Raw genomic sequence first — 65,344 nt, forward strand, 5'->3', positions numbered from 1 at the left:
CCACTCTGTTACTCCTTTGACTTTTACAGAGTCCATCCAAATACTTTCTTCACTGATTATGGCTCTTAAGTACTCCATTTCAAGTACCTTGAACTCACATTTCTCTACCTTGAGGAATAGCTCATATTCTCTGAATGTTATCAAGACTTGACAGACTAGCCACCAATACTCCTTCTTGTCTCAGAACATGATGAGAATGTCATTGAGATAGATCATAATCTTCTCAGTGGAAATGAGATCCTTGAATATGACATTCATCATCTACTGGAATGTGGCCAGAAATTTGATGAGTCCAAAGAATATTACTGTGGGTTTAAACAACCCTTGGTTAGTCCTGAAGGCTGCCTTCTATTCATCTTCTTCTTTGATTTGGACATTGTTATAACCTCACTAAATGTCGAGTTTGAAATAGTATTAGGTGTCATGCAGCTTGTCTATAAGTTCAGAGATGAGTGGCAATAGATATTGGTTCTTGATTGTAATCTCATTGAGCTTATGATAGTCTTACACTAGTTACAGCCTATTATCTTTCTTCTTGATGAAAAAGAATAGAGAAGCCATCAGTGATTTGGAGGAGTGGATGCATCTGCTTAACAAGTTTTCATTGAGAAACTTGTCAAGCTCTTCTTGCTCAGTCTGATTCAGAGAGTAGACCTTGCAGTCTAAATTTGCACTTGAGTTTAAGGTTAACTTGATGGCATGATCCCAAGACATTGGGTCAGAGAGTTTATCAAAGTTCTCTTGCTTATTCAGATGCTCTCTGTTCAAATGTTCTCTCTTCTTTCATGGCATTGGCATTGGCAGCCAAGTCATTGGCATGATGCATGGCATGTATTGGGATGGCAGTTGAGGCATCTATCATCAAGATGGTTTCTTCTTCTATTTCCTTGTTCCACAAGTCCTTGGGAACATCATTTGGCAGGATGAATGGAGTTTTCCAACAGTGGCATCAGGCAAAGGTGATCCTTCCTGTCTTCCAGTTAATCAGCAGATTGTGTCTGACTAACCAGTTATAGCCTAGGAAGATTTCTTTGGTTCTCAGGCTTGTGATGGCCAGATCAATTTATTTGGCATGGTCTCTGATGATGAGGCAGAGTTTGACAAACTCTGTGATAGAGCCAGCCTGATTGTGACTTCTAGGTTTTGTATATCCAGTTCTGGAGTACCATCTTGATTTCTTGTTCAGTCCTGGCCTCTTTGACAGTGTGCCAAGTCCACTCTATTTTGAATGGTTTAACTACCTAGATGGAGGCATTTTGAGAGTGTTCCTCTGTTCAGCTCACAAGCATTTGAGTCTATGGGTTTGTGATTTCTTTGTTAGATGTTTCTTGCTATTCTTTAGGCATGACTGGTGCTGGAATGGAAGTAGATATATTCAAATGTGTATTTAATTTATATGTACCTATAGACATGGAATAAGTCTGACTAGCAGTTACTGAGTGCACACCATTAAGTCCTTGGACTGAGCAAGTAGAATTGCTCACTTGCTGGCCTTGTCTTTTACCTCCTCTATCTTTGTTTCCTCACTATTTGGTTCTTCCATAGCATCTGCCTCCTTCTGTAATTCTTCAATCAGAGCTCTAATCTCATTGCATGTCTTTTTTTTCTTCAGGAAATTCTTTACCAGATGTCTCTTCTTCCCACAATTAAAGCATTTCTCTTCTTTCTTTATTCAGTCAATGTTTATCAGTTTCTTCTGGCCACTATCCCTGATTCATGAGACTGTCTTCTTCTCTCCAGGAGGGTTCACCTCTCTAGGGCTAGATGCCTTCTGGTTTCTGGTGTTTCCCTTAGGGTGATTGCTAGATCCTGTCTTCTTACTGTGTGTTTGGTTTATGGAATTGGTCACCTTCTACCACTGGTACTCCCAATTCATGATGATGATCTGCTCCTTTCAGATGTTGTATTCTCTGGGAATGTTAGTACCAATATTGGTAATCATGCTGATATACAACTGAGAGATGCCTACTTTTAGGGCAGTGACCATGTGACCTTCCTTGTCAGTGTTATAGCAGAAATCAGCTAGCCAGGTGAGTCATTCAAGATCTCTGAAGTATTTTTTGGTGGTCTTATCACCCATTCAGAGCTCATACATCTTTTCCTTGTAGACATATTTTACTGCAGAATCAGTGAATTTGTCTTTGATAGCCTTTTTGAAGGTTTTTTATAAGGGCAGCTAATAATGCCTTCAGATAGAAGAGTATAGTTCAGTGAGGCACATGGTCCACCAGTCCTTTGCCTTGTCCTTGAAGTAGAAAGCAGCAAAGGTGACATGATAGACATTGGTAGAGAGATAGATGGAATGTACTTTGAAGTATATTTTGCAGTCAACCAGAAAGCAGTCAATATCATCCAAGGCTTCCTTAAAGAGTTGTGGCTTCCTCATCAGTTTGGGTTTGCACTGTAATAGTGGTGCATTGGTAGCTATTGCAGCCATGAGGTTAGAGTAGTCTCCAAATGGTGGAGGTCTCCAAGTGGGCAGCAGGAATGATAGAGAATGGAGGAATCCATTGTCAGTGACAGAGCTCTCTCAGTCCACCCTCTTTCCTTTATCCTTCTTCCTCCTGATCTGTCTGTTGATGATCTCAAACTTGCTAGTCTCTTCATCTTCATCACCACTTCTCTCATCTGCAGGCTGGAGACCTGGAGCTACTGGTGAGTCAGTAGACCTGCTGCAACTAGGTTCTGCTTTGGCAGAAGCATCTCCCTGCCTGGAAAACAGCCAGTTGTTTCAGGTGGGCAGCCATCTATAGTTATGGCAGGTACTAGGATTTTCAGCTGATGCTCAGTTTGAGAATACTGAGCAAGCAACAGATCAGATGAAGAGGGTCATGTATTCAACCTGTTGATGTGCTGGTAAATGGCTAAGCAGTGACATACCTGCTGCATATCCAGGCATGTAATTTTGTGAATTATGATAATACATGGACTTTATCACAGTCTACTATGCATGCAATAAAGAATATGGCTAGAGCACAGTGAAATGGGACTTATATAACAGCTGGCTTGAGTGATGATAGGTGGAGAGCATGGTCCAGCAGCAGAATGATACCAGAGAGGGTCATACTACACATGAGGTCCTAGCACTGGACACTAATTGTGCTAATACAGGTACAGAAAGACCCACTAAAAACAAAGAGCACATAATCAAAATATGATCAGGACTTTGCACTCAACTATGCATCATATTGATCAATGACACATAGATATTAAATTGCTGAGGGACATGTTCTAGAACAGAGCATTAGTGCACAATGTGATAAACCCAAATATCAGAGAGATTGACCAAGAAATGAGAAGATTTGGTGAAAGAAATGACCAGAAATAATCCCAAAAGTCTAGAATGACTCCTGTGCATGGATTAATTGCCCTGGGGAGATAAGAAAGTGAAGAGACCAATGGCCAGACCACTAACAGAGATAACCAGTGTCAGGTTGCATAGAAACAAAAGGCAGTCCTGACCTGGAGCAGAATATGCATGTCAGACTGTGACATGCATGCAAATGATATGCCAGAGACTCTGAAACAGAGTTCTGCACTTTGAAACTACTATATTTGATGTGTCTTAGTAAGTACAGTAGTAGACTATTTAAGTACCACATTGTAAGAGTAGTAGACAAGTTTCTGACCCCCCACAGTTGCAGTGTATTAGGCACAGAAAGCCTTGCACTATAGCTTTGGGCTTGTGTTTGTTACTTTGGATGAGAGAATAGATCTATTATTGATATCATAGAGAGAGATTTGAGAACTGAGTAAGGCACAGAAGCTAGCAAGAGACTTGAATTCAAATTGATAAGAGGTTTTGAATTGTGCTCTAGTCTGAGAACAAGAGAATAGTGTCTGAAAGGCACTATCTTGAGTTTGAGGTATTTGTGATGCACAGCACTACAGGTGGCAGAGGAGAAAACCCTTTGGCTTGATTAGTGTGCACTTTTTGATTATTTCCACAGGTTGGCAGAGGTTCAAATCCTTTGAGTCTGTCAAATGATGTTTTATTGTGTTTTGTGTCTCTGGATTGCAGGAGTGTTTTGATGTAGTGTATTAAGCTACAGTACCCTTTGCCTTGAGGTCCAGCAACATTCATTGCCACCTCTTGTTTTAATAAAACAAAAAGCCTTGAGACTTAGAGAAATCTGAGACAGTTGTACACTCACTACTGCTATTCACATGTAGTGGAATCATTTGAGAAGATGATTGTACTTGCTACAGCTACTTTATCACATTATAATCCCTCCACAAACTAAGAGTATTGTGTGTGTATTGGTGTGGGTGTGATCAGTGGATAGCACTCTGCAGTGACTGCTTTCATCTTGTATGCATGCAAAACCTCTTTAGCAGCTAAGAGAGGTGAATGAGAAATGAACTCCCAAACACCTACACCTAACCACTTAATGCACAATCACAAATATGGATGAGTTCAGGTGGTTTGAGTACAGTAGAAGCACTCTGCAGACTCAGATATAAAGATATAAAGATGGTTTATTCAAGGCTAGCTTGTGTTCTAAGATGCAATACTTGCAAAGGGGGTAGAAATAAGACACAGTATGTGAATTGAGACTTAAACTGCAGAGCTATGATGCTCAGCTTAACTTAGAAAACTCCAAAACCCAATAAATGCTGAAACCCAATACTAAGTCTCTCAAGCACTGAAACTCAGCTAGCTGCATCTGTGGCTAGCTAGCAGTCCTTGAAACCAGAGAACTGATACTTAGATACTGAAACTATTATTAAGTCAGAACCCAAATTATGCCAAAACCCAAAGTCCAATAAAGACTTCAACTCTTATTCAATACAGATGACTTAGTAACAAATGCTATCCAAGTCAAGGTTACACACAAAACCACTGACACAGAGACTAACTACTGAGAGCTAGAATGCTTAAATCACAGAGATGGATCATCTGCCACATGATTCCCCCTTGTCCTACTATTATACATAACTAACTGATACAGAATCTATAAATAATTTAGTTTGGTTACTTATTTCCCTTGGCTAGCCCCAAAATTAGATTGTTACCCCACCTGAGCATTCCTCCTATATTCTTTTCAAGCAATCCAGGATGCCTCTGGTGCTCCACTTCTATAGCCCATGAATATCTACTATATAATTGATCATCCTGTGGTTTCACTTGTTACTTCTGGACTCACTGTTGATCATGATTGATCAATTGTAGTGATGCAAGGCAGCCAAACTCTCCAGTTGTGGCTCATCCCCTGAACTATGTGCTCCTCTGATCATTCATGCCTGAGGAATCCTCACTGCATGTATTTTGCATCAGACCTGGTGTGCTAGCCATGGGCTAATGAGTTCTGCTTTGCTTTTACTTCTGGTTTGGGTGCTAGCTGGATGTACTTCACTGCTAGTCATAGTAATAAACTCCTGAACTAGACTATGGTATACCAGTCCTGATAGTATTTAGAATTGGCACAAACATGGTACTGTTTCTAAGTCCAAATTGACTTGGCATTTTACTATGATGGTGTTATTCCTCTAAGTCCAATTTTGACTTTAAGGTTATTAATCTAGTGCAAAGTTGTTTTGGCTAAGTCCACATTGATCCTTAGCCTTCTTAGCATAGCATGGCTATCAGCTTGGAGTCTCAGCCATAGTCCTCTACTGGCTAATAGTCCTCAGTTACTAGCATATTCTAGTGTGTTATGCAGAATTTATAAATTATAGGGCTGGACATGTATCCAGCATATCACTAGATCACTTGGTCTTCAGGAAGTTTAGTCAGCTGTGCAAAGTGGCTTCATCTATAAATGAGATAAAGTGATGCTCACCTCAAATGCTGCATGTACAAGCTGGATACCAGAGATCAGTATAAATTATATCACCAATCTCCTTATAGGTCTGTTCAGTGCTTTTCAGGAATGGATTAACATGAGATTTGCTTTGAATACAGGCAGTGCACTAGCTAGGCTTTGAGGACATGTTAACATTCATGCTCTTTACCATGTTTTTAGTTTTAAGCATTTGGATGCTGTGATGATGAAGATATCTAAGAGCATGGTGCCAATCATTCCATGAGCATGTAATATGTGCATGAGTCATTTTGAGAACAGGAGGGATGACATGAAGTTTGTAGAGTCTTGTCACCAATAGTCCTCAGCAAGTATTCAGAATATGATCTTAGATGAATCCTTGAGAGAGTCATCAGAGATAAAGGATATAAAGGAGTTCCAGGAGTTGGAGAGAGGTCAGCAGAGTTATTGAAAAGTCTGTGTCCTCAATCTGCTGCCTGATATTGACAAGCTTGTCCTGGTATGAGCACATAGTCCAGATAGTCCTCAATATTGCTGTCTTCAGGATATTGAGCATAGAAGAATTTCTGGTGTGCTATCATGATGTCTATGGGATCTTTAGCTTCATACATGTTGCAAAGGAATGTCCACACATTCTTTGCTGTCTTTGCATCTGAGATGTATACAAAAACACTATCAATGACATGCAACTGTATAGTTGAAAGCATCTTCTAATCCTTCTTCTTCCATGCTTCCTTTTCTAGTGTTGATCAGCTTCATCATATCTTTGGCAATGTAGTCATTAAGTGTGAGGTCTGTCAAGGTGTCAATCATTTTAATTTTCTATACATCAAAGTTTTTAGCACCCTTGAGAGAGTCAATATGATAGGCATTGTAACTTCTTGAACTAGAGTCAGCCTTGTCTTTGGAAACTGAGGTTTCTACCCTGGTTCCTCCTTCTCAAAATGTTGTTGCCTCTGTTTCAGCTCCTAGAGTGCCAAAACAAATTATTAATGGCAAGCAAACTTTTTAGTTCTAGTATTAATCCTTCCTGATATCTTTTTAACAGATGGTCCTGGCTTTGGCCTTAGGTCAAAGCCTTCAGCACAGACACCTTGGTTGTCTACTGAGGCTCATAGGCCTGCTGTTCTAATTGTGGTTCCCTCTGCCAGAAGTTTGATTACACCAATTGCTTTTGAAGCAGAAAGTTCAGATGCACTGCCCTCCTCTGTGAGGGTGAAAATGGTATGCAAACTTTTTATTTTGATTACAATTTCATTATTGATTTTCCTCATAGATAGCCTCATATTTGGTATGAGACTAAGGTCTTCCATATATGATGGCCACATGGTTACTGAGGCTCATTTACCAACACCTCTGTTTGTTGCTGGTCCAAGCAACAAACATATGCAAGGTAAGTTTTTCTTCTGACATTTTAATTTCACTACTGATAGTGTTTCTTTTCTAGCTGAGGATGAAGCATATGTGCCTGTGCTCAAGCACCTACAGTGGGATCATTCACCCCCTCAATTTTCAAGAGAGGAAAAGGGGAAGGGCAAAGCAAACCACAAGTTTCTTTTTCTTTTCTTCTGAACTTTTCATTGCTGATTCCCAAACTTTTTGTTTATAGCTTCAAAACCAAGTACTGGCTGCCCTTGAAAGGTTTCTGAGGGAACAGCAAAAGAAATCCACAAATGTGGCAGCCTTGGGGAGCCAATCCCCAACAATATTATTGAAATTCAATTTGGGGACTTGAGACCTACAGGTCTCTTAGTTCATGACAATACCACGTCTTTATTTAATAGAATGATAAGAACATCATGTCAGCAGACGGTATGACTACATCCCATCCTCTAGCGGATACGGACCATCTGCTTTCCCCTCGTTCCATGCCTCCCGTCCCTTAACCCAATCCTCGCGGACCTCATCTAGGAGCTCCCCCGAAACCCAACCATCAGGATCACACTGGATTTGAGCTATAAAATGCACTTTACACTCAGTATAGTACCTCAGTGCTGCGAGCTCCTCCAGATCTCGTTCCCGATCCACCTCAGTGAGCTGCACAGGACACTTGATAGGGGAATCTGAATTTACTATGATATCAGGCCACATATCACATAACCTATAGACCAACCGACATAACATTTGCGGGCTGTCAGCATAACAACACGGAGCCACATCAGGAAGTGAAGAGGAAGCCATCATATGGTAGACATGCAGCATAAAAATGCAGGGGAAGCTTTTCCTGCAAGATATTCGACATTACTCGCTCTCGCTTGGCGAATCTCAGCTCGAGATCAGCCTGTTCCTTGAGTTCTGGTGGCAGGTCCAGAGGGATCACCGGTAAAGTGAAAGGATCATCAGGCATAGGGATGAGTTGTCCTTCATAAAGAACAGCCTCAGGCAGGCTGATGCTCTGAATGAAGAGAACAGCATAGGCACCTTGCTAGTCGATGTATGAGACGACGTTGGCTGCCCCAGAGGGCGTGACGATCACGTTGGACCGTGAGAGGTCAGAGTGAATGAGATATGGAGCCATAACCCTACGTTCAAAAGGAATGATATGAGGTGTCATTGATATACAGTGCTGCAATAGCTGGCGTAGTTTGGGGAGGTCGGAGGGCTTCGACCTGCTTAGGGGAGAGCTAGGAGACAGGGACGAAGATGCTGCGCTGGACGCCTGAGATTCAGCCCGTCAAAGTGCTAATCAGCAAGTGGCTTGAAGGAAAGACGCCATATTAGGCCCTGCAATATGATATTGGTGCATTATTAACTTAACCCACTTACAAGGACCGCGATCTCCCTCTACAGGCTCATTATTGAACTAATATTGCTTTTCAGCGACAGGTCAGATCCTATATCTCTCGGCAGCAGGCTCCTCATTGTCCTTCTCGTTCAAATAGAGAGGCCTGCTCTGCAGACCCGGACTGACATCCTCCTTGAAGAACAAACTACCAATCTGCGAAAAAGGCTGCTTGTGAAGATCTAGATCGAGGAATATCATTTCCTTTATCACGGCGCCGATGTCTTGATCAAAAGTATTGAACCAGCCAGAGTAAACGACCTTGAGCCATGCGTTCAAACCGAACGCAGCGCTGTGCACCAACGGCCGATGACGCAATATTTTGAAGAGCATCTGCCTTGAAATTCACACACCAAATGTTTTGTTCTTTAAGGTAATCAGCATACAGATTTAATGATAGAAAATAGAAGACGAACGGAGCGTATCGTTCCGTAACCATTGTCATTGTCCCTCATGGTCAAAGGCGCCGGCAGTCGCACACGACATCAATGCATAAGCTCCTCAGCTCTCGGATAAAGGAGAGAGTGTGACTGAGGAGATCAACGAAGAGTGAATCCACAGTCATGTGACAAGGGCGCGATCGAGATCCCCACCAAACTAATCCATCCGAATAAGTCCATTGCACCACCGCGTGGATCTTTTGGCTTTAGGACCCACTCTCGACCAAACATGAGGAAAAACGTCGATGTCATATCTGAATGACTCGTACCGTCGTCCAAAGCCAAAAGCGCAGGTGGCAGGATCAGTGGCAGTATGCCTGACGCATCCTTTAATGTGTCGTTCCGGAGCAAACTGTTGGGAGGTACAGGTTTTGACCCGAGTTATAAATCCGGCTTTGTAACGTACGTTTTTCTGTCTTCGAACCGAGCTCTCACGACTGAAAATGTATGCAGATTTCCCGAGCGTTATGAAGTGGAATTTAACTGTTGGTCAGCTGAAATCGCTGCCGCCGTGAGGGAGAAAGTGAGTCAGATAGTGCCATAACTTGTTCGGTTAGGTATGTCAGGAATGCCGAGTGTAATTCCTTCCATTACTATTACAATCTTTCCCTCAGGTTTTTAAGAATTTCCAGCATGGGTCATGGAGGGTACCGAATTGGGTGGACCTGCAGAACGTAAAGCTTGGAGCAATGTGTTTCGACGCGAGAGTATGTAGTTTCTCCGCAAATTCAATGCATGCCTTTCATCGCTTTGAGTCGCTTGGGTAGGCTAGTACGGTCTGTTCCATCTATTGCTGTATCTGTCTATTCAGTGGAGTAAAAGGGATAGTCTATATATCCTGTGGCAACTTCCCCAGTCAAGTAGAACGTTGAACGGTTATACGGCGTAAGGGGTAAGTTCTTCTTTAGTCTTATAGTGATGTCCGGCTGGTGAAAGCCCTTAGTTTCAACGACTACATCAAATATCAACGAAGAACACTCACGTTCGAAATGAAATATCTCCCAAACGCGATAATATCTCCTTTGATATCAGCAGTCTCCATCGCGCTCTCTCTAGTATATGCTCCCGCTGAGATGAGAGGCCTCGGTGCCCATATGTGGCGTATAAAGTCATTAGACTCGCACGCATCCATTTCCTCGAGACTCCTGGTTGTAATGCCCGAAACCCTGGGCTCCACAAGATGGATATATGCGAGGTCTGGGTGTCGCTGCTTGATCTGGGAGACGTAGTACGAGAAAGTGGGGACGGGATCCTCCATGCGCATGCCCAGGAATGTCGACCACGGGCTCACCCTAATAGCCGTGCGCTCTGCCCCGACGGCCTTGACAACAGCATCGATGACCTCTAACCCGAATCGAGCACGATTTTCGATGCTACCCCCATATTCGTCCGTGCGCTGGTTGGACAAGTCCTGGAGAAACTGGTCGACGAGGTATCCATTCGCACCGTGGATTTCGACACCGTCAAAGCCAGCTTTGTTCACAGCATCGGAGGCTGCGCATGCATAGAGCCGGTGGTACTCGTGGATCTCGTCGATGGTGAGTGCACGCGGGGTTGAGGAAGAGTTGGTGATTTTGGTGGGGGAAGGACCGACGAGATCAAGAGAAGGCTCTTCTTCTTTGAGAGCGGAGCAGTCTGCCGCACGTCCTAGAGCCCAGAGCTGGCAAAAGATGAAACTGCCTTTGGCATGGACGGCGTCAGTCACCTGCTTGACAGTGAGATGGGCTCTGAGAGAAAAGAATCCTGCGCACCTCTTTCCACGCGTCTAACTGTTCTTGTGTCCACAGACCAGGCGCGTATTTTAGAACTCCAGCTTTATGGGCAATGAAGGTTCCTTCCGTAATCAGTAGCGTGCCGGGATCACTACCTCTCTGCGAGTAGTACTCTTTCACCAAAGAAACATATGGGACATGGCCTTTCTCCGATGCCTTGTTTCGCGTCAGCGGGGCAAGGACAATACGGTGGTTCAGCGTAAGGTTGCCGACTTTGATGGGCTGGAAGAGTTTGGAACCGGTCATTATCGATAAATCGACCACTAGACACAGTGGCTTTTATACCATTGTTGTGAAGTGAAAATTTCTGTTTCTTATCGAGTAAAAATCGCCATGCGGTCCATCGTTTAGTAATCGTTGCCGGACGAAGGGCTCCGATGTTGTCATAACCATTGGCCAAATATCTAAGGAAGTGCGATTGAGCGGGAGTCATGCGTGCCAGGAAAATAGTCAGTTTACTCTTGCATAGGCCAGAGCATTGTACGATATTAGCTGTGCTGTAATGTCTCCCACCTAAGGACTAACAAAATATTAGTCTTGCACCTCAGGTAGAGCTACAAAGCAGCCTACGCGATCTGTTTTTGCACCACAATCAGTCTCTTTCGTTCGTTGAACTTGAAGGCCCGCCGGTTGGTTCTCGTAATTTGCCTTTATCGCCGCAGATCGGAAAACTGAAGAGCAGTGAAAAGTGTGATATCTCGTACCTCGGAGCAGGAAAAGAACGTTCGTTCGCTCCTTCTTGCAGTCATAAAGCCCTCGGTCGTATGTTAGGTTGCATAGTCCGTCCCATGTTCGCTGGGAAGCAGGTTACATACAGGTGCTCATAAGGAGAAGTGGACTCAACAGGAATGTTGATGAGCGGGTCACAATATCCAGCACGGATTAAAAACGTGGCCATAATAATATTACAGACGAAGTGATATAATCACTGTTCAAACATTCAAATGTTCAACGGCAGGTCGGACTGGACAACGAAAGAGATAGCTGCGTGACCGCTTAGTAGCCCGGCGGCACGTGTTCCGAGTCACCAATGCCGGTCGAACCGACTTGGATTGGAATCACTTGGAACAAGCGCTCGTGTGCAACCTTTGCACCAATGTACCAATGCGATGCTTCTCGCTAGCCTCCAGTATCGACAATCTGTGATTAATTCGCAACCATCAAGTATAGGCCGACCAAACTAGTAGCCCTTGATGCATCCACTCGGCTTCAGAAGCACGACTGAGCTCGGTCCCATTTTCAGATACTATATCGTCTATAGAATCTTCGCCACGATGCACATAGCTGGACTATGTGAATGTGTGTACAAAGTCTTCATTACCGACTTTTCCCATCCAGAGCTCCTTAGCGAGCTTCCTCAGTATGTGTTTTTTGCTGGTATATTCCTCCACTTACGTAGCTAATATCTGTTTAGATCCGTACCTGTGGGTATCTTGTAATTCTCCACGAAAACTCTGACAATCAGCTATAGGTTGAGATGTTGGCCTTCGTAGGTTCTTTGGTTTCCTCAAGGATTTCGGGCCTAGATACATCCACAATTGTAGTATCTCGTTTCTTTCATTGCTCAAAGGTACATTTATGTGGTTTCTCCTTTCTCTTACAAGCTTAATGCATTTATCTCACTATAGCTTCTACATGTCACAAATATAGAATAGCAAGTCTTTCCGAATCTATATAGTCCCATATAGCATTGACACCGCCCACAGTCAGCCACCATAATATTTGGATTATTACATCTCTAATCGCATGTATATGATAACTTACACGCTGAATTGGCTCCGAATTTGCCGTTTCAAAAGCGGTCCCGGCTCTTATCAATATTGGTACTTCTTATCCCATCCTATCATTTCCTAGCTAATTCTTTGTCGAACAGGCGCCGGAATTGGTAAGCCCTCCATCTTTCTCCCTCGCGGATACGTCCTCAAGCGATGAAATTATGTAGCACAGGTTATCACGACGTATATACTCTGTCCAGAACATCGTGTCTGCAGCAATGCCTGACTCTGCGCCGTTAGGGCACAGAGTGCCTCTTCCAGTGTAATCAACGATAACATCAACAAGGTATGGCCCCATTGTTTGTCTGCCTTTTCGCTGCGGTATTAGCCCTGATACTTCAAATAAAGGTCATCACCATTTTGGAGACCAGCGCCGCCGCTCTGTGCGACACTTTTGTTACCCTCGCCCTGTGCGGCCGGCTAAGGAGGAATCATACGGGAATTAAATCGTAAGGCTCGCTGATGCTTTGGCGGTCTGTAGCTCTAAGTCCCCGGGGGATTCTAGGACCGACTCCACCTTAGACTCTTTGATTATCATAGCTATCAATCGAGGAGCTGTAACGACTATTGCTGCAGTTTTGAACCTCATTTTGATACGATCTTGTTCTTTGAATTTGGTACAATAACCCCCTCACAAAATGTGCAGTACCTTTCACGGCCGAAATCGATGCTCTTGTGAGTTCTATTTCAGCGCCCGCGAGTCCGTACATACTAACAACGTCTCGAGCTTGCTCGCTTTTAATCCTAGTACCGAGCGTGAGTGTACTTCCACGATTCCCTTAATTTGCTTTAATTACCCGCCTTCATAGTTTATGTTCTTTCTGTCGTCGGAAGGTTATAATATACGTCTTAGTATCCTCTGTGCATATCCATTGACCCTTTCTTCTGCAATTTGAACTATCGCGGAGACATGCGGGCAGGCACAAGACGTCAAAATAGGAATTGGAGCGTCGTTGATACGACCTCGAACCACTCGTATAGGTTACCACTAGAATGCATAGGGCTTTCTGCTCCGGAAGGCACTGTTCAGATGGTAACACCTTGTTTTCGGCCATGAGATAAAAAGTTGGCAACTTGTTAGACGCATGGTTTGATTGCCAAGTTCACGCTTTGAGTTTTCGATTCCTAGGTTGCTCTACGTGCCTTCGCACTGAATTTTATGTTTTTATTCTCGTTTAGTTCTAGTTTAGCTTAGAATCAGAATTGCGTAGCACTACAATTGATATCATTTACGCCAAGCCGATGAGTACTCTGAGGACTCAAGTCGGGTGCCGAGCAATGACCTCTGTCCTTCATATGAACAGATCCTTCACTAACCAGATACCTAATGTATTGTATGATATATGTTCTTGTTCCCAGCAAACAGATATGCGAACAGCAGGCACTGTCCAGCATGTTCGTTACCGTGACGGTCTAGTACAAGATAGCCAAGCCCTGAGAGCTTCCTGTGACTCAGTGACAAATGGATGGTGTTCGAGTCTGAGAGCGGCAAATCGCATGGGAGAAGGCGCATTCACCAAGATGTCCGAAGCCACCGTCATTCCCATTCAGCACAAATGACAAATAGCCCCACAGTAGTTAACGGGGTCGGGCCATCCCGATTGTTCAATGATGTATATCTTCGTTCTTCCCATGACGACGTTGATTTGAGGCTTCGTTAAAATCCTGCTCACCTAATGAGGACCAGGGAGTCAGATGCCGCGCTATCTCCTACCAGCATCCACTGTATGCCCAAACCAGTAGCAGCTAGATGATCATAACTGTGTTACATTTTCATGGACCATATACGAAATCTGGTTGGGTCGATGAATCGTAGCAAACTTCCAGAAAACTCTGGGCTCTTCACTATATCATAGCGAAGTGTCCGGTCAAGCCAAAATGAGGGCCTCACTGGGAGTTGAACCCAGGACCTCCTCGATCGATGAGAGCAACCAGGTAAACCCAAACGAGGAATCATACTACTAGACCATAAGGCCGATAGCATATGGTGGCCGTCCATTTTACTCTGCAGTAAAAGGTTTTTAAAGTGGCCGCACATCCTCTAGAACCTACAATATAGTGACAACACCATGATACCAATGGACACCAGGTCCAGCCGAGGACCAAAAAGTTGAAAAGGCCGAAGATTCAGTGTCACTATTCGGCCGAGATCACAGATGATGCTATTCCTGGGAACTGTAGTGAGCTCATGAGGAGTGGCTAGTAAGGGCGCCATAAAACTTCGCAAAAGAGACCTACGGGATATCAAGAATGAAGTTAGGACTGATTGAAAGTCATGATAATTAGCCCTTGGTATACCACGGCGGACGCACCACGTATGATGATAGTCTCGTCCGTTCCGCAATCATCTTGTGAATCCGCTGACGCTCAGAGACTCGAACACATGGTTCTTGACAGGGTTCAGGTGCCTACCAGCCTTTGACGAGGTTACGAGGAGTGCATCAACGACCACAAAATGAGAATGTAGCGCTGCTACTGAGTGATAATCAAAACTATTTCGTTGACGAGGAACTCACATACACTTAAGCTCGGGCTTGGTGTGCTGGCCAGTACTCCAATGGCACTTTCACAGCCTCTGGAATCTCTTCTGTTCGGTATCCCATCATATTATTGTATGCGTTCTCGCACCTTCCTATATCGACCTCAGCAAGTACTGTCATTGGAGGACCGTCAAACTTACCTTTGTACGTAGGTTACAACAAACAGTTCCTGGGTTTGAAAGTCTCATCGGCATTTTTTCCTCCGCTAGGGACTGCAATTCCCCAAGAAGATACGAATAATGTGAATGTGCTGGTAACGAGAACATTCAGGATCGGAGATAATGACCGAGAGTCAGCGTTCATTACAGCAAGAGTCCAAATGAGCTGTAAAAGACGTGAGGACACCAAAGAGGGAGGATACGGCACCCAACGTGGTCGTACTGGCTTGAACAAACGTACAACCACACCTATCATTAAATCCCTTTGCATGAATAGCGACCACGACATATGAAGGTCGAACTTCAACTTGAATGTTGAAATTCCGCCGAAAGCGGTGGCGGTAAGAGGATGGCCTCATTGTATCTTATAAAATCGGAGCATATGGCCCTATGTCTGATCAGTTTAGACGCTCAGTGACATTGATTACTGGATATACCTTCTAGCTTACCTGAAAAGCTCAGCGCTCGGCGCTCAGCGTTTTGAGAGGGAGCATATATGCGCATTCGCATCCACACTCTTCATGGCATCGTCAAAGCTGTTATACTGGTTTCAATGTCAGAAAGTAAGCACACAAAAGCCTTCATACATGCAGTTTTTTCACCAGACGTTCTTCCACAAAAACCTGAGCGACTACTGCCGTTGTCTACGTCTATCTGCAGATGGAACAGGATATTGCCTGTACAAATTTCCAGCACTCTGAATGTAGAAACGAAAGGCTGGTTCACATACCATGACGTAGAATGTCTGGATATGCTCCCAAAGATACAAGGGTGCGCCATGCTAAGAATGTCACTCAGCTCGCCCAGAAGGAACAGAGCTGGCTCCCATCGAAGTACCACAATGCACGGGAAAAGGTGAGAAAATGTCGACAGCATTCCGTAGAGATATGGCGCATGGCACCGCCAGTTTTGGTGGTAGGACGAGAAAAACGAAACGCGTCTTACGTCAGCAATATCCTATTTCACAGTCACCTGTTCGTGTTGAGGTATTTATGTAAGGGCGACCGTTATCCACTGGACAAGCATCAAATACACTGCCTGCTGTTGAACGGTGCGCAATAAGCTCCATTTCTCCTTTATAAAATTCGTACTAGGTTGTTCTCCAGAAACTGCATCGCAAAGGTTATGCTCTCGCCCTGGAAGAGTAGGATAAGTATTTGGCCGCACGTGGCAGCGAACGCGTCTCTTTCCTCTGTCAGTCAGAAAGGAGATCCAGAAAAAGTCCCTCAAGAGACCCCTGTGGACAATAGAACGCTTCCCACATCAAATGGACTTCCTTTGGTGTTTTGGGGCTGGCCGCTCCACTAGAACTTCTTCAATCCTGGCTCCCACTGGCAGAACCACTTGGATTACGGTGACCACATCGGGAATATACTGCCGTATACACTCCATCCTCCTCGAACATCGTCTCATCTACTGCTTTCCCATAAAGGCCGTCAACATCAAATCCAAGCCGAATCTCTTCTTTATTTTGCTACCAATCGAAGCTCGTCCAGGTTGAAAAGAACAGTCAAAGCAGAAGATTTGTGGAATTGCTGCACCTCCTTCGTGGGTTCGAACGTCGAACCTTTTTTCGGAATGCTATGTTCATCGGCGTGATGACCTAACGATAAACAACGACCTCGCTTTCGAAATACTGTCCCAAGTCCTGATAGTGTCCTGCGACAATCGTATGGTGTTCAGGTAGGAGAGCGGAAAACTATGTCTGCCGCAGAATTTTCTCAGTATAGTGTCATAAAATTATGCTCTACATCTTCTTTCGCGACCAAACGAACCAAAATTCACACGTACTATGAAATGCTGGATCACGACGTTCCTTTCCCGACGTCTTCTGCAGCTCTCCTGCCAATCCCGCTTCCTTCAAATCTTCCCCGATATTACCCGTCGTGATCTTCTCGAACGTAGCTCTTACTGCGTTCGAAAGCGATCCCATTCCCGGTGTTGCTCCGGAGAAATAGAAACTCACAAACGAAATAAGCTACACAAATACCTGCTCTCTCTTCATCAGTTGTAACCGTAAGCCGCACACACTTAGAATTCATTTCGCTATAGCAATCTAGCTCCCGCATGTGCTCTTCAAGATGTTCTCCGATAATAGGATCCATCCCTTTCGATCGAAGCATACCTATGTACACCTCTTCAACCGTAGCCGTAGGTCCCTTGCTCGCTTCCTGTCCAACGCGTTGTCCAAATTCTTCAATCAGAAGCCATCCGTCCGGTTTCAGAACCCGCGTTGCATTCTTCAGTCCAGCTTTGATATGCCCCTTTGGTATCTAATGGAAATTTCAGAAAACAGAACCATGGTGACTGAACAAAATCAAACATACATGGTAGAATACAAATCGAATATGGACGACGTCAAAACTTTCTGCTACGTCTATGGCTGCCAGCGGATTCATGATGTCCAACTCTTCGTAGCTTACATTCGGAGGAAAGGGACTAGGGAAATGAGACGTTCATCGGGTGCTCAGAACAAATGGACGAACCGAGGTGGTAGTGGACTGATGTCCGCAGTCAATACCTGAGCATCGGAGAACATTTCAGCAGCTTGGATAACCCTGACATAACCGTTGGAATTCGCAGCCAGAAGGTCTGTAGACGTATATGCGTACCATGCACCGGATCCTGCACTAGTAATTTCATGAGAATCAGCTACAGTGATAATGAATAGCATCTCACCCAATGTCGATAATCCTACGAGGATCTTCGATTTCAGCCAATGATAATCCCCCTCCTAGGAAACACCTCACTCACTCCATTGTGCAATTCATCCAGTCTGTGCGATATCCCTAAGCTCGCCGGTCATGATGATGAAAAGGGAACCGTACCGCTCCCACTCCGACCCAGCGGTGTTATGATCCTGATCATTGAACGTGAGTTCGAGCCAAGGTTTCCCAGGTGATATCTACGTGCCCGCAAGAAATAGTTCTCATTCATGTTGTTGTTCGACGTGACCAGTAAAAGCCTGTCTTTATATGAACCAAGCTGGTGCTCGAATGGGGCTGACGTGACTCCGACTTGAACATCGGCAGATCGTCGTGATAGTGAGGGCTGCGCACCATACCGTCCATAAAGCCATGGGCCCAGATGATCACGGAACTACCGTATGTTGAGTTTGGGAGTCAATGTTTTAGGCTGAGCACCCAAGCCAGTTTTGTGATGTAGACTCGGAGGTCCAGGAGGAATATAAGAGGTGGAATTGGAGGGAGCCCAATGAGAGGAGGAAGAGATGAAGAGAATACGAACCGGATTAGCCATACTGCCCCAACGACCGAGCATCTGGATTTCGTAGTTGGAGTAGCGATGCTCCTCCTTGCTGGAACTTGAAGGGGTTCAAGCCTGCAGATGCACGGACATCGCGAATCTCCCTCCGAAAGGAAGATTGAACATCTCATGGATTTAAGAGGGTAAGAGATGCATCTGAAAGGGTGCCATCCTCGGGAAACTTGACACCAGGCTTGAGGTGCATGACTCGGAGGATCGCTTGCAATACAGAGGGTGACTGACTGCGTAGGCCTTCAGTCTGTCTCACCATGGTAATGCTGAATTCCCCGAATGACGCGTTCGACGAATGGGGAGTCGGTGGCCGTGAAGGGCAGGCAAAGATCCGTGTGCAGGGATTTGACATGCGCGAGATACTTCTTGATATCCACGGCAAGATTGCATCTTTGGATGCTGGCAGTATTGGTCCGTTTCGGTTGTAATATCATCCCGGTCGTGGACGAAGGCGGACATCCCGATTTGCTGCTAACGTCCATCGTATGCCCAAAATATCGCTGATTTGATCATGTAACTGTTACTTTTTAATTCCTACTCTTCTAGTTAGCCAAGTGACCGTAACCGCGAGGTCGAACGTTCAGTCAATTCCGCAGATACTGCTGCGTGCACGTCAGCCACGCAGGATTTGTCTGAATCCTCCCAACCTTCATCAGCCTCTCCATGTCCTCCGACAATTCGGCTTCTTCGTCTCTTCATTGCAATTGGTGGCGTAATAGAAACATCGATGCGGTTTCCCTTCCACGGTCGTATTCCTTATGCGGTATCGACTCAAGAGCTTCGTGGCGCGTAGAGCTATATCGACATTAGCAAGTATTGTCATCGGAAGACCGTCAAACTTACCTTTGCACGTAGGTTACAACAACCGGCTGTCGGGCTTGAAAGTCTCATCAGCATTTCTTTTCTTTCGATGAGGACTTCAATTCTCTAAGAGGATACGAATAATGTGAATGCGCCGGTAACCAGGACGTTCTTGGACATTGAGGATCAAAAGGAGGGGCCATGGGCCAGCGTTCATGATGGCTAGAGTCCAAATGAGCTGTGAAGACGTGACGACATCAAAGAGGGAGGATACGGTGCTCAACGTGGTTGTACTAGCTTGAACAAATGTCTAATGTCTAGCCACACTTCCCACCAATTGGCGTGAATAGGACGTATTCTACTGTGGCTACTTCGCTGGTTGTGGACAGGTGCACATTACCCATCACTGGGCAGGGAATACGTGCAATGGCCTCACGTCCATTGTCAAATTCGAGAAGGAAAACTGTGTTATACGCTCCTATACAAAATGTTAGAGTCTATGCGTCAGAAAACAACAGAGTGAACAACCTTGAGCGATGCGTTCAAACCGAAGACAGCGTTGTGCACCAACGGCTGACGGTGCAATACTCTGCTTTCAACTTTACAAGATGAATACTTCGATCTTTATGGTAATCAACGTCCAGTTTCAGTCATTCATAGGAAAATAGACAACGTACGCAGCGTATCGTTCCATAACCATTGTCCCTCGTGGTCAAAGATGCCGGCGGTCCCGCACGACACTGTCGACATGTGTTTCGTAACGATGTGCAGGTATGGCCGGAGATGCAAAGCAAGGAAAGATGACAGCATGGAGAGACCATGAAGGGCGACTGCCTGAAAGCCGTTGGCATTTGCCGAAGTCTACTTTCCGTAAGGTGCTCCTTATGACTTGTCGGTATTAGCTGATTTAGCTAGAATAGCTAGGGATAAGCCAGCTGGCGATGCTGTATGACCTATCACACCTGCATCCATGGCCATTAGGTCGAAAGGGCCATCCTGTTCTCCCCGTCAAAATGTGCTCGTCAGGAAAAGGTTACACGCACACCTCTGTGATATCTTCGAGCCACAACGATGTCGACACGTAACTGGAACGTCCCCTTCAGAGGTAGTCTTTCATCGACCTACGAATTATTATCCATCTAAATGTGTTCGAGGTAACTGTTCGGCCCACACGCAAAGAAAGAATTCACGGGGCAGCAAAACGGAGATGGAATCATAAGCTTCAAAATTTATGCATGATTGCTCTGACTCCTGAGGAAAAAAACGCGTCATTAACATATAAATGCATGGGTAGCAGAACTGTAGAAACGCACCCAAACGACAAAGCCGCAAACACTAGCCGTCTCCTTGTCTGTCACTGTACTAGCTGAAAGGCACCCTTGAATTTAATGACATTCAGATCTGGCACATTGGCTCAAAGTGCGCGGGCGGATTCCTCGAAACTGTTCGATGGTGGCGGTATGAAGAAGAGATTAGTCAGAAGAAGCCGAAACTGATGGCCGAGCTACGACCATCCTCCTTACTAATCTCGGGATATCTACGTTCACGTGCCATGTATATGCCATCACCATGACCCCCTTTTTTTTTGTTTTCAGCATTTGATTAACCGCAACAAGTAAGCTGTCTACTAAGATGCGGTGGAGGTACAGGACCTCAGGATCTTCTTTCCCTCCTGTTCTGGTCCCTCCGCTCTTCCTTCTGAGTTCCCCGGGTATTTTGGCATGTAATGTGGAGTAGAGTAATGGACATGTATGGCATAGAGGGGGCATTCATGCAAGATATGCTCCTGTGTCTGAAATGTCTCTCCACAAGGGCAGTCAACATCCTTACTTGGCACAAATTGTGAGTAGTACTCGCCTATGTATCCATGGCCTGTTCTGCACTGAAGAACTCGGCCGAATATCTCTCTTTTCACTGCAAGGTCTATGAGGTGGGGTGTCAGCTTCCATGATGGTGGTATTCTGTTTGCTGTCACATAGCATCTCCATTTAGGGCTGGTCTCCCATACCTTCCTCCACTCTTCTAGCTTGCCGACTTTGCCTCCCTTCTAGCATTCACCCTTGTTCTGCCCATGGCTTCCATTGTTTTCTCTGATCCTTTCTTCGCCAAGTAGTCTGCTTGTTTGTTTCCTGTGATGTCCTTGTGGCCTAGGCACCACAAGATTTTGACTGTGTGCATAAGATCATTGTCAAGGAATTGGCATATGCATCGGTGGAACAATATTGAGAATGCTTGTCCAGTTTTGGGTAAAGGGTCAAATATGGCATCGATGGCTGATGAGTTGTCTGCGAAGAAGTGTAAGTGCTTTACTTCTCTGTCTTCCTTCGCATGGTTCACCGCTCTTGTTGCCCCAATGGCAAGGGCAGCCATTTCTCCATCATAGACCTTGGCTTTTCCCCCCAGGCCCATACTAAATTCGAATGCCTGTGTCCTATCTCTGAGCCCTACTATTCCTGCCCCCTACTCGCCTTTGTCCCCATATGTCCACCGTGACCCTGCTGCAATACTATTTGCTCTCATCATCAACCATCACCAATGCAGGTACACACTCCTCGAAAATAGCTGACCGAATCTCCTCCAGCCTCAGCGCACGAATCCTAGGCACCCGCTGAAGCTATGGGCTAGGTCGCAGACGAAAACCCCTTCATCTCCGGCTCCGAACCCCAGCAGATGATATCAGCCGCCGACATAACCGATTCCGCCAGGCTCTACACGACACGAAGCTCCTGAGTCTATACTGCATAAGAAATACGACCGTGGAAGGGAAACCGCATCGATGTTTCTATTACGCCACCAATTGCAATGAAGAGACGAAGAAGCCGAATTGTCGGAGGACATGGAGAGGCTGATGAAGGTTGGGAGGATTCAGACAAATCCTGCGTGGCTGACGTGCACGCAGCAGTATCTGCGGAATTGACTGAACGTTCGACCTCGCGGTTACGGTCACTTGGCTAACTAGAAGAGTAGGAATTAAAAAGTAACAGTTACATGATCAAATCAGCGATATTTTGGGCATACGATGGACGTTAGCAGCAAATCGGGATGTCCGCCTTCGTCCACGACCGGGATGATATTACAACCGAAACGGACCAATACTGCCAGCATCCAAAGATGCAATCTTGCCGTGGATATCAAGAAGTATCTCGCGCATGTCAAATCCCTGCACACGGATCTTTGCCTGCCCTTCACGGCCACCGACTCCCCATTCGTCGAACGCGTCATTCGGGGAATTCAGCATTACCATGGTGAGACAGACTGAAGGCCTACGCAGTCAGTCACCCTCTGTCTTGCAAGCGATCCTCCGAGTCATGCGCCTCAAGCCTGGTGTCAAGTTTCCCGAGGATGGCACCCCTTCAGATGCATCTCTTACCCTCTTAAACCCATGAGATGTTCAATCTTCCTTTCGGAGATTCGCGAGGTCCGTGCATCTGCAGGCTTGAACCCTTCATTGTATTCCGGTCACAGCTTCAAGTTCCGACGAGGAGGAGCATCAGCTACTCCGACTACGAAATCCAGATGCTCGGTCGTTGGGGCAGTGAGGCTGATCCGGTTCGTATTCTCTTCATCTATTCCTCCCTTCATTGGGCTCCCTCCAATTCCACCTCTTATGTTCCTCGTGGACCTCTGAGTCCACACCACAAAACTGGCTTGGGCGCCCCACTTTCAGGCTCCCAAGAACTGGGCCCCCAACGTAACTCGCATTGACCTATTTCCGTTCCCGAAGATCCTTTATCCTTCAATTACTCAAACAGCGAACGCCAACCGCCTTCGACAACTCTCTATCCAGTCTAAAACATTGACTCCCCAACTCAACATACGGTAGTTCCGTGATCATCTGGGCCCATGGCTTTATGGACGGTATGGTGCGCAGCCCTCACTATCACGACGATCTGCCGATGTTCAAGTCGGAGTCACGTCAGCCCCATTCGAGCACCAGCTTGGTTCATATAAAGACAGGCTTTTACTGGTCACGTCGAACAACAACATGAATGAGAACTATTTCTTGCGGGCACGTAGATATCACCTGGGAAACCTTGGCTCGAACTCACGTTCAATGATCAGGATCATAACACCGCTGGGTCGGAGTGGGAGCGGTACGGTTCCTTTTTGATCATCGTGACCGGCAGGCTTAGGGATATCGCACAGACTGGATGAATTGCACAATGGAGTGAGTGAGGTGTTTCCTAGGAGGGGGATTATCATTGGCTGAAATCGAAGATCCTCGTAGGATTACCGACATTGGGTGAGATACTATTCATTATTGCTGTAGCTGATTCGCATGAAATTACTAGTGCAGGATCCGGTGCATGGTACGCATATACGTCTACAGACCTTCTGGCTGCGAATTCCAACGGTTTTGTCAGGGTTATCCAAGCTGCTGAAATGTTCCCTGATGCTCAGGTATTGGCTGGGGACATCAGTCCACTACCACCTCGGTTCGTCCATTTGTTCTGAGCACCCGATGAACGTCTCATTTCCCTAGTCCCTTTCCTCCGAATGTAAGCTACGAAGAGTTGGACATCATGAATCCGCTGGCAGCCATAGACGTAGCAGAAAGTTTTGACGTCGTCCATATTCGATTTGTATTCTACCATGTATGTTTGATTTTGTTCAGTCACCATGGTTCTGTTTTCTGAAATTTCCATTAGATACCAAAGGGGCATATCAAAGCTGGACTGAAGAATGCAACGCGGGTTCTGAAACCGGACGGATGGCTTCTGATTGAAGAATTTGGACAACGCGTTGGACAGGAAGCGAGCAAGGGACCTACGGCTACGGTTGAAGAGGTGTACATAGGTATGCTTTGATCGAAAGGGATGGATCCTATTATCGGAGAACATCTTGAAGAGCACATGCGGGAGCTAGATTGCTATAGCGAAATGAATTCTAAGTGTGTGCGGCTTACGGTTACAACTGATGAAGAGAGAGCAGGTATTTGTGTAGCTTATTTCGTTTGTGAGTTTCTATTTCTCCGGAGCAACACCGGGAATGGGATCGCTTTCGAACGCAGTAAGAGCAACGTTCGAGAAGATCACGACGGGTAATATCGGGGAAGATTTGAAGGAAGCGGGATTGGCAGGAGAGCTGCAGAAAGCGTCGGGAGAGGAACGTCGTGATCCAGCATTTCATACTACGTGTGACTTTTGGTTCGTTTGGTTCGAAAGAAGATGTAGAGCATAATTTTATGACACTATACTGAGAAAATTCTGCGGCAGACATAATTTTCCGCTCTCCTACCTGAACACCATACGATTGTCGCAGGACACTATCACGGCTTGGGACAGGATTTCGAAAGCGAGATCCTTGTTTATCATTAGGTCAGCACGCCGATGAACATAGCATTCCGAAAAAACGTTTGACATTCGAACCAACCAGTGGGAGACGGGATTGAAGAAGTTCTAGTCGAGCGGCCAGCCCCAGAACACCAAAGGAAGTCCATTTGGCGTAGGAAGCGTTCTATTGTCCACAAGGGTCTCTTGAGTGACTTTTTCTGGATCTCCTTTCTGACTGACAGAGGAAAGAGACGCGTTCGATGCCACGGGATAACGATCGCGCTTACGTAAACACCTGAACATGAACAGGTGACCGTGAAATAGGCTATCGCCGACATCAAGTCACTAAACGCGTCTCGGTGCCAGCCAGCCATACTTATCTCTACGGAATACTGTCGCCTTTTCTCACCAACTTTGTATCCTATTGTGATACTTTTACGGGAATCAAGTTCAACTCTGTTCCCTCAGGGCGCATTGAGCCACGTTCTGACTTCTTCTCTAGTCGTCGCAAGCAGTTAGAGGCGCATGGCGCACAATCGTATCTCCGGGAGCATATCCCGACACTTCCCAACATGGTATGTGAACTGGCTTCTCGCTGCCACATTCAGAGTGCTGGGCATTTGTGCAGGCGACATCCCGTTCCATCTGGTAGATATACACGACAGCAGTAGTCGCTTAGCTTATTGTGGTGTGCGTGAATCTTTCTGCGTGATTACTTTCTGACATTGAAACAACGATGCCATGAAGAGTGTGGATGCGAGCGCGCATACATTCCTCCTAAAAGGCGGAGCGCCGAGTGCTGAGCTTTTCAGGTAAGCTAGAAGGTATATCCAATAGTCAATGTCAGTGATGAGTGTCTAGACTGATCAGATATCAAACTGTATGCTCCGATTTTGAAAGATACTAGTACAATGAGCCCGCCATTCTCCTACCACCTTCGCGGTCGGTGGAAGCATAATACTCAAGTTCAAGTTCGAGCTTCCTTTGTCGTAGTCGCGAGAAGTTATCGGACATCGCACTCCGCGCGTTCTGGCATGGAGCCGCACACCTGAAGTTCGACCCGCCGTCGGCTCAGATTTCATCCTGATGGAACGTATAAATGGTGTTGCCCTAGAGGACCTCTGGTTCAATACTTTTATGAAGACACCGGCACCGTGATAAGGAAATGGTCTTCCTCGATCTAGATCTTCACCAGCGGCCTTTTTCGCAGATTGGTAGTTTGTTTTTCAAGGAGGATGTTAGTCCGGAGCTGCAGAGCAGGCAGCTTTACTTGAGGGAAAGGGACAACAAGGAGCCCGCCGAAAAATATAAGATCGGACCTGTCGTTGAAAAGCAGTATTGGTACAATGGGTCTGCAGACGGAGATCGTGGGTCCCTGCAAGTCTTATAGTCTGAAGACTAATATTATATTGCAGGGCCTGCTATGGTGTCTTTTATTCAAGCCACTTGCGGTCTAGTGCTTCAGAAGGCCGAGTCTCATGCGGCCAGCGCAGCGTCTTCTTCCCCGTCTCCTAGCTCTCTTCTAAGCGGTTCGAGGCCCTTCGACCTCCCTGAACTGCGTCGGCTATTGCAGCAGTGTATATCGATGACGCCTCACATCATTCCGCTCGAGCGTGGGCTAACAGCCCCTTATCTCATTGATCCTGATCTCTCACGGTCAAACGTAATCGTCAAGCCCTCTGGAGCGGCTAACGTTGTCCAGTACATCGACTGGCAAGGCGCTTTTTCCCTTCCTTACCTTCTGAGCACTAGGCTGCCTCAGGCTGTTCTTTATGAGGGAAAACGCATCGCTTCGCCCCACGATCCTTTCACGTTCCCGGACTTCGGACTTTCCTGTAGAACTGAAGGAGTAAGAGGACCTCAAGCGGAGACTCGCTAAGCGGCAGCGAATAATGTCGAAGGTCTTGCTGCAAAAGCTTCGTCTGCGTGGCTCTGCGCCGTTATGCTGACAGTCCGCAACTCCTGCGTCGGCTGGTCTATAGGTTATGTGACATGTAGCCTGATATCATGGAGGATTCGAAGTTCCCTATCGACTGCCCTGTGCGGCTCACTGAGGCGGATCGGGAACGAGATCGGGAGGAGTTTGCAGCGCTGAGGTACTATACTGAGTGTAAAGGCTATTTTATAGCACAGATCCGGTGTGATCCTGATAATTGGGTTCCGAGAGACCGGGTGGATGAGATCCGCGAGAATCGGGCTGGTGGCAGGGAGGCGTGGAGTGAGGAGAAAGCGGGTGGTACGTATCCGTTGGCGGACGAGATGTGGTCGTATCATCTGACGTGATGGGTTTTCGTGGCACGAAGAAATAAGGTATCCTCTTGTCGATTCCTTGTACTGCTACCAGCAGCCTGTGTTGACGTTCACAATACAGGTACCTTGTGTTACATCACCAATAGCCTGCCAGCTGGTCGAAATGGTACTGCATGCTTGGAAGGGCGCCACAAGACGCATACAGCCAGGATTTGGTGCTTGCGAGAGATAGTGACGGCTATTGTCTTTGTCCCGGGCAAAGCGAGCTCGCCAGGTGGCCAGTAACTTTCACCTTACTCTTTATTACGTTCGAATCCTTTGTGCTTTCGACACCCTTCGCAGCAGGCCAGGACACTGAAGAAGGTATACTGTCTGTAGTCCTCGTTTGGACTTTGCACTGAGTGTCATCTGATATTAGAACCAATTATCGGGACGGGATTAGAATGGACGGTGACGAGGCATACAGGGTCGTGTAGATATCTCGCAGTCATTAGCGTGGGCGTCCATAGGTATTCATCGATATAAATATATGACTCTCCACAGGCATCCATTGCTCAAGACGGTTATGTAAATCAAGAAAAGAAAGAAAATGCATCTTACGTCATCGACATTCTTTTTTCACCATTACCACTTCCTTTCGTGCTAGCCTCGATTTACAGCAGCTGAGAGCGAGCGTCAAGTCGAATATCGGAAAGGCGTCATAACATTTCTCCTCTCCCTGGAATGTATCTGTATCCAGTGTCTGGTACAATGGCGGCGTGACACCATCGACAAGACAGTGCAAGCAGGGATTGACCCAGGTTCGGCGCTGGGGAATATCGTCATCGAATTGAAAGATAGCATGCAAGTTTCTGGATCGTAGTGTAGTGTCCTTCAAGGCATATATCGACACTGATTTCAACGAGTCCCTGGGGCACATACCTGAGGACGGACATAATCGTTCGTATCTCTCTACTCTTTTGACTGCGTCTAGCTCAAGATACCATTATCAAGCTCGCTCGTGTCTCTTCTGTCCGGCGACGAACGATTGCCGGTTGGTTGCGTCCAAGGCCCTATTTGTGAGTATGGTTGCGGCCTGTTACACCCGGGCCTGATTCAACCTTGTATTCTGGTACCACAGGCACCCGCCTATTTAGCGTACTAGTACATTGCACGCCAGTCCCCGATTACCTTCCGCAAGTCTACAATCAACGGACTGGGTCATCTCTCTTCCGGTTGCTGCATACCTAAAAATCCCGGGATTGGGCGGTCTCTCACAGGCCATGAAGTCAGTCTGCATCTCCAGTCAATTGGGATGGCCACACTAGTTGACTTTGCTGACTGGCCTTTATCGTTATCCTTAACGCCGCGTTCCCCTGTCGCTTACCATCATCTCTTATTCAGCCTGTCCTTGTATCGGAACAGGCAAACCAATGTCCGGCTGATGGTGATTCGAATGGATCAATAAGCATTCAGTTACCGCTCTTATTCAGCGAATCCAAAGCTATAAAAGCCGTTGTGTTATTTCCTTCTATCGACAATGGCAGACTCAAAGCTCTTTCAGCCCATCAAAATCGGCGATCTCCCTCTAAACCACCGCATCGTCCTCGCACCGTTGACGCGATACAAGTCATCGGAGAAAGGCCATGTCCCGTATGCATCTATTATGAAGGAGTACTACTCGCAGAGGGGCAGCGATCCGGGCACCCTTCTGATCACGGAGGCAACCTTTATCGCACAAAAGGCTGGGGGATACAAGTACGTCCCGGGCCTATGGACGCAGGAGCAGCTAGACGCGTGGAAGGAAGTACGTAGCACCGCCGTTCTCCAAACCTTATCTCACCGCCAATCAACCAGGTAACCGATGCCGTCCACGCCAAAGGCAGCTTCATTTTCTGCCAACTGTGGGCTTTGGGACGAGCCGCCGACTATTCCCACCTCAAAGACGAGGACCCTTCCCTCGAACTCGTCGCTCCCTCCGCTATCAAACTCTCCGACTCCTCCGAGACTCCCCGCCCGCTGACTCTCGACGAGATCCACGAGTACCCCAAACTCTACGCACAAGCAGCCGCCAACGCCGTGTTCAAAGCTGGTTTCGATGGCGTCGAGATCCACGGTGCGAACGGGTACCTCATCGACCAGTTCCTCCAGGATGTATCCAACAAGCGCACGGACGCCTACGGAGGGAGCATCGAGAACCGCGCGCGGTTCGCACTCGAAGTCATCGACGCCGTCGTCAGCGCCGTCGGAGCCCATCGTACGTCCATCCGGCTGAGCCCATGGTCGAACTTCCAGGACATGCGCATGGACGACCCTATCCCGACGTTTTCGTACCTCGTGACGAAGATCGGGCAGCGCCATCCGGATTTGGCGTACGTGCATGTTGTGGAGCCGAGGGTGTCGGGGAACTGGACGAGGGATGCGCGAAAGGGTGAGTCGAATGATTTTATAAGGGAGTTGTGGGCGCCGAGGCCGTTGGTGTCGGCTGGGGGGTATACGAGGGAGGGGGCGATGGAGGTTGCGGATGGGAAGGGGGAACTTGTGGCGTTTGGGAGGTACTTTATTTCAAATGTAGGTTTTTTTTGTTTTTTCGTTTGTTTGGGGGATGGGAAAGGTCTGATGTGTGTTTTTTTAGCCTGATCTTCCGGTGAGGTTGAAGAAGAATATACCGTTTACGCCGTATGATAGGTCCAAGTTTTATTTACGCGGAGAGGTTGCTGAGGGGTATACGGGTTATCCGTTTGCTTCTGAGGAGTAGAGAGCGTTGTCGTAGATGGGGATATGGGCATGCTTCTTGTGTGGATGTATGAATGGCATTTTTCGTTTGTTGTTGGAGGGGATAAATGCTCGGACACTGACATCTCAGCGCAAGGCTTACACAAAAGTCCTCTTCATCGAGCCTGGCTACATCTCGTCGGGGACTCTCGATGCGTGTTTGATAGAGATGGTGGTAAGAGGAAGAAATTGGTTGGAACTAGATGAAATCACCGGTTCACGTCCAGTCCTGACACGTAGCTTTCCGACCGCCACCTCGGGACACTCGAGAGAGCGAGGTTGAAATAAGAACTGTCCGACCGACTGACGTTCCTTTTTCCCAAGACATTGACATTCCCATCTCGACTTTAAATACATATAAAAGCTTACTGATGCCTTCCCGTCCCGTTTCTGTATGAGATACCACAGTTTAAGCTGGTAAAAAGAGAATCAGACATACAGGGGATGCCACCTGGCCAACGTGGGGATCGAACCCAAGACCTTCGCGTTATTAGCACGACGCTCTAACCAACTGAGCTAGTCAGCCGTATTTTTGGTTGCTATCAAATATCTATATGATAGAAAGAAGCGATCATTTAAACATCTCAATAAAAGGATCATAATCCTGAACAGAAACAGAGATGATTTCCTCTCATTCCACATTTATCAAATTCAGTGTATCACCACAGAGTAATATCAGATTATCTTTATAAGCAAGTCATAATTGCTGGTCTGAATCTTTGTGCACTTTCAGCAAGCTTCAAGCTAGAATGAAGTGAGGAGCTCTGAACATTTGAGGCTATAGTAAGGAGGCAGATACATTGCATATCCTCATATGTAACAGCAGTATAAATATCATTGAGATGATTACTCTCTAAACAATTACAGCATTTGGTCAAAGATTTCTCCTGTCTGCAAGTGTCAGACTATATTAGCTAGGTTGGCCTCTGTCTCCTGTTCCATCTCTTTCAAAATCTAATGTGACATTTATTGGTCATCCAAACTCAGGCTATAGTGTAGGCACCATTGAAGTCTGATCTAGTCAATGCTGAGCTCTATGTGGCTCTCATGAAGATCCTGCTTTTTGAGGAACTCTTTCTCTCTCACTATGACCATGCCTTATCCATCTTCCAACTGGCAAAAGACCCTTCCCTGTGCAAGACTTGTCCTTTCATGCTGGAGTACATCTTCAGTCTCTCTGCCATCATACAGAAATGTCAGACTCATTTTGGTGGGGATGTATACAAAGCTGTAGGAGGTTCTATTACAATGAAGTCCTCTCTGTTGGAGGAGGTTTCATCACTAGTATTTCAGGGGCTGGATCAATTCATAATAGATAGGTTAGGTGTGCAACTGGACACCAGTAATGCACTTGGACAGGTGGGCAAAGAGGTTGTATTCATTGCATTTCTTGACTGGGTCATTGATGATTCAGCTCATGTTTTGGATGAGATGCCCAATCTGATAAGGCAGGCATTACGGATACAAATCTTTTGATATTTGCATTCTCTTTTGGCTATGGTCTTTGTTCATTAATGGTCATAGCGTTGGGGATTTGTCACCCTTGTGAAAAGCGCAGGACTTAGCTAGCATTTCCTCTATTTGGAGATATCCGTTGTTTACACATATCTGTATGTCGAAGCAGTCTTACGAAATATATTCTCTCGATACCATCGAGCCAGAATCTCATGAAATCACCAAAATATCAATGTTAATTAGAAACAACTCAAAAACAAATCATGTAGTCCATATTTAGGCTGCCACATTGATGGGAGTGCAGCCCAGAGCAACAACGCCGTTCTTCGAAGTGGAAGGTCAGTCTACATCCCCATTCTCCGAAGACGTTAGCACTCACGAAGCTGTTGTTCTCGCAGCACACCGGTTGGTTAGAGCAAGAGGTGGTGCCGAGACCAATCACCGTGATGGGGTCGCAGGTGAGACCACTGTTGAGGCAATTTAATAAAATTTCCACGAAACAAAAGTAGAACTTACACATTGGCGGTGATATCACCAATAGGAACTCCCACAAGACCAAGTGCATTCTGGGCGGCCTCGGATTTGGGCTATGATATACTATTGTGAGTATAGATCCTTCAGTGTCGAGGATAGAGAAAAGCTCACGTCCTGAACGGACTTGCAGCACTGGGCTGAACCGGTGTTGCACATCCCGCCGGTAACGTTCGTGTTGGTCTCTTGCTTCGGGACGGCACTGCTAGCCACGAGGAGAGGCAGAGCTAGAATAGCGAGAGAGAAGGCTGAGATGCGAGCGAACATTATTGTGAAGCTGCGAGTTGAGAATCTTTCCTCGACTTGTTGTGTCTTTTATACCATTTTTATCGTGCGGACATAATGAATTTCGCTTCTAAAAATAGTCGGCTACGTGACAGACTGCCTGATTGAATTAACGAGATGCAGGAAATTACGAGAGCGTAAGACTTCCATGATTGCTCTCGTACTTGGTGGAGATAAGTTTTCGCGATCGTTGCAAGATCGAACCATGTCACTGTCAGTGCAAACGTGAATAAAATGTGAAGGCGAAAATTGAGAGATATTTAGGCAAGAATGTGGCTGTTTTGCCAAGACTTTTATCTGTGGAACGTGCAAGCCTTGAGCGATGTCGTAAATTGACTCCATCATTCCGATTGAAGTCGACCAGAGATCGAGCCGTTAGAGTTTCGGCATTTAGTCGGCACGCCGACGATCAATACCACGTGCAAGCATAGTTGGTTCTGAGTTGACAACGCGTCAGCAATACTAGCATGTTCAGGCTCTATTCTACAGCGGCTTTAGGTAATCTCGCCTTGCGCGGTTGCTCATCTTTGTGCTCACTTTTCCGGTATTGGCGTGTCTATCGCGCTGCACCTGTCAACCAGGTATGGGATCTTCCTGCCAGAGGTGTTCCTTTTGTCCCCCCCCCCCCGAGCCTCTAGCCCCTCCGACGGACCTTCCCCGTACCCTTGGAGAATGGAGAAAGAAGTTTGTAATTACTGATGACGACGTTCCCTATTACGATATATGAAAACTTCCTTTTCTCATTCAATTCTTTCATGAACGCGGTCTTGATTTGTGGATTCCCGTTAATGAGTGTGAGCTTTCAGCACCAAACGGTAATCCTCGTCTTCGTGACTATACATATCTTTCTGACTATCCGGGTCAACCGACAAGATTCTACGGATTAGAGGTGTGCCGAAATTCCGTCGTATCTTTACATAGACTGATTCCGTTCAGCAAGACTCATTTCGAGGAAGAAGCCATGCCCTTCCCGTCTTTCAGGAACTCAAGCACGAAGGACTCACATTCGTTGTATTTCCTAAGATGTGGTCGGCCTACAGGCTTTCGTAGTTCTATGACCTGGGAGAGATTCTTGATTTCGTTCTTCAGGTTTCTGAGGTGTCATAAAGCATCCTGTTATACGACGAACACTCATAACATCTATATAGGGCTTGGCTTTCTGCCATGAGAGACTTGTTGCCCATCTGGTTCGTACTATGATCTTGTTTCTATCTTCGCATGAGTACCAGCATGAATATTTTAGGACGTCTCTTATGACAACATCCTTGTTAACTTTGCTGGGGCCAACAATTCCCCAAAGACTTCCGCTTTTGGGAGCAAGCAGCTCCTCTCAGATTCCAATTTTCCAGTCCGCTATTATATGAACGATTTTGAGCACGCTGCAGTCTTCTCCGAGGATTCCAAGCCATCCGAACGGACAATAACCGGGCTTCCAAATGCACGCTGGAACGGCAAAAAGGAATATTTTACACGACGTGTCCTGCCCGAAATGGGAAATGCGGAGCCATATTGCCCATTCCGAGCTGACGTGTGGTCCCTTGGTGGCGTCTTTCAAAGGTGCCTTGGAGAGCATCTCCTTCAATTTTCGAAGAAGGTATGAATAATTTGTCAGGTAATGGACTTTCTACCACTCAACGTCCCTTAGCATATGGTCGAACCTAAGCTGTGGGATGATGAAGTGGAGGTAGGTGATCCTTTGTTGTTGACCGATGTCTGGCTTGTTTGAACATAACTTTCCAGCTACATCGCATGGTAAGACACGTTCTGCTAAAAAAAAAAAAGAAATTACCCATGTAACCTAACAGCACGATAGCTTCTAGTGTTAAGAGATACAGACCAAGTTTTGAAAAATTTCTATGATATTCCAAGTTGCTTCCTGACCTTGACCTTTGTAGACCATCAAAACGAAAGCCGCCAGTACGGCCCTTCTTCTCATCATTTTATTCAAGTAAATGAGTCAGGAGATTCCTACTCAACGCCCACTCATGACGGAAGTATATGAAACACTGAAAACCATCATTCGCGAGACTGACCAGGCAGCCCAAGAGCATGACATCGGCATTTATCTTCCACGAGACGATACCCCGACGTCATGATTATATTACATCCTTCTGTATAAAGCAAAATCTAGGGTGCATGTACCTGCTCTAATACCGTGACTCGTGAGAAGGGATATCGCGGGATTAGCAAGCCGGGCAGCCTACACGGGTCCTCACCGCTTAGGGGAACCGATCAGTAAAGGACCTAAGGACTGAATAATTTGTTCGTCCGTCAGTCTGGAATCAATCCTTGCCGGTTCTGGAACTTCCACAAAGTCAACCGACACGCCGTTTCTTCTATCCAAGCCAGACCAACTTCCGCCTTCCTCCCAAACCTTGTAAACAACAGTGTACAGAATGAAGTTTTCAATGGTGAGGGTACAAAACGAGAGCGGGATGTGACCTATCGGTACATTCGGCCCCAAATACATCACTGACAGACGCGTCGATGCATTCTCCGATAGTAGCCGCGGCAGCCTAGAGATAGAATGAGAGCCTATCGATCATGCTCCTGCTTGTTATTTCATCTTTGAAGCTGACCATCCCTTTCCTTCCCTTTCGGAAGGCAACATGCTCGGTATTCCTACTATAATGTCAACATCGACTATAACAAGTTGACGATTCAGCAGCTGTCGTCCATACCAGGTATGTCGCTATTTCGCCATGTCCCACTTCAACTGTGAGATCGTATGCGGTTTTACCGTTGATGATTCTTTTGCCATGATGTGGCGATGCTAGTGTGCTTTAATAAGACAACTCTATTATACCATACTCAAAATGATAGGTCTCTTCTCAGCTTCAGCTGTCTGTGGCAGCTGGTGTAACACTCCAGCAGTAAGGCAAGAGACTCGTGCGGCGTCTCAATAAGTACCTGCTTGTATGTTTGATTTCCTGGAGACAAATGCATGTCAACGACGAGCTTGCTCGAATAGTCTATGGTTTGCGATAGATATGAAGTTGAAGCTATCTGTATATATTAAAGCCTTCGCATTACTTTTAGCTTAATAGCTGGTGTCCTCAGGAAAGGTAAACATTCAAAATAAGTGATGCATACGTCGCAGGAATCCTGCTTTGAACTGGGCGCACATGTCCGGTAGCGCGACAGTCATGGGCTGTATCCGATACCTGAACCTTCTACCGCGAAAAGAGAAAAGTTGCGGATTTTTTTGAATAATCGATCAGGAGGCCACCCCAAACAATCCAGCCAAGCTGGCCATTGCGCTTGAAGTTTACTATAAGAAGATATGTCAGCGTATGTCGTGGAGGGGAACGAGGTTGCTCACTCCAGCAGCTCTCTGGTTTATCCAGCTCTACGGTGCTGAATTGCCAAATGAGATGTGTCGCAGTCCCACAAATAGAAAAGACAAAGTAACCCCAATCCTGCCGATTCAGGCATCCTGCAACGGAAAGCATAGCGACAAAGATCGTGGCATAGCCGATAAGCATGGGCCTGATCCAGGTCCCGAAGAGAATGGCGGTGGAAAGCACTCCAGTTTTTACGTCGTCGACGATATCTTGACATGCATAGATGGTGTCTGTAAAATACGATGAGATTCAATGTACTATGTATGTTACGGACGTGGTCGGCTAACCGTATAACATGGTCCAACTATAGATGTCTGTGAGCAACGTCATTACGTAGCGACATGTGAAGAGAGACATACCACCAACAAGCAGCAAGAGCAGAGCAGAGGATGGCAGAATCAAACGTGTTCGTAGTTGACACATATGCGGTTACGAATCCGAAGTTCATGGCAAAGCCTAGCCATGCTTGTGGCCAGTAGGTTACCCGTTTGAGGAGGGGGTATATCGCGAATCTGGACGGAGCGTGAAATATTTAAGGTTCAGCATGATTGCAGATATGGTGTCCTCTTACAATGGGAGAAGCTGAAACAGGGCAGCGTAGAAACTACAAATAAGGTTAGAATTAGTAAGAAAAAAAGCATAAACTCGTAACTGACGCTAGACCATCAAGCGTGAGATAGAAGAATAGAATTCCCAGCGCGTATTGTACCAGAAGGAAGACGGTCGCTGCGAGGACGGTGATGCGGCCACTTGGAAGCGGCCTGTTCTTCGTTCGCTCTGGAAGTAGAATCATGAGATACTTTGTAGTAGACACGGGAGAATGCACCAACCAACACCAGCATCCATGTTCATATCGAATATGTCGTTGACGGTGCAAGCTGAACTACGTATTATAAACGCTCCGATCAAGCATTCAATGAGCTTGTACGCATAAGAATATAGCGCAATCGTTGGCGCCATTGAGTATGACGCCATGGTCAAACCCCAAGCTGAAAGAACTCGTCTCAGTCGACATCACAGAGGACGTTTTGGTGCATACCAAACGGCCAGAACATCAGTATCGTTCCCGTGGGCTTGGAAGAGTAAGGTAAGTAGTTTTTGACCTGTAGTCCTGATAAAAAAGAGACCAACCTTGTCGAGACGAATCAGTTCCAAATATGGGTGCCAGCTCTCTGGACCACTATTTAGGGGAAAATTCTGATTGGCTCTGGCAGGCGGAGCATAATGGGTAGGGAGCTTTTCATGGCTATGAAGGAGGGAGGCGGTCTCACTGCTCATCGCGTCGAGGAACGGGAAGCAATTTTACGAGATATGAAGAGTGTGAGTTGGCACGACGAGGGCACACAAGATCGAAGTAGTTTATATACCACTGAAACAAGGAAAGAATCGAGCCATTCTATGATTATCGGACGCCCACTCTGACCCGAATCGAGCTGGGTTGATCCAAAACGAAAGGAAGAAAAACCATTTGTCATTAGCGGTACCCCCTCCTGTGGCTCTAGGACGCTCGTGGGTCGGAACTGGGATAAAGGTTGGCTTTTCCCCGCGAAGATTGAATCTGTCAGACTCTGAGTTTCAAATGACCGAAGAAATGGTACAAACGTTATCCACTACTGCTGTGTGGGCCAGGCCCTAGTTCGAGACATCGCTAAAGGGAACCTTGTCGAAGACAGAAACCTCGCTAAGTAAGCGCAGAAACAAGAACTTTACCACCCTTTCCGTCAGTGAAGACACTCCCTGAGAAATGGTACGATGCTTTAAGCCTCGGACCACCCTTATCCAAAAAGTCAGTTCAACGTGCCCATGATTGAGACCGGCGGTTAGTTCCGTAAGTGTTAGCCATCTTTCTTTCAGAAGCTCGTTAGCGTATCTTTCGATGGTCCACAAGTCCGGCTGGCTCGGGTTCATTGTGGAACACGACGCTGTTTCTATGGCATGCAGTAGAAGACAGAACGGCGGCATATTCATGGTATGCAACTCAGTGCCCGATCGCCAATACCGCCGGAACCGAGGGCTAGTGCTTAGTTCGGTACGAGGTTTGAGAGAAGTGTGTTCACTTGTTAACATCCAGAAGATAACGAGCGAAATGTCGTAGTCATACTCCCGCGGATATCAAAGTCGACTTCAAGTCAGAAGCGATAGAGATTTACAAGAGATAGGTCGCCGTCTACAGGGGGCTGCGCATTATGCAGTCCAGAGCAATCGGACTCGGTGTCCGTTTCGTTCGGTATGTCTCGAGGCCATGCACATCCATGGATATTGATACACAATAACGCAGAGACAGCCATTGTAGATCGTGGTCTGCGCGATATCGGAATACATGGTACACGCGGGCATCAAAAGGACTCACACGTTCGGACTTGAGATAATTTTGAATGTGACCAGACAATGGACGCCGTAAATGGTGACAGCCTGCATAAAAATCCAAAGCTGTAATGTCTTGTAGGCATGTGCATCTACAATTATCGATTCCGATGGCGAGTCTGATTCAGATTACATCCTGCGGGATCTTTGGTTTTGTCAATGAGAATATGTAACAGATCCGCCAGAACTCAAATCGTAGGTCGCACCCCAGTTCCGTTAGCCGAAAAAGCAGTGGATCAAATTTAATGATAGACCATGCAGTAGATTACACGTCTGTGTATTTGTATCAGATTCACTACTATTCAACACGATGCCGATAGTTATACTCACCATGAAATCAATAAATAAGCAGGAAATGTCGGAATCGTAACAGCAATCATTTTTCTTCACCAAAATATTCCTCAACCAAGACCTTCTTCCGTAGATCGAGAAGCACTGCGTCCATCTCCGTTCGAGTAGGCATCTTGGGAGGCAGGAGATTTTCAGCAGTCAAGAAAGGTATATACGATGCAGCTGCATGAGCGCTCGCATAAGCCTGGTCTATCGGCAGCTCTGAGCGCGGTGGTAGAGGCGCACTAGCTCCAATTTTTGAACGCTTTGAATCTTCCATCTCCGAATCTTCCCCATCAGCATCTCCATCATTAACCTTCCGTTTAGCGTTTTGCGTCGCCGATGAACGCGGCGGAATAACTGAGGCGCCCGAAGCGTCGGATCTGGGAAACTTTGGCATAGGATCGTCATTCGGAAGGTCCAAGGATTCTCGAAGATTTGTATACGCTTCTTCCCATTCTGTAGGTCGACCGATGAGTGGCTGAAGCAAGTATGAGAATCAGTAGGACTCACCATCCTCTTCCGCTTGCCGTTCAAAATCCAGTAATTTTCCATCGACTTCGTCCGTGTCGCCATAATATGCCGGTCCTTGTCCCAAGAACTTTTTGTAGAACGCCAAGGTCTGGTTCTCCTCTTCTTCCTCGTTCTTCCGGCTCTGGAAGAGTTCTCGAACACCTGGTAGCTCCTTGGCTCGTCCAAAATACCTAAAAATGGAACATGTTGGAGGAAATTTCGTAACCAGAATGTGATTCTTACTTGTAACCCTTCGTCCCGGGTACCTCCTTCCCGTCATCGTCCAGCATGGCCACATTCCGCCGATAGTTAGCGCCACCAAGAGCCACTATCTGATTCTCCCAATGCCGTTTTTCTCGCAGAATTTTGTTGATCTCGTCATTTAAATCGCGGACTTCATAATCGGTAAGGCCGGCTACAAAACGGTGTTGAGTATGCCGTACTGGGTAAATGGAAGAGATACCGCACCATCCTGAATTTTCGACACCTTTCGGCTAATTTCCCTCAGAATTTCTCCTCTCCATCGTTCACATTCGCGCAAACTTTTGCATGCGCTTGCCATTCGCGGTCGACGGTCTCCGCGTGTCCCAAGGCCAAGCTCTGCCGCTTGTGCCTCTCGAAACCGATAAAGCATGGACTGTGCTTTCTCTTCATTACGGGCCTAGTGTACTCCGTCAGCATTCTTTGCGAGGAACAGAAATACAGCACGTACCATTTTTCCTGGATGATGGCACTGATCAAGTGCGTGAATTCAATACGTCACACGTTACCGTCACAGATAATAGTTCAAAATATCGGCAATACTCGGCAAACACATATTTCCTATAGATATATATTTCAAACGAAACATCGCCTAATATAGCTTTCTCTCCCACCACACAGATGACTCCAAATATTTCAGACGTCGAAGAAGGTATGCCCATGTTCTTCGTAATATGTATATTCACCGCATTTCGCGAATAGAAAGACGTCATTTTTCCAATGTCATAGCGACATTTCGGAAGTATACTCAATATTCGGTGTGTACGCCTAATACATAACGCAGACTTGTCAATAGTAATCATCACTTCAGCTAACAGCAAATAACAGACGTAGAAGGGACCTTTTTACTCTTCCAAAGGCTGATCAGGATCTTCTCGCTTCATTGGGGTACAAAGAAAAATTAAACCTTGTCGACGATGCCATTTTAGCAAATGCCGCGTTCCTCAACCTAATCGTCGCCAATCCAGAGATATTCGGGCACGATGTGGATGATGAAGACAGTGCTGTAACGTCTCCGGAACCAGTAGGTCATTCACATTCACACGACACAGGTCCGTTTGGTTCAATCCGGGCCGTCGACGCGCATTTACGAACATAAACGTGCAGAACATGTACATTCGCACTCGCACTCGCACTCACATGGTTCCCATAGCGGCTTCCATTCTAGTCCGCAGTCATATAAGCCGTCGGATTTCGATATGGATAAGCTAAGGAGCACCCTTAAGCAGTTTGTGCGCGATTGGAGCGAAGAGGTAACATTTGCGGCTCGCTCTGCGGCGCTTCTGTTGATTTATCATTTGTATCACAGGGCAAGGAAGAACGAGAGGCGTGCTATGGTCCCATGAAAGACGCGTTGCTAAACCATTACGCCAGCTCCTCGGACGAAGAAAGGTGAGCGGTCTATATAGGCTATCAAGGCTTCTCGTAAGCACGGAAATGCAGCAAGAGAATGGAAGGAGACGCTTCTCCCCGATAACCTTGAGTCTCCTCGCAAATACTTAAAAACTTAAAGACGATGCTGCCATTGAAGGAATCATTTCAGAATCTTTGTTTTACTACAAGCTTACGAGCCGTGCATCGGTGGAAGTTACATACTTATCATTTCATCAGGAAGAAGCTGCGGGTTCTTATTCCTGGCGCGGGGTTGGGCCGACTTGCCTATGATGTTGCCAAGTTAGGTCCGTGGATTTCTTTCTATACCTTTTAGCACTCAGCTCAGCCGTTCCTAGGCTTCGCATGTCAGGGCAATGAATTCTCTCACTACATGCTCCTGGCGTCATTCTTTATTCTCAACAGGTATGCTTCCCGCTTAGAAAACGAGCCTGCTCCAACTATAACCCAGGACGGATGAGATCAAAAAGTACACCATATATCCATACGTGCACTCCTTCTCTAACATCTACTCCCGATCAACGATTTTGCGCGCTATATCGATACCTGACGTGCTCCCATCCGACCTTCCGCCGGGTTCTGACTTCTCGCTCGTCGCAGGGGACTTTGAAGAAATATACGGCAGTGAGGACGATGGAGGTGAAGAGCCACATTCGGGACAATGGAACGCGATCTTGACATGTTTCTTTATTGATACGGTACGTTCTTCTGACTTCAGTATGCGATGCTGGCAATTGTTGTACACCAATCGGAATGCCTCGAAATTGTTCTGGATCCAATAGCACATTTCTCGGGCTTGCCTGACATGGTAACACCGATTGACCGCTGGAGATCGAAAGATCAAAATTCTGTCCGTCGACCACAGTTCCGATGCATTCTGTCCGCCCACCTTAAAATGGTCACGTGTTTCTATTGTCGAACCAGATCGCTCACATGTTCTAGGCCAAAAATATAGTAAACTATTTGCGTATCATCCATCGTATTCTAGCTCCAGGAGGCGTGTGGATAAACCTTGGTGCGGAGTAACTCGTGGCGACTTGCAATACTCTGACACCATTCTCAGGACCGCTGTTGTGGCATTTCGAGAACAACAACACTAATGACCCGTCAGTCGAGCTTGACCTAGAAGAGGTCAAAGCGTTGGCCCGTACTATCGGATTTGAACTCAGGGTTAAGCAGCTTGTGCTATCATTTATTCGCGTTTACTCAGATTTCGAGCAGAACGAGAGCACCGTGGACACGACGTACACGAATAACTCTGAAGGAATGCTTGGCTACATATATCATGCCGCGTTTTGGACTGCCACAAAGATATAAGCGGAATAATTATGGTCATGAGTCGTCCGTTGCTTTGTCTTTTGGGCAAGTTTGACTATAATGCATAACGTATGGTGGCGTAATTTTTTAATGACGGTCTGCGGACAGACTGTTATGCACTCAGGCCGATTTTCAATGGCGTTCTATACTCATCCAGCGCGGTGAGACCGATCGTTGACTGTATCTTATCTTCCTTGATATCATCACGGCTTCCCTACACGACCAGGACTTTTCTCCTGACTACAGACAAGGGCAGACTACTGAAACACTTGTTGTGGCCAACGCCTTGGTTACTGGAGAATCCGACACTATTACTGAAAGTGAGGAGAAGTCGACACTGTTCGTCTTGATGCATGTAATGTGCGCCATGGTTTCCGGACTGCTCTTGGTATGCTCTTGCTGTGTTATTTAATGTTCACTTTCAACTGAACATCGACCATTCGGGTTCTGATGCTAGTGAAAAATCTGGCACATTAGCGACTATTCGTTTAGATTTGGGGCCTGAACGATTGTCCAATGTTCAGAAAGTGCTGTGAGAAGCGTGCAACGTTTATAGCAGTCTTCAATCCGAAGAACTCTTTCTGCCTCTAAGGAATTCTTTTCGTTTGCATGACGCTGTAGGCGCTTTTAGGTGGTTTACCTACAGACGCCACGTCCGACTGGACGGGGAGAAAGCCAGTGTCCGGCATCTCCGATATCATATTCATTGGAGGATCAACCGCACAAGCACCTGCCTTGTTCGCATATAGCATATTCAGCTAGTCAGCTGTCATCAGCCTGATTGTCTTTGGTAACACCTTCCTTTTCACCGTCGTCGCCCTCTTTTATATCTACAGAATCCAAAGCTGTCAGACGTTTACCATGTCGTGAGTCTAGTGTATTGGACTGACGCTGACCACAACGCGCGGATCGGAGGCTCCAGAGTGTTTATCTGGACAGGGCACGGACTGTGGAATGTTCGACGACCTTCTCTGGACAGCCCTTGATATGAATTATTATTGTCGAGTGCGCTTCGGCGGATTTCCATGACATTCTACGGGTGGTAAGGGGTTTGATACACCGCAAACTACGTGGAGCCGGTGGGGGTCGAAGGCGGGGCTCAAAATCCGCCAAATATTTTGAAACTTAGCATTCCTCTTAGTAGTGATTTTTGCATCGTTTATGCTACCATATATTCCACGATTAGTTATATCTTCCCACCCTAATAGACAATCACTAGAAGCTACCGAGAATAACAAATGGAAAAAGTATTCCCGGTCCGAACCGTCGATCGATCGTGACCCCAATGCTGAAATTAGCTGGATTTATTTTTTGGAGGCATCTCTTCTGCTAATGACCATTGGGGATAGGAGCGGACCTATGATTCCTTTCTCGACCAACATTTAAACAGGTTTCTGAACAACCCATCTTTCTTCCACAACCCGATAGTATCATGGCTACCGTACACGTCCAGAACACGCCTACTTTTATTAACAGTGAAGACAAGAACGACCAGACTAACGAGTTTTTCGAAGTGGCAAACGACTTGGACTCTGGAGAAATAAATGAACTTGCCGTTGTAGCCGAAGGAGAGGAGAAGACGACTTGGTTCGTCTGGACTTTAGTACTGTGTACTACGATATCTGGACTACTTTTCGGTATGCTAGTCCACTTTTACCCATGGCCATTTTCACTGAACATCTGCATCGAAGGGTACGATACTGGTGTAATATCGGGGGCATTAGTTACCGTAGGCTCTGATTTGGGACCAGACGCATTGTCCAGCGGCCAGAAGGTGCGTTGCGACGTATTTCGGTCCACTGGGCCTGAATCTATCTGATACTGTGCTGTCCTGGTGCTAGGAATTTATCACGTCTGCTACGACCCTAGGCGCCCTTCTCGGTGGTTTGGTAGCAGGCGCCATGTCTGATTGGACGGGCCGACGACTCGTGCTGGCCATATCTGATATCATATTCCTTGGGGGAGCAATCGCGCAAGCAGTCTGTCACACTGTCTGGAGCATGGTCCGTGTTTCTCCATATAATTGCTGCGGTCCATTCATGAGACCCTCTGTAGATTGGTGGACGATTCCTTGTTGGTATTGGTGTCGGATTGGCCTCGTGTATCGCGCCACTATACATCCAGGAGCTCTCTCCAACGCGTCTCCGGGGCCGTATGGTTGTCATGAATGCAGCCGCTGCAACGTTTGGACAGGTCATTGCATACGGCATTGGAGCAGGCTTCGAGAATATGCACGGCGGATGGCGCTGGATGGTTGGCTTGGGATCCGTTCCAGCCGCTCTTCAATTAGTGTTTTTGCCGTTCCTTCCGGAAAGTCGTACGTGTATCCGACTTGCGGGGCTTGCTTATCACTTCGCTGACACTCATGACCATCAGCCCGCATTATGTTGTTGAGAGGCGACGTTGCCGCCGCCCGGAAGATCATGACCAAGATCTATGCCCTCGCCAAGCCATCTGATGTGGAGCTAAAAGTGTGTATACTCGTCATGTGAAGTCCTCGTGTCTGATGCATCGTCATCTATCAGGTTAAAGTTCTACAAGCATCCGTGAAGCGAAGTGTAGAGATTACGAACAATACGACCTTTATGCAACGTTTCACGTCTATGCTAATGAATCCAGTTTATCGCAGAGCACTCAGTAAGCCTAGTTAGTCAAGTAGCATGTTGTACTAACTTCCGCGTTCTAGTCGTCGGGTGTGGATTGCAAGCGTTCCAGCAGCTCTGTGGTTTTAATACACTGATGTATTACTCAGCTACACTTTTTGCATCCATCGGGTTTAACCAGCCGACTGCAGTTAGCTTGATCATCTCCGGCACTAACTTCATCTTCACTATCGTCGCCCTCGCCTGCATCGACAGGATCGGACGACGGCGGATAATGCTCATTACTTCGCCTGGGATGATCTTTGGGTTGACGTTGGTGAGCATATCTTTCTACTGTTAGTGGTATACTTTCCCTTCCGCTGTGCTCTTCTCATTCCTTCCACCTCGCAGATCTGACGATTCACACTGGTGGCCAGCTCGTTGATGGCACCAAATACCCCACTTCATGGTCCGTCATCGTGTTATTATCTATGATTATATTCGTCGCATCATACGCTACTGGTCTCGGTAATGTTCCATGGCAGCAAGGAGAGCTATTCGCGCTCGAGAGTACGACCCTTTTACTCGCTTTTTTGACAATGGGACTAACAAATTACACTTCCAGTCCGTGGAGTAGGCACGTCCCTCGCTACTGCGACAAACTGGGCTGCCAACATGCTCATCAACTCTACCTATCTCTCACTCATGGCGAAGATCACGCCTGCCGGTGCATTTGGTTTCTACGCTGGATTGTGTCTTTTGGGCTGGCTGTTTGTCATCTTCTGCTACCCTGAGACGGCGGGTCTTAGCTTGGAGGAAGTCATGATGGTGTTTAAGCATAGCTTTGGGATCAAGGAGAGCGAGCGACTGAGGGAGCGGAAGCGGGAGGTGAAAGCGGAGGGTGTGGTGCATGACGTCGCGCCAAGTAGTGAGAAGGCTTCTACGGAGCGAAGGGAGGTAGCATCTCCAGATGTATAATCTATTTACCACTAGATCGCTCTCAACTCGCTAAGTAATACTATATACTAGCGGCACAGTCCCCGCACGCGACCACAGTTCAGACCAACATAGTAACGAAGTAATGGCAATTCAACATCATAAGCGAAAGAAACAAATCAAGGGACATAAACGACTATCAATGCATTGACCACTGGCTTATCCAGCTGACCATTCGACACGAACGGAACACGCTTCTTGCCAACGGCCTGGGCATTCCGATCCGTCAAAATGGTAATCTCAGCCTCCAGAAGAGGAATAGCACCACTGCTTGCTATTTGCTGCTGCAAATTGTCCACCTCCCCGTGAAGCTCAGGGTCTCCATAGGTACTGAAAGCACTACACAGAGCAGGTGTGCCTCTCCACACAATATCAAGACCAGGGCTGGAGATATCTTCACTGGGTGATTCAATGAGATGGTCAGTTGGCCAGATATATCCTCCAGCAGTCCAATGGAGCTAGGGAGTGAGCTTGTATAGCCTGAGGGCATTGTACAATACCAAGTCCCCACCTTTCAGCTGGTGAAGAGGTCAGTAAAGGCAGATGAGGTTGTGAAAGAAGAGGTGTACATAAGGCACCAAATATTCCACCAAGATGTCTGCAGGACACACACCATGAGAAAGGAAAAACATAACCTTCCTCCCTCTAGACACATTCTGTTGTGAGCAGTTATTTAGCACAGTGGTGAATGCCAGGACTGGTGAAGAGATGGTTGCATGCACAAGCTAGAAACTGACACAGTGCAGAGATATACACTGATCACACCCACACCCACCCACACACACACAACACTCTTAGTTCATTGGGGGATTATAATGCAATAAGAGTAGTAAATGGCAATACAATCATATCTTCAATGATCCACTGCATGTGAATAGTAATATTATGCATATATATATCTGAAATCTCTCTAAGTCTCAAAGCTTTTGTTTAACAAGTGGAGTGATGAATGTTGCCAGGCCTCAAGGCAAGGGTACTGTATCTCAACACAATACTTTGAAACACTCCTACAAAACTCTCAAAAAGTCCCAAGCACTGCTCAGACCAAACTCAAAAATCCTAACACAAACAATATATGATTTAAAGCTTTGCACTCTAAGCAGAAACCTTTCACAATTCTGTCTACTGTCAAAGGGCTCAAACCTCTGCTAATCTGTGAAAATAACCAAAAAGCAAAAAGCAAGCACCAATCAAGCCAAAGGGTTTGAATCTCTGCCACCTGTAGTGTCTTATGTCACAAATGTCTCAAAAACTCAAGATAGCGCCCTCCAGATGCTGTCCTCTTATTCTCAGACTAGAGTGCAATTCAAAAACCATCCATTCAATTAAGCTAGAGTGTCATGGGAGCTTTTGTTGCCTTGCATGATTCTCAAATCACTCTTAATGGTCTGAATAATGGTCTATTCTCTTGCCTGAAGTTACAAACTAATCCCAGTAGCTAGAGCACAAGGTCTTTGTACATTTACACTGCAACAGTGAGGGTCAGAAACTTGTGTACTACTTTTACAATGTGGTATTTAAATAGGCTACTACAGCACTTACTAAGACAAATCTAATATAGTAGTTTCAATGCATGGGACTCTATTCTGGAGTCTCATAGGAGTTATTCCTGCACATGCTGCTGTTTGACATGCATATTCTCCTGTGACTCAGAGCTGGGCCTGCTGTTTCCATGCAATCTGACATTGGTTAGCTTGACTGTCCAGCTTAACCACAGGTCTCTTTGCTTTTTTATCTCCTCAGCACCATTAGACCATGTGTGGTATATATTCCAGACCTCCAGGTTTATTTCTCTGATCATTACTTTCACATAATCTTCTCATTTCTCAGCCAACTGTCTAAATATTTGGATTTATCTCATTGTACATCAGTCCTCTAGTCTAGAGCATATCTCCTGGCATATCAATGTTTATGCATTATAGATCAATGTGACAGGAAGTCCTGTGTGAGATCCTGATTATATTTTGATCATGTTCTTTTTATTTTTAGTATGTCTCTCTATACTTGTATTAGTACATCTGGTGCCAGATGCTGGGACCTCATGCACAGTATAATTTCTTCAGTATCATTCTGCTCCTGGGCTATGCACCTCACAAGTCATCACTCAAGTCAGATATCATAATATGCCTTGTTTTATTGCACTAGCCATATTTTCTATTGTGCACCTGGTAGACATGAATACAGTCACTGTATTCTTAGAAATCACAAATTATATGCATAAACACATTGAGGGCATGTCACTGAAGACAAAGGTCAAGAACTAAAGAGCTGACCTTCATGAGGTATTGTCCTAATCACTTAGGCCTGATGCTGGTTCAGAGAGAATAGCAATGAGAGAATTCTAAGTGTATTGTTGTCCCTACATCTTTTATATTAATGTACAGAATATTTCAGAGCTATAATACAGTACAGATGATTGGAGGATAAGAGAAATGAATAGGATGAATTATAGGTACAATATTCTGAGTCAAGTTTAAGTTATACAAGTACAGAACAAGGTAAAGACAAGTCATAATAAAAATAGTGGAGTTAGCAGTAGTTAAGCATCCATTTAACATAGCACAACAGCCATTTTAAGGCTTCCAAATGGATAGTATCCGGATTTTTGCTAAATCATGTCAGAACACTGGCTTCTCTATGTACATCTCTTCCTTCAGGTCTCTGTTTAAGAATGGAAATGAGATGAAGACACTGTATAGTTCTAAGTCTTCAAGAGCATTAAGGGCTAAAACAGTTCACAAAGCAGCCTATTTTGGTGTGAGAGAGATCTCAGTGTTGTCAAAGCCAGAGTGTTATGAGTATCCCATTGCAATGAGTCTAGCTTTATAATGTTCAATTGACCTATCAGTATTGCATTTAACTTTGAAGATCCAATGGCTGTCCACTGGTTTTCAATTTGAGGAGCATAGTACAAGTTCAAATGCTCTATTCTCAATTAAACCTTGTATTTCCTGCATCACTGTCTCATACCACCTTGAAGCCTCTTCTGGATTACATTTCATTGTCTTATGGAATGTCTTGGGCTCATCATTATGTATTGATGCCTTGTTTGCTGTCTCTAGCATACTCTGAAATGCAAACTTGAGTCCTTTCTCTATTGTCAGATACTCAGATGATTGGCATGAGAATGCTATGCCATTGATAGTAGTTTCATCTGGCATTACAGCCATGTGAGCTTCTTTCTCTGGGATGTCATCTCTCTGATCTGCACCTCTGTGAGACTATAGACTCTGATAGTTCTAAAGTGGGTGATTTTGATTTTGAATCTCATGGTGATGGATTCTATGACTATAGCCTGGATTAGAGTCATACAATCCATCACCATGGGTTCTATATTCATATCTGCCTAATGTGGAAGGCAGTGATAGTGTTAACTCTGGCAGAGGTCTAGAAAATAGTGAGCCAGATGGTATTGTAACATCTGGAAGCAATAGTGATGCTGAAGGTAAGCTGATACTAAACATGACTGAAGGAATGCTTGGCTATATATATTATGCCATGTTTTAGACTGTGTAATGATTCAAGTATGAAGAGGATTGATACTAATAGTATAACATTAGTATACTATAAAACATTGTAAGTTATAAGTACAGCATTAATCATTATAATGCTCATCCTAACTGTCACAGTTAACAGATGAGGAGAGTGACTGATAGGTTATGAATATATAAATGACATATAGGTAAGATATTTACAATAGATACAAATACAAAGAAGGTCAATGAAAAATGATACCTGTATAGGAACATCACATATGTCACAACAACATGCTTGCCTATACATTGTCTGACAACTCTCACACTCCCCCTCAAATGTGGTATTGTAGGCTGAATTCAATAGCAAAATACTTTACCTTTAGAAAAGATAATAGCTTCATAAGAACATCAGCAACCATATTGGTTGTTGGGCAATAGACCAAATGCATCTTGTCTTCTTTGATAATCTAATGTATAAAGTGAAAATGAAGATTGATATGTTTTGTATGTAGATGGTATTGTTGGTCTTTCATGAGTGAAATAGCTGATTGATTGTTAGACAGCAATGGAATGAATTTAATGAAATTTGAGAATAGTTGACCAATAAGAGAGCAAAGCCAAAGAGCTTCTTTTGATGCATATGTGAGTGTAACATATTCACTTTCAGCAGTAGATAATAAAATGATTTCCTGTCATTTGAAGCTCTAGAATATGGCACTTTTAGTGGCTAGAAAAGCATATCCTGACATAGCATAGCAATCTTCTGCCATGCTGCCATCTGCATCTGCATAGCTCAAATTGGTGCATTTTTGTCACCATATATTAACTATAGGTCTGTTGTTCTTTTTAGGTAACTAAATACTCATTTAACAGCTTTTCAGTCTGCCAAATCAGGATTTTCCATATAATAAGATGAAGTGGCAATGGCAAATGCAATATTGGGTCATATATCAACAGCTTCAGCAAATGGAATATCATATATTTTGGCATACCATTCTGATGTAGAAGAAGATTGAGATAAAGAAAGCTGAGCTTGAGTGTTTATAGAGATGGATAACAGTTTTAAATCTTCAAAATGATATCCTCAGATAATGGTTTCAGTATAGGTTTATTGTAAGAGATGAATAAAATGATGTTTCCTATGATATTAAATCTCAAAGCCTAAAACCTAATGCAGCTTGCTAAGATGCATGATTTGTATGTACTTTTGAATTTGAGACTTGAATTTTATAATAAGCTGAAGTGAAAAAGCTGCAAGAGTACAGTCATTAATATAAACAACAGCAATAGATATGATTTTGTTATTTTCTCAACAAAAGAAGATGGCTTGATCAACATCACATTGGATGAAATCCAATTTCTTAATGAGTATATCAGCTAAAACTTAATACTAATGTCAGTCTTCTTGCTTCAATCCATATAGCATCTGAGAAGATGACAAACCTTGTAAGGATGCTGGAGATTTGCATAGCCAGGAGATTGTTACATATAGATGACTTCATTTTCTATAAGTTGCATATTGAAATATGCTCTCTTGATGTCAATCTGATACAGCTCAAGATCATAATAGGCTGTAAAAGCCAGGACAAGTCAAATGAAAGCTAATTGGACAATAGATGCATATAAATTGTTCAAAAAATAGTCAATGTTTGAAACTTGCAAGAATCTGTAGGCAATTAGTCAGGCTTTATAACAAATAATATAACTGGATTCATTCTTTTTGCTATGAAAGATCTATTTTCAATCAACAATATTTACTTCAGGAGGTAAATCAACAAGTTCTCAAGTACTAATGAAGAGATGGTTGCATTGTTAAGCCCAAATTCCACATGACTGATGACACATGATAAACTAACAGAACCTCATACTTTGGGTTAGACTGCTAGAGTTCACTTGTGTGTGACCAGCATTGTGTTGTCAAGGTGGTTTGCAAGTGGCTCAAGATAAGATGGTGAAGAATAAACTTTAGTTTGAGACTGGGGTATTACAGTGAGAACTAAACTACTTAAATACTGTTCTGCTGTCTTTTTATAAATAGATGTTCACAAAAGATATTGTCTGCTGCAGAGCCATTACCCCTACTATTGCCAGGCTCTTCATAATTGCTGTTGTCTTGCTGTTGTGCTGTTACCGCTTCTCTGCTATAAAGAGCATTGTCTTCCCTTCACAGCGTACAGCTGCATGATAAGACATTGACTGACTGGGTTGCTGACCAAGCTTTCCCACAGTCTTAAGTGCCGATCTAGGTGCCCTGACTCAGCAAAGATTGGGGTCATTTCCAAGGAAAAAGAAAAGAAAATATAAAGAAAATAGAAAAATCATAACATTACCCCCTCCTTAAGACCATCGTCCTGATGGTTAGTTTAGGGATAAGTCCTGTTGTCCATGTGCAAGGTTGGTTGATGTATATCTGACTGAATATACACCCATTCTTCTGTTGCAGATGGCCTATCTGCTGGACTCATAGTGTCAGCCTCTCCATCCTCTGTCATAGGTGGAGTCCCCTCATTAGCATTGACATTGCTCTTCATTGTATGTCTGCTGATGGTAGGTCGACATATTTTCTTGGGGATAATGTTGAACATGACCCCTTTTATGTCGACTTTGTTGATTTGTTGTTTGTAGTCATGAATAGCTTCCTCTGCTTCCATATATTTTTCGTTGACCCATTGGTTTGATTCTGGACCATATCCTTTCCAGCTGACTAAGTAGTCAATGGTTGTTTTCATGCCTCTCCCTCATGCTTTAATCTTTCTCATTCGGTGGTTTAGCATCTCATTGATTTTATAATGTTCTTTATCGTTGATGAGTTTTAGTGGTGGAGGCAGTGGTCGTTCTTGATTTGTGAAGGTGGAGGTGATATATGGGGTTAATAATGTCTCATTGAAGACATTATGAATTTTCTAAGTTGCTGGTAACTGTAGCTTGGATGCAGAGTTGCCAACTTTGCTGACAATTTTGAATGGCCCTGTTCGTTTATCTGCCAACTTCTGCTTTGGACAGAGGAGATGGAGATTCATCATGTCCAACTAAACCTTGTCATTGGTTGAATATTGATGGGCGGGTTTTTGGTGTTTGTCATATTGTTTCTTTATTGTAGAAGCCACCCTCTCAAGGGCTGTTTTTGTTTCTTTATGGATTTTTGCCATGGTTGTGGCAAAATCTATTGAAGCTGGTGTCGTCATGTGGATCCATTCAGTTTGTGCAACTGGTGGGTTCCTTCCATAATTCACAAAGAATAGTGTCTTGCCCATTGCTGAGTGGATTCTGTTGTTGTGTTGGAATGCAGCTAGGGCTAGCCATTCCATCCAATTGTCCTGTTGATAGTTTATGAAAAGTCTAAGATACTTTTCAATTTCTTGGTTGGCCTGTTCTGTTTGGCCATCTGTCTGTGAATGATATGCTGTTGAGGCATTTTGTTTAATATTGAGGAGTTGATATAAGTCATCCAAGAATTTGAACATGAATTATGGTCCTCTGTCTGAAATCACTACTTGAGGCATGCTGTATTTTGCATATACCTTGTCACATAGGATTTTTGCCCACCCTTCTGATGTTAATTCTGTGGAACAGGCAATCAAAATGATTGCCTTTGAGAAGCGATCAACTATGATGATAATAGCATCATAGCCATCACTTTTAGGAAGTCCAGTTATCATATTCACTGAGATATGAGTCCATGGTGATGAAGGGACCTCATTTGGGTGGAGCAGTGCTGCTCAATGTTGGGTTGAGGATTTGCCATATTGGCAAATCTCACAAGCTTTGACATATCGGGTGATATCATGGTCTATTTTGGGCCACCAATATTCTCTCAAGACTAATTCCTTTGTTTTTGCAATGCCAGAGTGTCCTGCAGTTTCATGATCATGGCATGTGGCAATAATATCACCACATAGCTTTTGATCCCTTGGGATATAGATTCATCCATCGTAATGGATCAATCCCCTTTCTTTCTTTAGCCCTCACTCATGATTGAGTGAAGAGGCAATTCTTTGATCCCACTTGTGTGGATCTCTTGTGGTGCTCTTGATGCATTCATGCATCTCCTCTTCCATAGGCATGATCATGGCACAGAAGTGTTCTGGTTGCAGGAGAATGGCTTTCTTGTTGTCATCTCCCCTCTGGTCATGGTCAGCCCTTTGGCTGAGCAGGTCAGCCTTCTTGTTTGCTGCATCAGCCTTGTGATGTAGCATATACTCATATTGTGATAGTTCTGTGATCCATCAGGCTTGTCAGTGATTGAGTTTCTGTGAGTGTCAGAAATATTGGAGGTTCTGGTGATCCATCCAGATTTCGAAGGTCTGGACCATTCCAATGAGATAATGCTGCCACTTGGCAAGGGTGAGCATTATCATGAAGAGTTTCTTGTCATAAATCTCATAGTTACATTCTGTAACTGTTAGTGCTTTTGACATAAAAGCGACTGGTCACCATTTGACATCCTGTTCTTGTGAGAGTATGGCTCCAATAGTGCCTTCACTGGAGTCAGCCTCTACTTTGAATTTCCCCTCCTGGTTTGGTATAGCCAATATGACATCTTTGGCCAATCGGCATTTGAGATCGTTGAACACTGCCCATTGGGAAATTCCCCAGTTCCATGGGAAATTTCCAGTTAATTGCATCATTGGTCAGATTATTTTGCTGTAGTCCTGAATGAATCATCAATAGAAGTTAGTGAACCCTAAGAAGGATTGCAATTCCTTCTTTTTTGTGGATTCTGGCCACTCTGTTACCCCTGTCACTTTGATAGGATCTATTCTGATGTTTCTTTCACTGATAATGACTCTGAGATATTCAGTTTCCAGTATCTCGAATTCACATTTTTCAGCCTTGAGGAACAGTCGGTGTTTCCTCATCAGGGCTAGTACTTGTTGTACTAGCCATTGGTGTTCCTCTTTGGTTTTTGACATGATAAGAATGTTATCTAAATAGATCGTGACCTTTCCAGTGGCAATGAGGTCCCTGAAGATATCATTTATCATCCACTGAAATGTTGCTGGTGAATTGGTAAGTCCAAAGAACATTACCATTGGTTTGAACAGGCTATGATTTGTTTGAAAAGCAGCCTTCCATTCATCGCCTTCTTTGATGTGGATGTTATTATATCCCCACTGCACATCTAGTTTGGTGTAGTATTTAGCACCTCAGAGTTTGTCTATTAATTCTGAAATTAAAAGAAGTGGGTAATGATTCTTGATCATCATCCTGTTGAGCTTCTGATAATCTTATACTGGTTGAAGTTTGCCATCCTTCTTTTTTACAAAGAAGAAAAGGGATGCCATCAGTGATTTTGATGGCTGTATCCTCTCACTGGACAAGTTTTCTTCGAGAAACTTGTCCAATTCTTGTTGTTCGTTACTGCTAAGTGGATAGACTTTGCAGTTCAAGTTCGCATTGGTGTTGGGGATCAGTTCAATAGCATGGTCCCAAGGTTTTGGGTTTGGTAGTTCATTGAAACTCTCTTTGTTGAAGAGGTCTCAAAAATCCCATGCCCATTCAAATACCATTTCTTCGAATGTCCTCTCCTTTTTTCCTTTGTTAGCCTTGGCTGCCAAGTCATTTGCATGATGCATAGCATGAATGCTAATGGCCTGTTGCAAGTCTACTGTGAGGATTGTTTCCCCGTCTTCTATTTCCTCATCCTATCAGTCTTTGGGATCCTTGTCTAGTAGTTTGAACAGATTTTTCCAGCAATAGCATCTGGCAAAAATGATGTGTCTGGTCTTCCAGTTGATTAGTGGATTATGTTGGATCAACCAATCATGTTCAAGGAATATTTTCTTGGTTCCTAGATCTGTTACTGCTAAGTTGATTCATTCGAAGTGATCTCCGATAGTGAGCCATAGCTCTACATATTCAGTGATCGAGCCAGCTTGGTTTTTTGTTCTATCTGTTAAGCCCAAGCATCATGTGAATCGATACATGTGATAAACAGGTGTTCCTTCGCACTTCGAGGAATCACCTGAGTCCACTAGAGTATATCAGGTTGTACGTGACTCAAGGTCAGATGTTGACTCAAGGTAGAATGGTGTGTATAAACTTTAGCTCGAAGCTGGGGTATACCAGCGAGAGCTGTAGTCCTTAAATACTGTACAGTTGTCTGCTAATTATACTACTGCTTATTATGTGTGTCTGCATCCATTGTGCTCGTTGTCCTTGAGCATCGCTACCGTACATAAAAGGTCGATTGTACGTTGTCGAGCGCGACCGTCATAATGTCTCGATAGAAAGTTTTAGTTGTGCTGACTAAGCTTCCCATGGTCTTGTGCCTTCTGACTCAGCATAAATAGGGGTAAAAGGAAAGAAAAAGGGAATAAATCGTAACATTACCCCCCGCTTAAGACCATCGTCCCGATGGTTTAATTGAGGGATAATTCGTAGTCGCGTATAGCTGTGTCTGCGTTCATGTATTTTTCGTTGATCCACTGGTTAGATTCTGGGCCGTAACCTTTTCAACTAACGAGGTAATCGACCATCATTGTCATGCCGCCCCCACGGGCTTTTACTTTCCGTAGTTTGTGGTTTAATACCTGATCAATTTCGTAGTGTTCCTCGTCATCGATCAGGTCTGGGGGTGGCGGTCGTGGTCGTTCCTGGTTAGGGAAGGCGGGGGCGACATATGGTGTTAATAGGGACTCATTGAATACGTTGTGAATTTTCCATGCGGCCGGTAAATGCAGTTTATAGGCCGATTCTCCGACTTTTGCAAGGATCGGGAAAGGTCCCATACGCTTGTCAGCCAATTTGCGTTTCAGCCGTGGGAGATGGAGGTTCATCGTATCAAGCCAGACTTTATCGTGGACGTGATACTTGTGTGCGGGGCGTCCATGTTTATCGTATTGGTGTTTCATGGTTGAGGCCGCTTTCTCGAGTGCCTTCTTCGTTTCCGTGTGTATTTTTTCCATCATCGCGGTGAAATCTGTAGAAGCTGGAGTCATTGTTTTATGGTGACTCGTTTGCGTTAGATGTGGGTGTCTGCCGTGGTTCACAAAGAAGGGGGTTTGGCCTGTGGCAGAATGAACTCTGTTATTGTGTTGGAAGGCAGTGAGTGCCAGCCATTCGACCCAGTCGTCTTGCCTGTGGTTGATAAATAACCGGAGGTATTTTTCAACTTCCTGGTTTGTGCGTTCGGTCTGCCCATTGGTCTGTGGGTGATATGCTGTTGACGCGTTGGGTGTTATGTTCAGCAGTTTGTATAGGTCGGTAAGGAATTTGGAGACGAATTGCGGTCTGCGATCTGAGATGACTACTTGCAGCATCCCATACTTTGCATATACTTCATCCTGCAGGATCTTCGCCCATCCTTCCGAATTTAATTCTGTCGAGCATGCAATCGGAATGATCGCCTTGGAGAATCGGTCGACTATGACGATGATCGCATCATAACCATTGCAGTCCAGTAAACCGGTGATCATATCCACTGATATGTGAGTCCATAGCTGTGCTGGTACCTCATTAGGATGCAATGGGGCCGCCTTTGGTTGTGTGGACGCTTTCCCTCTTTGGCAGGTTTTGCAACCCTTGACGTATGCCGTGACGTCGTTGGTGAGTTTAGGCCACCAATAGTCTCGTAGAATGAGTTCTTTTGTCTTGGTGATGCCTGGGTGCCCTGCCGTGGCATGGTCATGGTGTATGGTGATGATGTCGCCACGGAGGCTTTGGACGTGTGGGATATAGATCCTCCCGTCATAGTGGATCATCCCCTCCTTTCTTGTCAGTCCTCGCTCATGGTTAAGCGAGGTGGCGATCCTTTGATCCCACTGGTGCGGATCCCGAGTCGCACTTTTGATTCGTTCGTGTATCTCCTCCTCCGTGGGCATTATCATTGCCCAAAAGTGTTCGGGGCGAAGGATAACAACTCCCTCATTGTCGCTCCCCCCCTGGTCATGATCTGCTTGGCAGAAGAGAAGGTTGGCCTTCTTGTTGGCGACTCTGGCTTTGTGATGGAGTGTGTATTCATATTGCGCGAGTTCCGTGACCCATCAGGCTTGGCGGCAGTTTAACTTCTGCGGCTGTCGGAAATATCTAAGATTTTGGTGATCGGTCCAGATCTCGAAGGTCTCGGCTGCCCCAATCAGATAATGACGCCATTCTTCAAAGGCGAGCATTATTGCGAGTAACTCCTTGTCGTAAATCTCATAATTCCTCTCCGTTACCGTTAATGCCTTTGAGAGGAAGGCGACAGGTCGCCATTTCCCGTCCTGTTCCTGGGACAAGACGGCACCTATAGCCCCCTCGCTTGAGTCGGCTTCGACATGGAACTTGCCTTCTTGGGATGGAATGGCAAGGATTACGTCCTCCGCCAGTCATCGTTTTAGGTCCTCGAAAGCATGCTGCTGGGGAGTTCCCCATCCCCATGGGGCATTGCTGGTGAGTTGGGTCATGGGTCGTACAATTTTACTGTAGTCCCATATGAACCTCTGGTAGAAGTTGGTAAAGCCCAGGAAGGACTGTAACTCCTTCTTTCTAGTTGGTGTCGGCCAGTCGACTACTCCCGCAACCTTTATTGGGTCCATGCGAATACTCCCTTCACTAATGATTACCCCGAAGTACTCGGTCTCTAGTACCTCGAATTCACATTTTTCCGCTTTGAGGAACAGTTTGTGTTTCCTCATGAGGGCGAGTACCTGTCGGACTAGGTTTCGGTGTTTCTCCTTGGTTTTGGACATGATGAGAATGTCGTCTAGGTAGATGGTAACCTTCCTGGTGGTGATGAGGTCCTTGAAGATGTCGTTCATCATCCACTGAAAGGTGGCCGGAGAGTTCGTTAGACTGAAGAACATTACAGTCGGTTCGAAAAGGCCCCGGTTGGTCCTGAATGCAGCCTTCCACTCGTCCCCTTCTCTTATCTGGACATTGTTGTATCCCCAACGAATGTCGAGTTTGGTGTAGTACTTGGCTCCCCAGAGTTTATCCATTAACTCCGAGATTAATGGTAATGGGTATCGATTTTTAATGGTCATCTCATTCAGTTTCTGGTAGTCCTGCACGGGCCGGAGTTTGCCGTCTTTCTTCTTTACGAAGAAGAAGGGAGAAGCCATTGGGGACTTTGATGGTCGGATCTGTCCCGAGGACAAGTTCTTATCAAGGAACTTGTCAAGTTCCTGCTGCTTCTGATTGCCAAGAGGGTAAGTTTTGCAGTCCAGATTCGCGTTGGCATTGGGGATCAGCTCGATGGCATGGTCCCAGGGCTTTGGGCATGGGAGTTCGTCGAAACTTTCCTTCTCGAAGAGGTCTTGGAAGTCTCGTGCCCACTCTGGCACCATTTCCTCGAACGTCCTTTCCTCTCTTCCCTCGTTGGCCCTGGCTGCCAGGTTATTGGCATGGTGGACAGCACGGATGTGAATTTCTCTTTGCAGATCGACTGCTAAGATGGTTTCCCCATCCTCCATCTCTTCGTCCCATCTGTCCTCCGGATCCTCATCTGGCAGCTCGTATGGAATTTTTCGACACCGGCATCGGGCAAAGGTGAGCCGACCAGTCTTCCAATTAATGAGCGGATTGTGGCGAATGAGCCAGTCATGCCTAAGGAATATCTCCTTTGTTCCTAGGTCTGTTACGGCCAAGTCGATCCTTTCGGAGTGATCCCTGATGGTTAGTCGGAGTTCAACGAACTCTGTGATTGACCCGGCCTGGTTCTTCATCCCGTCGGCATTGTATACCAGGATGGGTGCGGCGGTTGATCTAGTGGGAAGATGGTGCTGTTGGACAAAGGTTCGGTTGATGGAACTACCGGTGCATCCGCTGTCGATCAGAGCGGTTACTGCATGCCTTGTACGGTTGGTCAGGGTTTCAATTTGGGCCTTTGTAGTTAGGTCCCGACCAGGAGTTTTGGTTCGTCGGACGAACTTTTGTGGTCCTTTTAATTCGTCCAACCATTCCAAAGCCTGACTTCGCTCGGCTTTCCTCAGTCCCTGTATTACTTCCGTGGTGATCTTGCCGGTCCGGGTTCAGTGTATCCACCCTCCTAGCGCGGCTTTGGCCACACCTTCGTCTGCTGCTTCCCTGATGGCTCGCCAGGTCCATTCGGTCTCAAATGGTTTGAGCCACGCCTTGGGGCCCTCTGCCCCTGTTCAGCCCATGGGCGCTTGAGCTTCTTTTTTCGACTCTTTTGGGTGTGCGGTACTAAATGGTATATTCGAATGCTTCTTTGATACTACAGAAGTGGCATAAGTTTGTACAACGGCTTGATCCTGCACACCATAAAGTCCTTCGGCTGGTCCAGTGGAGTCGCTCACTGACCGGCCCCTTCTTTTACCTCCTCGATCTTCGTTTCCTTCCCGAGCTCTTTGTCCTCCTTCTGTAGCTCGGCGATCTGTGCCCTGATGTCTTCGCGAGTTCACTTCTTCTTCGGGCAGTCCTTGGCCATATACCCCTTTAGTCCGCAGTTGAAACATTTCCCTTCCTTCTTCATCCGGTCGATGTCCATCGGTTTTCCAGTACTGGTGTACGTGGTTCCTGTTCCAGTCTTTTGGGTACCATAACTTGGTGCCGCAGAGGTCCCTGATGATTTCCCGGCAGTTTGCCCTGACTTGTTCAGGGTTGGCGGTGTCGGCTTCTTGCCATACTCTTGTAAGGTCGACGCTTCCGCTTTCTGCCTTTGTCGTTCCTTGTACATCTCGACGATCCGTTCTTTCCACTCGTCGTAGCCTATAGGCATCAGTATTTTGACGCCCATGGCCGAGATCATTGTGAGGTACGAGGAGGGGACCCCCCGCTTGAGGGCTTCTACCATTCTCCTGTCGTTTGCAATGTCTTTCCTAATCCCTGCAAGCTTGGCGAGCCGTTCCAGCTTGTCGAAGTAGTCTGTGGCCACCTTGTCTCCCATCTTGTATTCCTTGATCTTTTGCTTGTGTACTTCTTGAATGGCAGGGTCGATGAACTTGTCGTTCAACATATGTTTAAAGACCAGCCACGAGGGATATCGATAGTGCTCCCTAGTGGTGGATCGGAAGTTCAGAGAGATCAGAATCCACCAGGTCTTTGCCTTGTCTTCCAGATAGGAGGTGGCAAATGCGACTTTATTCATGTCGGTTCCGATATACCCGATGTAGACTTCGAAGTATTGCTCGCAATCTACCAGGAACTGATCAATGTCGTCGGAGGCCCCTTTAAAGGGGCAAGGTTTTCAGAGAAGGTCCGGGTGGCACTGCAGGATGTTGGCATTATGTGGCAGGGCTCCCATCAGGTTGGGCCATCCCTCGAATAGTGGTTGTTTCCATTCCGTGGGCGGCCCAGGGAACGAATGTAGCAAGTTGTCGTCGGCGATTGGGCTGCCCTTTGGATTCTCTATGCAGACGATGACCCCGTCTCGTACTGTGAATCCGAGGCGAACCGCTTCAGGGTCATCCTGAACGGGGGCCTTTCCGCTTGACTCTGCCTGATCTGGAGGTGGCTGTCCTCCGAGAAGCCGACTTCCTTTGCCAGTCCAAGGGTTTAGGGCCTTGACCGGCTGCCACACTGGCCGCTTTCTGGTCTGGATGAGTCGTGAAGCCGTACTTCGGGTTGATGGGCTGTTGTCGGCCCGGCTTCGGATCGAGGGGGCAATGTAGATTGCTCATCTCAGGGGTATGGGAGGGGTATGCGGCATTGGTGCTGGTGCTGTTGGGGGATGGTATGGAGGTATCGGCATGAGCAGGTCTTCAGGGTGCCACTGGCCGTATTCCTTCCATGCATATTTTGTCGCGGCATACTGTAAAATTTTAATTTTTTCAGCTTCCCCTGCATATCGATATTCCAGTCCTAACGATGTTGCTTGCCAGCATGCGTCTTGCCATAAGAAGTTCCTCCCCTGCTCGTATAACTCTTGATACTCCCTGTTCCTCGATCTTTCCATTTCCTCCTTCAGTGCTTCTTCGTCAGTATCCTCTCTCATGCGTTCCATTCGTTGCTGGTATGGGTCGTCACTGTCCTCCCCGTCCTCCTCGTCGCCCTCGTCCCTGCTGTCCCCTTCCTCGAGGAGGGAATGGACGGGCTGGTCGAAGATGGACAGCACGACTGGTCGAAGGGTCGTCGGGGACCCTTCTGTTGACTTGGATGCTGGGTCTGGCGGCCTCGTGGTCACTGGTTCGAGCGATTGGAGGGCTTCTAAGTCGGCTGTAGTGCGTCCCTCCACGCACTCTCGTCTCCTCCAGTTCTCAGCTATAGAGGCTGAAGTGTCGTTGGAACTCGGGGTTAAGGAACTGTCGAGCGACCCTACTACCCAGGAATCACTGGAGAGCCCTGTCGGAGATGTGGGCATTGTCGGGTACTCGGAGCCCGTAGGCTCCGAGGATGGAGTCGGCATCTGAGGAAATGGTATCGGTTCGGATGGGATATTCAAGGTTGATGGTTCGGGGCTCTTCTGCTCTCCCGCGTCTGATGGCCTCATTCCAGCTAACGATGCTGGTGGGTCCTGTCCACGGGTCGTCTTCTGAGTTGGGCTCCCTAAAAGAGGACCTGGAGTCGGTGCGGAGCTCATACTCCCTAGGGGAAGCTGACCCCATTCTTTTGACCTCCTCTCTTCTTCTTTGTGCTCTCCCCTGTCTGTCGTACTCTGCAGCCTCGTACTGCTCTCGGGCTTCTTCCCATACGTAGTCGGCGAGCTCTTCTTGGGTTCGTCTGATTTCTTCCTCTCGATGTTGATTCTGCTGCTGTACTGCTTCGTCGTAATTGAAGGGGACGGCGAGGTCCCACTCTGGGAATATCCAGTGTATAATTCTATCTCGCGTGGCTCTCCCTCTTTCGCTAGCTGTTCCAACCTCGGGCTTGCTCCCCACATGGAGATGTCGGAAGGGGTCCCCTGCTGCAGAGATGGCAATCTCTGCATTCACGTAGTTGGGGTGGATAGTTCTCCCATGCGGATCATCGATCCCCAGCCTACTGACAGACTGGCTGGAGCCAGAGTCGGGCTCGGTGGGGGTCTCGGGGGGGTTCTGGGGGGTGTGGGGACCTTCGCAGGGTCCCGCAGCCATCCGAGTGGCATCAAGGGAGTTCCGAGCATGGTTTCCAATCCCTGAGGGAATCGGGGAGGCAGAATGCTCAGGGGAGTTGGCTGGAGTGACGTAGTTGGAGACCTCTGCAGGCTCCTGAGCAATGTTCATCGTCCACAGGTTCCGGAACCCTGTGAGAGCAGAGTGGCAGTCTCGGCTGTTTTGTCGAGGGGAGCATTGGGGTCCTTCTTCCTCGAGAAGGCTCCCTGAATTCGGGTTGTCAATCCTGGTTTCTGGTATGGGTCCCCCTTGCGGGAAGAAGGACGTTCTGGCGGAGGGGGGGATGTCATGGAAAGGAAGGTCGGGGGTTATGTTTCATAGAATTTGTTGTACCTGCTGGAAGGCTTGGTAGTGCCTGACTATCCAAGCTGTTACTGATTGTCGTCCACGGCAAAGGGTGATGATGGCTAGAAGACCGAGCAATGTTCCGATGATGGAAGCTATTAACTCGAAGAAGTCGTGATTCAGGTCTGTGGTTGTTGCTGGAGGCATTCGGTTTCTCAGCACAATTGGGCTTGAGAAAGGGAAGGTAGAAGCTTTGAGCTAATTGTTAAGCCTAAGTGTCATGTGAATCGATACATGTGATAAACAGGTGTTCCTTCGCACTTCAAGGAATCACCTGAGTCCACTAGAGTATATCGGGTTGTACGTGACTCAAGGTCAGACGTTGACTCGAGGTAGAATGGTGTGTATAAACTTTAGCTCGAAGCTGGGGTATACCAGCGAGAGCTGTAGTCCTTAAATACTGTACAGTTGTCTGCTAATTATACTACTGCTTATTATGTGTGTCTGCATCCATTGTGCTCGTTGTCCTTGAGCATCGCTACCGTACATAAAAGGTCGATTGTACGTTGTCGAGCGCGACCGTCATAATGTCTCGATGGAAAGTTTTAGTTGTGCTGACTAAGCTTCCCACGGTCTTGTGCCTTCTGACTCAGCATAAATAGGGGTAAAAGGAAAGAAAAAGGGAATAAATCATAACACTATCTGCATTATAGACTGGAATTGGCATTGCAGTGGCATGTGTTGAGAGTTTGTGCTTGTTAACAAAGACTTGATTGATAGAACTGCTGGTGCACCCACTATCAATTAGTGCAGTGACTTTGTGGGTACTTCGAGATATAAGGGTTTCGATGTGAGCTTTGGTCAGTAGATTCTGACCTGATGTCTTAGCTTGTCAGATGAATTTTCATGGTCCATGTAGCTTGTCGAGCCATTCCAGGGCTTGGCACCTTTCTGCTTCTCGTATTCCTGTGATCACATCATCGACTATTTCCTCAGTTCGGGCTTTGTGTACCCAGTTTTTGAGTATGGCCTTTGCTGCAGTTTCGTCTTTCACATCTTTGATAGCTCACCAAGTCCATTCTGTTTTGAATGGTTTGAGCCAACTAATGGGGCTCTCTGCCCCTGTTTGACCTGAAGGTGATTGAGTTTGTCCTATGGGGTTAGTGAGGTGATTGTTTGATAATGACACACCTTTGGGTCTTCTTATCCTTTTCTGTTCTTTCATTGGTGACTGAGAGGTGGGAATTGGTTTCTGAGGTGATTCTAGTTCTGGAGTAATATGGTTGGGTATATTCGAATGCACACATAATTTAGACATAAGGGGTGTAACTACAAAAAGATAATTGTTAGTCTGTCCAGCAGTTGGTGACCTATTACTCAAGTCTTTGGCTGAGTCAGTAGAATCGCTCACTGCTTGGCCTCACCTTTTATCTCCTCAGATTTGTCATCATGCCTGAGATCCTCTTTCTCCTTTAGTAGTTCAGCAATCTATGCCCAGATGTCTTCCCGGGTGTGCTTGTTCTTCTTCTAGGGACAGTTTTGTGCCATATGACCCTTTTGTCCACAATTGAAGCACTTCTCCCCCTTCTTGAGATGATCTATGTCTATCAGCTGACCTGTTCTGGTATATGTCATGCCTGTACCAGTTTGCTTCATTCTATAAGAAGTTGGGGCCAAGCCACCAGGCTTGGCAGTTGTAGTTGTGCTGGGAGTGGAGGGCTTCAGACTCTGTCCTTTACTTTGATATCCATAGGCCAAAGTAGTCACCTTGGCCTTCTGTTGTTGCCTTTCCCTATACATCCTGATGATTCAGGCCTTCTATTCATCATATCCCACTGGAATATCATGTCCCATGTCTGAAATAGTGATGAGGTAATTGGATGGTAATCCCATCTTTATGTATTCAACCATATGCCCCATGTTGGTGATATCATCCCGTATTCCAGCAAGTCTGCTGAGTCATTCCAGTTCATCGAAGTAGTCCATGGCATACTTCCCAGCCATCTTGTACTCCTTCATCTTCTGTTTGTGGACTTCTTGAATGGCTGGATCTGTGAATTTGTCTCTGATCATTTGTTTAAAGACCATCCATGTGGAATAACAGTGGTGGGTCCTTGTAGTTGACCAGAATGAGGGGGTGATTAGAACTCACCATATTTTGGCCTTCTCTGCCATGTGAGTGATGGCAAAAGTTACCTTGTACATGTCAGTGAGAAAGTATGAGGCAAATACTTGGAAGTATTGGTCACAATCCACCAGGAAGTGATTGATATCATTGGATGCCTCTTTAAAGAGGTGAGGTTCGGTGCAAAGGATTGGTTTTACTTGGAGAACTTGAACACTCACATCAAGGGCTGGTATTGGATTCAGAAATCTGCCATTAGGCAGTTGCACCCATTCCATTGCCGGTCCTGGGAATGAATAGAGAGATCCATCATCAGCGACAGGACTTCCTGGTTTTTGGGCTTCTTTTCGCATGATCCATCCATCCTTGATCATCCATCCCTGAAGAGTTGCTTCAGGGTCATCCCCTGTGGAGGGAGGTGCTTCCAGTGCCTTGCCGCTGCCTCCTGCTTCATCTGGGGGTGGCTGTCTGGCGAATGGTCATGGAATCGGCAGCAACCTCCATCATTCTGGATGTTGCCAGGCTGCCTGTGGTCGGCTCCTGGCAAGCCGAGATGCCATACTGTGAACAGCCGAGGTGGCAAATGAATATCAGGATGATGTCATTTGGGTTGAGGATGTCATGTATGCCGATTTGGGTGGCATTACACTTGGTGTCCATAGCTTGGGTGCCATCCTCTTCTCATACTTCAGCTTGTATGGTAGTAACAGTCCCATCTGGTAATACAAAAATCTTTGATTAAAGTTAAAAATGGCCTGCTCAGTGGCTGCATATTGTAAAATTTCCTCTCATTCAACACTGTTGGTGAGAGTATACCTTCATCCCAAAGATGTCCTTAACCAAAGGTCATCTTTCCATAATTTGGCTACCTGCTCCTGGTACAACCAAATAAATTCTTGCTCTCACACCTCATATGCTCCTCGCCTCAATACTTCTTCTGCCATTGGTTCTTCAAAATTCTTCCCCCACTCAGAGAGAGGGTCTCTGACTCTCCTGTCAGAGTCCTCCTCCTTGGCCTCATTGTCCATATCACCATCCTTGCTCATCACATTCTCCTCAAGGAGGGAACTGTTGAGCAGGTCATAGGCCTCCAGTATGGCTGTGCTGGAGCTGAGTGCTAGGTCCAGCATTGTCTGGCCTGAGGTGAAAAGAAGGCTCTTGCTCAGGCTGCTGTTGCTGCTGCTCAGCCTCTCTCCTTGCTGCATCCACCACCATTGCTCTGCTATATCGACAGAAGTTCCGATAGAATCAGGGTCGAAGGAAGAGAGTGGCAATTGGCCTATCAAGGATCCTTTTGAGATCCCTGGTAGAGTCGATATGCTCGTCATCTCCTCCAATTGTTCTCTGGCTGGATGGTATCCCATTTCCCCAGTCAGGGATACTGTCAGTTTCTGTGATGGTATCAGTCCCATATGATAACAGGCAGCTGTTATCGAGTGTTGCCTCTCAGTAGATGTCATCTGCTTGGATGGCTCCCATGACAGGTGCAGTCCATGAGTCAGACTCAGTAGGGGTAATAGGTTCTCGG

The 65,344-nt window shown here is 46.0% G+C and overlaps 19 protein-coding genes and 2 non-coding genes across 21 annotated transcripts; 9 read left to right on the forward strand and 12 right to left on the reverse strand.

Annotated features, from left to right (window-relative positions):
* Positions 1-8,584: 8,584 nt before the first annotated feature.
* Positions 8,585-9,083, reverse strand: BT62DRAFT_933183 (uncharacterized protein). Its single transcript, XM_043186508.1, has 2 exons — positions 8,964-9,083; positions 8,585-8,913 (listed from the first exon to the last, which is right to left on the reverse strand). The coding sequence occupies exon 2, from the start codon at positions 8,878-8,880 to the stop codon at positions 8,593-8,595; it is 288 nt and encodes a 95-aa protein (XP_043038839.1). The 5' UTR covers positions 8,881-8,913; positions 8,964-9,083; the 3' UTR covers positions 8,585-8,592.
* Positions 9,084-9,790: 707 nt separating this feature from the next.
* Positions 9,791-11,005, reverse strand: BT62DRAFT_981247 (NADH:flavin oxidoreductase/NADH oxidase; the record flags this gene model as incomplete). Its single annotated transcript, XM_043189580.1, has 3 exons — positions 9,791-9,913; positions 9,970-10,692; positions 10,739-11,005. The coding sequence occupies 3 exons, from the start codon at positions 11,003-11,005 to the stop codon at positions 9,791-9,793; spliced, it is 1,113 nt and encodes a 370-aa protein (XP_043038840.1).
* Positions 11,006-12,033: 1,028 nt separating this feature from the next.
* BT62DRAFT_1007059 (uncharacterized protein) lies at positions 12,034-13,375 on the forward strand (the record flags this gene model as incomplete). Its single annotated transcript, XM_043177297.1, has 9 exons — positions 12,034-12,119; positions 12,174-12,183; positions 12,231-12,248; positions 12,633-12,644; positions 12,707-12,717; positions 12,775-12,820; positions 12,883-12,983; positions 13,226-13,290; positions 13,344-13,375. The coding sequence occupies 9 exons, from the start codon at positions 12,034-12,036 to the stop codon at positions 13,373-13,375; spliced, it is 381 nt and encodes a 126-aa protein (XP_043038841.1).
* Positions 13,376-14,416: 1,041 nt separating this feature from the next.
* BT62DRAFT_t104 lies at positions 14,417-14,510 on the reverse strand. Its single transcript has one exon. It is a non-coding gene; the product is annotated as a tRNA-Pro (tRNA).
* Positions 14,511-16,921: 2,411 nt separating this feature from the next.
* Positions 16,922-18,486, reverse strand: BT62DRAFT_190367 (S-adenosyl-L-methionine-dependent methyltransferase). Its single transcript, XM_043179988.1, has 9 exons — positions 18,292-18,486; positions 18,146-18,234; positions 18,061-18,092; positions 17,987-18,008; positions 17,912-17,926; positions 17,845-17,862; positions 17,719-17,790; positions 17,560-17,671; positions 16,922-17,505 (listed from the first exon to the last, which is right to left on the reverse strand). Exons 2-9 carry the CDS (start codon positions 18,163-18,165, stop codon positions 17,110-17,112), a joined length of 687 nt encoding a protein of 228 aa, XP_043038842.1. The 5' UTR covers positions 18,166-18,234; positions 18,292-18,486; the 3' UTR covers positions 16,922-17,109.
* Positions 18,487-18,765: 279 nt separating this feature from the next.
* BT62DRAFT_1007062 (uncharacterized protein) lies at positions 18,766-19,301 on the forward strand (the record flags this gene model as incomplete). The annotated part of the gene is made up of 3 exons (XM_043177298.1): positions 18,766-18,919; positions 18,960-18,991; positions 19,059-19,301. The coding sequence occupies 3 exons, from the start codon at positions 18,766-18,768 to the stop codon at positions 19,299-19,301; spliced, it is 429 nt and encodes a 142-aa protein (XP_043038843.1).
* Positions 19,302-21,035: 1,734 nt separating this feature from the next.
* BT62DRAFT_859846 (uncharacterized protein) lies at positions 21,036-21,221 on the reverse strand (the record flags this gene model as incomplete). The annotated part of the gene is made up of 1 exon (XM_043182493.1): positions 21,036-21,221. A coding segment is annotated over one exon (186 nt), but the record flags the coding sequence as incomplete, so codon positions are not given.
* Positions 21,222-21,930: 709 nt separating this feature from the next.
* BT62DRAFT_1007065 (uncharacterized protein) lies at positions 21,931-22,553 on the reverse strand (the record flags this gene model as incomplete). Its single annotated transcript, XM_043177299.1, has 5 exons — positions 21,931-22,017; positions 22,079-22,154; positions 22,199-22,260; positions 22,328-22,359; positions 22,400-22,553. 5 exons carry the CDS (start codon positions 22,551-22,553, stop codon positions 21,931-21,933), a joined length of 411 nt encoding a protein of 136 aa, XP_043038845.1.
* Positions 22,554-24,942: 2,389 nt separating this feature from the next.
* On the forward strand, positions 24,943-25,618 carry BT62DRAFT_190673 (uncharacterized protein). The gene is made up of 4 exons (XM_043179990.1): positions 24,943-25,030; positions 25,085-25,272; positions 25,330-25,394; positions 25,444-25,618. Exons 2-4 carry the CDS (start codon positions 25,108-25,110, stop codon positions 25,487-25,489), a joined length of 276 nt encoding a protein of 91 aa, XP_043038846.1. The 5' UTR covers positions 24,943-25,030; positions 25,085-25,107; the 3' UTR covers positions 25,490-25,618.
* Positions 25,278-26,513, forward strand: BT62DRAFT_190732 (uncharacterized protein). The gene is made up of 3 exons (XM_043179992.1): positions 25,278-25,394; positions 25,444-25,949; positions 25,998-26,513. The coding sequence occupies exons 2-3, from the start codon at positions 25,748-25,750 to the stop codon at positions 26,459-26,461; spliced, it is 666 nt and encodes a 221-aa protein (XP_043038847.1). The 5' UTR covers positions 25,278-25,394; positions 25,444-25,747; the 3' UTR covers positions 26,462-26,513.
* Positions 26,514-27,026, forward strand: BT62DRAFT_190675 (uncharacterized protein). The gene is made up of 2 exons (XM_043179991.1): positions 26,514-26,892; positions 26,954-27,026. The coding sequence occupies exon 1, from the start codon at positions 26,590-26,592 to the stop codon at positions 26,863-26,865; it is 276 nt and encodes a 91-aa protein (XP_043038848.1). The 5' UTR covers positions 26,514-26,589; the 3' UTR covers positions 26,866-26,892; positions 26,954-27,026.
* Positions 27,027-28,078: 1,052 nt separating this feature from the next.
* BT62DRAFT_190660 (FMN-linked oxidoreductase) lies at positions 28,079-29,642 on the forward strand. The gene is made up of 3 exons (XM_043179989.1): positions 28,079-28,618; positions 28,669-29,382; positions 29,447-29,642. The coding sequence occupies exons 1-3, from the start codon at positions 28,352-28,354 to the stop codon at positions 29,567-29,569; spliced, it is 1,104 nt and encodes a 367-aa protein (XP_043038849.1). The 5' UTR covers positions 28,079-28,351; the 3' UTR covers positions 29,570-29,642.
* A 396-nt stretch (positions 29,643-30,038) lies between these two features.
* BT62DRAFT_t103 lies at positions 30,039-30,112 on the reverse strand. Its single transcript has one exon. It is a non-coding gene; the product is annotated as a tRNA-Ile (tRNA).
* Positions 30,113-31,139: 1,027 nt separating this feature from the next.
* On the reverse strand, positions 31,140-32,190 carry BT62DRAFT_969861 (fungal hydrophobin). The gene is made up of 4 exons (XM_043188957.1): positions 31,687-32,190; positions 31,558-31,628; positions 31,421-31,508; positions 31,140-31,365 (listed from the first exon to the last, which is right to left on the reverse strand). Exons 1-4 carry the CDS (start codon positions 31,837-31,839, stop codon positions 31,318-31,320), a joined length of 360 nt encoding a protein of 119 aa, XP_043038850.1. The 5' UTR covers positions 31,840-32,190; the 3' UTR covers positions 31,140-31,317.
* Positions 32,191-32,324: 134 nt separating this feature from the next.
* BT62DRAFT_1077032 (uncharacterized protein) lies at positions 32,325-33,953 on the forward strand (the record flags this gene model as incomplete). Its single annotated transcript, XM_043179268.1, has 10 exons — positions 32,325-32,438; positions 32,496-32,541; positions 32,664-32,746; positions 32,794-32,868; positions 32,908-32,955; positions 33,006-33,044; positions 33,101-33,451; positions 33,503-33,541; positions 33,598-33,609; positions 33,819-33,953. 10 exons carry the CDS (start codon positions 32,325-32,327, stop codon positions 33,951-33,953), a joined length of 942 nt encoding a protein of 313 aa, XP_043038851.1.
* Positions 33,954-35,030: 1,077 nt separating this feature from the next.
* On the reverse strand, positions 35,031-36,479 carry BT62DRAFT_981249 (4-hydroxybenzoate polyprenyl transferase; the record flags this gene model as incomplete). The annotated part of the gene is made up of 9 exons (XM_043189581.1): positions 35,031-35,128; positions 35,180-35,431; positions 35,489-35,505; positions 35,561-35,713; positions 35,773-35,805; positions 35,858-35,978; positions 36,032-36,190; positions 36,241-36,274; positions 36,333-36,479. 9 exons carry the CDS (start codon positions 36,477-36,479, stop codon positions 35,031-35,033), a joined length of 1,014 nt encoding a protein of 337 aa, XP_043038852.1.
* Positions 36,480-36,833: 354 nt separating this feature from the next.
* On the reverse strand, positions 36,834-37,489 carry BT62DRAFT_1007071 (uncharacterized protein; the record flags this gene model as incomplete). The annotated part of the gene is made up of 2 exons (XM_043177300.1): positions 36,834-37,301; positions 37,352-37,489. The coding sequence occupies 2 exons, from the start codon at positions 37,487-37,489 to the stop codon at positions 36,834-36,836; spliced, it is 606 nt and encodes a 201-aa protein (XP_043038853.1).
* A 452-nt stretch (positions 37,490-37,941) lies between these two features.
* Positions 37,942-39,123, reverse strand: BT62DRAFT_981250 (Isy1-like splicing factor; the record flags this gene model as incomplete). The annotated part of the gene is made up of 5 exons (XM_043189582.1): positions 37,942-38,354; positions 38,409-38,599; positions 38,652-38,823; positions 38,877-39,069; positions 39,121-39,123. The coding sequence occupies 5 exons, from the start codon at positions 39,121-39,123 to the stop codon at positions 37,942-37,944; spliced, it is 972 nt and encodes a 323-aa protein (XP_043038854.1).
* Positions 39,124-39,290: 167 nt separating this feature from the next.
* BT62DRAFT_920594 (N2227-domain-containing protein) lies at positions 39,291-41,378 on the forward strand (the record flags this gene model as incomplete). Its single annotated transcript, XM_043184232.1, has 11 exons — positions 39,291-39,321; positions 39,372-39,427; positions 39,481-39,721; positions 39,777-39,922; positions 39,979-40,061; positions 40,281-40,348; positions 40,385-40,466; positions 40,513-40,759; positions 40,780-40,911; positions 41,004-41,076; positions 41,125-41,378. 11 exons carry the CDS (start codon positions 39,291-39,293, stop codon positions 41,376-41,378), a joined length of 1,413 nt encoding a protein of 470 aa, XP_043038855.1.
* Positions 41,379-41,965: 587 nt separating this feature from the next.
* BT62DRAFT_1007074 (uncharacterized protein) lies at positions 41,966-42,410 on the reverse strand (the record flags this gene model as incomplete). The annotated part of the gene is made up of 3 exons (XM_043177301.1): positions 41,966-42,108; positions 42,176-42,269; positions 42,327-42,410. The coding sequence occupies 3 exons, from the start codon at positions 42,408-42,410 to the stop codon at positions 41,966-41,968; spliced, it is 321 nt and encodes a 106-aa protein (XP_043038856.1).
* Positions 42,411-42,696: 286 nt separating this feature from the next.
* BT62DRAFT_987487 (general substrate transporter) lies at positions 42,697-44,938 on the forward strand (the record flags this gene model as incomplete). The annotated part of the gene is made up of 9 exons (XM_043190070.1): positions 42,697-43,015; positions 43,070-43,152; positions 43,220-43,381; positions 43,434-43,695; positions 43,755-43,849; positions 43,904-44,015; positions 44,065-44,316; positions 44,372-44,530; positions 44,586-44,938. Exons 1-9 carry the CDS (start codon positions 42,811-42,813, stop codon positions 44,936-44,938), a joined length of 1,683 nt encoding a protein of 560 aa, XP_043038857.1. The 5' UTR covers positions 42,697-42,810.
* Between the last annotated feature and the right edge of the window lie 20,406 nt (positions 44,939-65,344).

The sequence above is a fragment of the Guyanagaster necrorhizus genome (assembly GCF_019112545.1).
Source record: "Guyanagaster necrorhizus MCA 3950 unplaced genomic scaffold BT62scaffold_15, whole genome shotgun sequence".
Lineage (NCBI taxonomy): Eukaryota > Fungi > Basidiomycota > Agaricomycetes > Agaricales > Physalacriaceae > Guyanagaster > Guyanagaster necrorhizus.

Bases quoted from the DNA above. Each gene is read 5' to 3' on its own strand.
- BT62DRAFT_190367 (XM_043179988.1), bottom strand. From the start codon at position 18,165: ATGAGAACTATTTCTTGCGG. The intron at 18,009-18,060 runs GTACGGTTCCCT...GATATCGCACAG, and splicing joins GCTGGGTCGGAGTGGGAGCG to ACTGGATGAATTGCACAATG. The intron at 17,506-17,559 runs GTATGTTTGATT...AATTTCCATTAG, and splicing joins TTCGATTTGTATTCTACCAT to ATACCAAAGGGGCATATCAA.
- BT62DRAFT_190732 (XM_043179992.1), top strand. From the start codon at position 25,748: ATGGTCTTCCTCGATCTAGATCTTCACCAGCGGCCTTTTTCGCAGATT. The intron at 25,950-25,997 runs GTGGGTCCCTGC...ATTATATTGCAG, and splicing joins TGGGTCTGCAGACGGAGATC to GGCCTGCTATGGTGTCTTTT.
- BT62DRAFT_933183 (XM_043186508.1), bottom strand. From the start codon at position 8,880: ATGCTCTTCAAAATATTGCGTCATCGGCCGTTGGTGCACAGCGCTGCG.
- BT62DRAFT_190675 (XM_043179991.1), top strand. From the start codon at position 26,590: ATGGAGGATTCGAAGTTCCCTATCGACTGCCCTGTGCGGCTCACTGAG.
- BT62DRAFT_969861 (XM_043188957.1), bottom strand. From the start codon at position 31,839: ATGTTCGCTCGCATCTCAGCCTTCTCTCTCGCTATTCTAGCTCTGCCT. The intron at 31,629-31,686 runs GTGAGCTTTTCT...AGTATATCATAG, and splicing joins GCTGCAAGTCCGTTCAGGAC to CCCAAATCCGAGGCCGCCCA. The intron at 31,509-31,557 runs GTAAGTTCTACT...TTGCCTCAACAG, and splicing joins GGTGATATCACCGCCAATGT to TGGTCTCACCTGCGACCCCA.
- BT62DRAFT_190660 (XM_043179989.1), top strand. From the start codon at position 28,352: ATGGCAGACTCAAAGCTCTTTCAGCCCATCAAAATCGGCGATCTCCCT. The intron at 28,619-28,668 runs GTACGTAGCACC...CCAATCAACCAG, and splicing joins AGCTAGACGCGTGGAAGGAA to GTAACCGATGCCGTCCACGC. The intron at 29,383-29,446 runs GTAGGTTTTTTT...GTGTTTTTTTAG, and splicing joins GGAGGTACTTTATTTCAAAT to CCTGATCTTCCGGTGAGGTT.
- BT62DRAFT_190673 (XM_043179990.1), top strand. From the start codon at position 25,108: ATGGCGCACAATCGTATCTCCGGGAGCATATCCCGACACTTCCCAACA. The intron at 25,273-25,329 runs GTGCGTGAATCT...GATGCCATGAAG, and splicing joins GTCGCTTAGCTTATTGTGGT to AGTGTGGATGCGAGCGCGCA. The intron at 25,395-25,443 runs GTAAGCTAGAAG...ATGAGTGTCTAG, and splicing joins CCGAGTGCTGAGCTTTTCAG to ACTGATCAGATATCAAACTG.